The sequence below is a fragment of the Silene latifolia genome, chromosome Y (assembly GCF_048544455.1).
Source record: "Silene latifolia isolate original U9 population chromosome Y, ASM4854445v1, whole genome shotgun sequence".
NCBI classification, from domain to species: Eukaryota; Viridiplantae; Streptophyta; class Magnoliopsida; order Caryophyllales; family Caryophyllaceae; genus Silene; species Silene latifolia.
The window spans coordinates 445,858,547-445,930,635 of record NC_133538.1 but is presented as its reverse complement, the minus strand read 5'-3'; the positions used below and the strand labels follow the sequence as shown (position 1 = coordinate 445,930,635).

The 72,089-nt window shown below is 37.1% G+C and overlaps 1 protein-coding gene and 1 non-coding gene across 2 annotated transcripts; both read left to right on the top strand.

The window, feature by feature from the left end:
* The first annotated feature begins 44,425 nt into the window (after positions 1-44,425).
* On the top strand, positions 44,426-44,532 carry LOC141634825 (small nucleolar RNA R71). Its single transcript, XR_012539545.1, has one exon. It is a non-coding gene; the product is annotated as a small nucleolar RNA R71 (small nucleolar RNA).
* Positions 44,533-63,889: 19,357 nt separating this feature from the next.
* Positions 63,890-65,566, top strand: LOC141626951 (uncharacterized). The gene is made up of 2 exons (XM_074440508.1): positions 63,890-64,999; positions 65,287-65,566. The coding sequence occupies exons 1-2, from the start codon at positions 64,018-64,020 to the stop codon at positions 65,316-65,318; spliced, it is 1,014 nt and encodes a 337-aa protein (XP_074296609.1). The 5' UTR covers positions 63,890-64,017; the 3' UTR covers positions 65,319-65,566.
* The last annotated feature ends 6,523 nt before the right edge of the window (positions 65,567-72,089 follow it).

The following is a 72,089-nucleotide window of genomic DNA, read 5'->3' as shown; positions in this document are numbered from 1 at the left end:
CCAACTTCATCAACAATTTCTCATTCAATCAATCAAAAATTGTGGTTTTGATAACCATCTGCTTGCTCAATAGTTTTCTTCCAAAAATCAAAGAAAGTATCCCACAATTTCAGAAACCAACAACTTAATTAATTTTTCAAATCCCAATTTTTGGATTTAAATAATTACCCAGTTCCTCAATTAATCAAATAATTATTGTGCGAGGATGGTGGTGGATGGTTGAATTTGGGGAAGTCTGATGGAAGTAATTGCGGAGATTGCAGGAAAAACGAAGGAAGCAAAGAGTAATGGAGTCCAATTTGGGTGGATTGATTGGAATTTCTTTATGAGTGTGAATTGGAGGACAATAAAGTAAGGATGAGGGGGAAAAGAAAAGATGGGGTTAACGGTGTTATAACAGAAAAACAAATAAGGGTAGATGGTGCACTAAAGTGAAAGTTCAGGGGTACCATGTGCACATTCCTAAAGGCAGGGGTACCACGTGAATTAAGCCAAACCTCAGGGGCACCACGTGAATTATCCCTAGTATGTACTACGTAGTACGCACAGTGATAACCAAAGTTTTTACAGAGTATTAGGTTTGGTCGGATCCTTAGTCAACTTGAACTACTTTAGATATACTAATAATTAAATGTAACCATTATTATGCCTATATTCTAACTATTAAATATAATACTAATTTTATTAACTATTAATAACTATATTAACATGACAATACAAAAGTTGAAGCAAGTACTTAATTATATTTAATAAGAATTCTAATTAACATAAACGCTAAACATTAATTTATCATTTATTAAAATAATACTTGATTTTTTGTTATTTTTTTTATTTATTTCTATTTAAGTAGTTTATAGGTAGCAGAAAGACAAATAGTGGACACTGGGCTTCAATCGGCACCGATGAAATGCTTGAAAAATCCATAATCAAGTTGAATGCTATTGTTGAGCATGAATGCCCCTGTCAGTGACGAAAGATGAACTCTAAACATATAGGTAATCTTTATTAGTTATAAACAATTAACTACAATGTAAAAAATAAGTATATTAAGTATATGAATTAATAGAAAATAAAATTTTTACCTAGCATAACAGAACATAAAATTATATATTGTGAGAGGGATATATGTCAAACGTAAATTGGAAAATAAGACAAACGTAAACTATTGACTGGAATAAATGGAGTATAATATCCTCCCTTTGTCTCGGTGAATAGTTTACGTTTGCGTTATTAAGTGAGAGGAAAATAAGGTAAAAGTAAACTGAAAAATAAGGCAAATGTAAACTATTTATTGGGACAAAGGAAGTATAATATACTGAATACTCCGTATTAAAAAGAGTGTATAAGATCCTACATTAATCAAATTGATAACCCATATCATGAATATGAATATTATTGGTGGTATTAAGGAGCAATAAGATGATTATTATGAATACAAAATTTTATAACAAAACATTATTATATCGTATATATGAGGATGAGCGTCAGTTCCTTTAACTGATGATGCCTATTAAATATTTCAAGGTATAGGCTTTTATGTGACTACAATTATATAATGCTTGTAATAGAAAATTGTATAGGATAGAGTTTAGACTCCAAATTTTAATCATCTTAATTAATTAATTAGTTATTTTATTTTAAATTTTCAATAATAGTATTTTAATAAACATAATTTATCAATAAAAGTAATAGCCAATGAAATCGCTCGCTCAAAGGTAATAATCAATGAAATCGCTCCAAAAGTTCCTCTTTTAAGTATATATACTAGATTTAATGCTCGTGCGATGCACGTGCCATTATGTAATATCTTACCAAATATGATCCAATAATATTCTTACTACCAGTAAACTTAGATATTTTTAGAAAATTAGTTACTTTTGTTATAATGCATTATGACCTTGGCGAGTTGCGACATAACTAAAATAACTAATTAACTCAATTCGGTTGACTTTATGAATTGTCGTTAATTATTTAGATTCATCGTTACACTTAAACTTATTCTCTTTGAATCATCATCACTTCACAAGTCCAACCCCAATTGTAAGTGATCCAAACAAATTACATAGGTTAACCTCAAATTTTGAGTTCAAATTTATAAGACAGTAAAACGGTTAAAGTTTCAAATGTAGGGCTCGCTTACACTCTTACTCATAGAGTTGAAGTGCAACCCGACTCATTCAAATACATAGGTATAGCCAATCGATCTGCAACTTATACGCTTCGCATAGTTATAGCTCAACTCTTGCTCATACATTCTCTCATACTGCGTTAATCTTAGCCTTAAATTGTAGGTAATAACTTTTTCTAACGCTTATGACGATATTATTAAGACTTAAAATTTTGTAAACATATTGTGAGATTGTTCGTACTTTATTTTACATTTATAGCTCAAAGGTGATGGTGGATTATATAATTGTGTACGAAGTATTTGATAATAGTAGTCAAGTACAAATTCCAAAAGGCGCCAATAATATTACGATTAGTAAAACGACAGAACATTAATTAGTTTGAGTAATTCTACATATTTGAATGCAGTCTTTCATATTCAATTTGTGATATAACTTCCCTTTTTAATATTGCTCGAATCCCAATTCCTGTAGTAATATTGGAAGAAGACCTCAAAGATATCATTCACCGTAATAATAAGTGTTTTTTTATTAATAATTTATTGCCGACATTTAAAATCGTTCCAAATATTTGGTTTCTCATAGAAGTAGGATTCTTGTCGATCACCATCATAAGCAAAGTCTTTACCATAGCATTAGAACCCTGAAGAAAATTTACACAACAATTAACTCTTTACCTGGACGAGTACCACACCCTTATTTTGTATTTCGTTCGCATTATTTAATGAAGCTGTAAGCTTTGGGTTTAGCCATTGCTTTACTCTATACTATGCCACGAACTCTTTCAACATCAAACGTCATCAGTCCATCTTTTCTCATCTGCATATACATGTGAAAGGCAAATGTAGCCCCCTACTTTATCTGATATCGCTTCAAGAATTTCCCGACCAGCAATCTCAGCTAGAGACCTAGGGTAACATTTCCATGAAGCCTACAGCCTGAAACGAAGGAAGCCCATACATCAGTTGCTGGTTTCACCTCCATGCTGCAGATTATCGCATATGCTTCATCCAGTTGTCCTGCTCGGCTGAGAAGATCTAAGAAACTTGCGTAATGAGCCAGTACATGCGTAATACTATATTTTTGATGTATTTTAGGAAAAATTTCACGACCTTCCTCAACCAATCTAGCATGGCTACATGCGGTCTATACAGAAGGGAAAGTACCCTTACGGAAGAATTTTATTTGCTATCATTTGGTGTAAAATCGAACCAGCTTCCTTTCCCTTGCCATGGTTACCAAAGGCTGAAATCATGGCAGTCCAACAAACCAAATTTTTTTCTTCTATTACTTCAAATACAAGCCGTGAATAAGTCAATTCTCCACATCGTGAATAAATCATGGAACTCCGCTGCCCTCGCTTCCGCTATACTCGGACACCAGTGCTCCTTTGTTTGCACCGCGCCTAAGCGTTAAGACCTTTCTGCCATGCCTTCTAAGCATCCGCTACAGGTCACAAGCAGCCACGCCATGAATCACCGTATTAAAGCCTAAGCCGTCATAAGCATCTTGCTCTGCTCCTTTCCGTCGTAATAAAGGAGAACCCATTGAAGCCAGTCCGCAACGAACCTGATAATCCCCCAAGGCTCCTCGACATCCCATTGATGACAAATTATAGGAGGCATGTATATATATATATATATATATATATATATATCTATATATATATATATATATATACAGCAAGGATCCGGTGAGTCCGGGGTCTTAAATGAGTCCGTCCTATTATTATACACCGTCAGATCTAATACTATTCGACGCATCAGATTAGGCCACGTCAGGCAATCCAGATTAGGCCACGTACCTCTTGACTTTCCTTGCCCACTGTAATGCTGTCATTCTAAAAAAATACTCTCCCTCTCTTCTTTCACTCTCTCTGGTATATTCTTTTCCCAATATTTTCGTTGTTCTTATCTATGCAAAGAAAAAGAAGGAACATAACCATCAAATTTCTGACCTCATCAACAATATTAAAAGACGAGATTTCAGATCTACAAATCGAGTGACAAGAACAGTTTCAATTGCAGGTTTGATTTATTATACTATTAAAGCATCGATTTATTTTGTTCAATTGTATTCGTGGTAATCCTATTTCTCAAATTGTTATTGAAAAGCTGGGAAATCTAGAAACATGTAAAAAAGTGAGTTGTTGATCGTAAAGCCTATTAGTTTAAAACCTAGAATAATATCTATGATTGTTTAATAACTAATAACTATTATTATCCGGATTTCTTTTGTTTTTCAGAAGGTTATCGATTCAATTATTGAATAATGTATAATATTATACGGAGTACAAGGATATGCGTTCGAGACTCACATATCTTAATTTGTTATTAGTACGAAGAATAATTCGTTGTTACTACATAGAATAACTAGTGTTACTATGTCGAGTAACTAGTGTTACTTTATGATTAACCAGTTTATTGATTAACTTATGTTACTTCATAGAGTTTGTAATATTCAATAGTGTTACTTTATAATGTTGCTAATGTTAATGTATAGACTAACTAATGTTACTCTTTAGTTAGAATATGAACATTGAAAATTATTGTTACTCTGTATTGTAGTACTACATAGAGTAACTAGTGTTAGTGTGTTACCCTATGGAGTTATACGCATGATTTTTTTTCTCGATTTGAGTTTTCGCTAATTGTTTTTTCTTTATCGTTGCTTTATTAGTTAAAACTGATAATTATTCTAACATCTTTGATGAAACGAAAAAAAGAGTTGTAGAGATTTTCTTCGAGTGATGGGTCATCGTTGGTCGAATGCTTTGGCATCTTGAGCAGAATAACTCGTATCTAACTCGTGTCTGCCAAAATGTAACTACTATTGGTTATTCATGAGGATACTTAACAATTTTAGTCAAAAAAGTGTTATTTTAAGGACTAATTTGTGTTACAATAAGATCTCGCTAGTGTTACTCCAAGGACTAACCAGTATTACTCTAACGACTAACCAGTGTTACGCTATTGGCTTAATAGTATTGAAGTACTGATCGACAAAAAATTATCATTTGTTGTACGATGTTTTGAGGTGAATATTGAGGAGTCCTTGTTGTTTTCTACTTGAACATTATAGTTTTCTCTTGTGCCTTACTCTTGTCGAAAGCCGATTAGCTCAAATGGTAGAGCATTGTGCGATGCACAAGATGTGGGTTCAACTCCCATGTTGGCTACACAAATTAATACCAGTCGTGTTACCCTAATTATATAAGCATGTTATTCTAATATTAAAGACATGTTATTTTAATATTAAATGTCGTCAAGATTAGTGATGTATGTGGAGCAACATTATTTTGGGCATTGGATTACTTGAACACATACTTAGAAGTCATAATTTGATTGCACTTTACCTTCGTCCTATTCTTTTAACAGTTGTTTCCGAGGAATTTAACAAACTAAGGTACTTGTCCAATGAAAAATTCAAAATTTTAAGTTATAATTTTCGAATTTTTCTACTTTGTCTTATTGCATTCCACGGTTAAGCTTACGTGGTCGATCATTCATATGAATTAAAAGAATAGGACGAACGTGGTCGATCATTCATATGAATTAAATCAAATTGGTATCACGTAATTCTTGTAAACGCTTATAACTCCTGATAAATGAGATCGATTGGTCATTCATATGGGTTAATATTCAAGATTAGTATTACTTTGTAGCGTGATTAGTGTTAGTCGATCGACTAACTAGTTTTTGCCTTATAGAGTAACCAGTGGTGTACTCTATAAAAGTAGTATCCAAACTTAGTGGTATACTATTGAATTAATAGTGTTAATGGAATAAACAGTGCTGCAAACAATATCAATAATACGTAATTATGCTATGTGGGACTCGAACCCACATCTATGTGAAAAATTTCACATTGCTCTACCTTTGAGCTAATAGCATTATAAGAAATTGAAATACTATCTACTCTAAATAACCTCGAACTTGCTTTGTTTTTTTATATAAGTGTGATCAAATGTATTCATTAATAAAAAAATCAATCAATTTAGCTCTCTGAGATAAACTAACATACATATGGCAAAGAAAGCCAGAGAAAAAATAGTCCAGGACACAATACGAGTAAAGAGCATTGAGGCTAAAGAACCATGGCTCTTTGACTTGTCGACTTTGAGTCTCCTATTTCCTTTCCTAACATCATCTATACTTCTAGGATGTATACGCACTCCCAGCCAATTCATAGCCGCTTCCCATAGTTTCTTGCTGACATTTCTTTCAAAGAATGTATGATCCAATCTTTCATCACCCTTTGATATAGCAAGCACAGTATCATTGATGATACTCCATTCCTTAATTCTATCCTTGGTATTCATTTTTCTTTTGTGCATCACCATCCAATTAATAAACTAATAATGTTTGGGTAAGTTAATTTTGCACCAGACCCATCTAAACCAATGCCTTCCAACATCCACTTATAGGCAGAATTAACAATACATATTCAACCATCGGCAATCCATTTCTCATTAAAACCAAGTGCTAGCTTCATTTTGACCTTGCAAATTTATTTCCCCATCCATCCCACATCTTTAGGCATATATTAGAGTACCCTTTTCACAAATCTAGACACATATTTTAGGACCTCACCTCTCGCCCCTCACCCTCACATGTGATATTACCTTATTTACTTGAGTAGCATCATAAGCTAACATCACAAGGGTCTAACTCTATTATAAAAGCAAGTTATCTTTATCACAATTTATATCCTCTATTTGCATTCTACCTTGTATCAAAGAATCGAAACACTCATCCACCAAGTGCAAACACAGTATTCACGTTCGGTTGTGATAAAATATCGTTGTATATTTATCTACTAGCAACCTTTTAAAATGCACAAACGTAGCATCAATCGAAGTTTGTGAAAAGATAAATATAATTAGCTTGTCTAATACAAGTTGAATAACACAAGTACACCCTTTTATAATAACACACTTATATTACTAAATTAACACAAGTACGCCATTATAATAACACACTTATATTACTAAAGTAACAGAAGTAAACCATTATAATAACACACTTATATTACTAAAGTAACACGAGTACACCACTACAATAACACACTTATATTACTAAAGTAACACGAGTACACCACTACAATAACACACTTATAGTACTAAAGTAATACAAGTACGCCATTGCTCCATTATCTTCGTAGAGAAACATCGATAATCAACTATACCAGTATAATTACACACTTGTATCATTATAACACTCTTATAACACCAGAGTAACACTATTACGCAGTAAAATGATACAACTATATCATCATAATAACAAACACATGTCATTAGAATAACACACTTATAGCATTAGAGTAACTTAATTATCCACTACAATATTGCATTACTGTAACACCGTAATACCATTAGAGTAACACACTTACCTCTTAATGTTCCATTATCTCATCAAGTAACTACAAAAAGAACGAAGAAATAAGATTGAAAGAATTGAGCGCAACAGTTGAATAACACATTTATAACAATAGAATAACACATTATAACAGTAAAGTAAATTTGTTATATCATGAGCATAACAAATTAACTAAGAGGACGACACATCCGACAACAATATCAGTGTTACAAATTAAAATGTGATTTGAACCAAAAATTATGGCTTTGATTCTAGCAAAGTCGCTCATTTCACCACAAAGAATTGAAAGTCATCAAGTCAACAATGTCAAAACTTTGACAGATCAAACTAATCCGATAACAAGCGAATAAACGAATACAACTTTTACTAATATTGATCCTATAACAAGCGAATCAACACATACAATTCTAATGCCTTTTGTTTCTATTGCTATTAAGCCATGAACAGAGGAATAATTTATCAAATACTCAATCACAACATCAAAACTAGCCAAAGCTAGCAATATACCATATTTAATGAATCAAAACAGCTACTACAAAACAAAATCTACAAAATCGAATCAAAACCTCGAACGGAGGAAACATTGAGGTCGCAAATTAGAAGAATCGCTGAGGTTCAAGATAGTTCAATGACGACAAAGGAATTGGAGAAGAACAATCGTGTATCTTGGTTGAAGCGGCGAAACGAGATCCTAACGAAGTTCGGCAAGATCATGAGACGACGATCACCATTTCTGAAATATTCTCGAATCTCCACGAGAGATAAAGACATGCGAATTAGGGTTTACAGTTGTTGATGTTTGTTTAATTGGGAATTTTTGTTAATGACGAAAGAGGGAGAGTTGAAGAGTTTGGAGCAGGTAGAGAGAGAAAATTAATGGGCATTATATGAGATATTTCCGCTGGATCTGATTATGTATAGACGGGTAATTTGACACTTTTACCCTTAGTATCACGCGCGCTACTATGGTCGTTGAATCTATGGTCGTTGGATCTCCTTCATCTAACGGTTTAGGATGGTAGGACGGACTCACCCTAAGAAGGTAGACTCACTTGATCCTAATTCTATATATATATATATATATATATATATATATACATAGCTAAGAGTCCTACGGCAATTAATTTTGCAATGGAAATAGGATTGTGTATGGTTTATTTGGGGTAGAGTTTTACGCGATCTTTATTTTTATCTCCTTGCATTGTTTTATTCTTATTGGTCGAAAGTTTTCAACATACGTTGGAGTCTCTATAATAGCTCGAAAAAAACTTCCTTTATTAATATAGATAGATATTGATTGATATTTATTGATTGATTGATTGATTGATTGATATTGATACTCAGGGATTATAACTCTTTCATGGTATCAAGAGAAATACTCGATCCTTAGCTTCCTCAATCTTCCGCTGCCTTCCTTTTGTCTATTTTTTTTTCTCCTCCTTTCTCCATTGTCATCCATGGCTGACAAAAACTCCCTTTCCATCAATAATATTAAGAATTTCATCTAGACCCCACTCGAGATTGAAACCTCTGAATACGATTCTTAGGCTAAACTCTTCAAGATTCATTGTCAAGCAAATCAAGTTTTTCATAACGTCATTCCTTCTTATATCCAGCAGTACTACTACTCTTGATGCTGCTGCAAAAGAGGCATGGTTTCGTAACGATGCCATTGTTCTTCAATGGATCTACAGTACCATATCCCATGATCTCCTTCGAATAATTCTCAAATCGGGCTCGACTGCTCAACAAGCATGGGACCGTCTTAAAGGAATTTTTCATGACAATAAAAACACTCGTGCCGTCTACTTAGAAAGTCAATTCACAAGTGTCCGTATAGATAATTTCTCAAATGTATCGGCTTATTGTCAAGAACTGAAATCCATTGTGGACTGCTTAACAAGTGTCGATGTCCGAGTTTCAAAACAGCGTCTGGTTCTTCAGGTCATTAAAGGTTTGAATGAAACGTATAATCATGTGGCCTTTTTCATTCAACAAACTGACCCCCTTCCCTCCTTCTATGAGACCCGTTCATGTCTGGTTCTTGAGGAATCACGTCTCGCAAATCAGACATCCCAAGCTGCTCAAGTGGCTGCTAAGTCTCTTGTTGCCTCTCGTCCCTCCGATAAGACTACCCCTTGTTCTTCCTCTAATAATAATTACCGTGGAAATAATAAGGGTAATAATAGTAGTAATAGTAGTAATAATAATAATAGTAATAATAGTAGTAATAATAATAATAATAATAATAATAATAATAATAATAATAATAATAATAATAATAATAATAATAATAATAATAATCGGAATTGGAAAGAGAAACAAGGTACAGGGAAGGGAAATAAAAGCCCTAATAACGCTGATACTACTTCGGCGGACTCACAAACAGTAAGTTCGTCATTGCCTATAACTTCATGGCCTCAGTTCCCTCCTTGGATATGGACTTCTCAACGGGTTATTCCTCCTTGCCCCTACCCCACATCTGCCTAGGCACGTCTCTCTCTTATACGAACTCAAGCAGGTCTTCTAGGCCCTCGGCCCCAGTCCCAACAGGCATTTCACATTCAAGGTCCGCCTCAACCAGCATACGTTCTACTCCCTCCGTCCCGGTCAATTGTTGTCATTTGGTTTTGGCACAAAAACCAAGGAAAAATAAATGGGCCAATTACTAAATGGCAAGTGGAGCAAATTGAGTGTGAATGATCAAATTGTTCATCAAGTTCATTCTTTAAATAGAAAGGACAACAACTCACTAAGACACCCCAATATGGAAAAGGACAACAAATGATCGGGATAGAGGGAGTAACAAATATTAATGAGGCTTTGCATACAATGACTTTGCAACTACCAGACCTGAACTGGTATATGGACACGGGGACTACATCTCACATGACCGCTCATCAAGGTACTCTCTTGCCCTATTTTAAATCTAGTGGTAATACTAATGTAATTGTTGGTAGTGGCCAGACTATTTCGATTTGCGGTTTTGGTAATGTTGCCCTGCCCTATCCCCACCCCCACCCCCATCTCCATCTCTCTCTCTCTCTGTCTCTCTCTCTCTCTCTCAAAAACGTCCTTTACACCGTAAAAATCATAAAAAACCTTATCTCTGTTCGTCGCTTTACCAAAGACAATAATGTTTCTATTGAATTTGATCCGTTTGGGTTTTCTGTGAAGGATATACAGACGAGGATGAAACTAATGAGATGTGATAGCACCGGTGATCTTTACCCATTAACACCAGTTCTCACCAGCCTTCCCTCCAGCCTTGCATCGGCCAATGTTGTTGTGTCTCCTCACGTCTAGTAAAGCAGATTAGGCCATCCCGGAGCATCTGTTCTTCACTTTCTTTCGAAGAATAAAAGTCTTAGTTTTGTGAACTGATAAGGTTGTTTTCAGTCGTTTGGCCTTAATCAAAATAAATCCTATAATACTACTAACAAATAGCTAGCGGTAAGCAAGGTATCATATCCACAGGGAGGCGAGGTAATTAATCTAATTTTTTAAAGTTCAAGTTTGTCTTAAAGGTAACAGTTTTATGGAGGTTTTTTTGTTTGATATCTAACAACTAATAGCAAGTGTAATAAAGATGAATAACAATAATATTAAGAGAGTCTAGGGATCGGGTTAACTAGGTAGTCATCCAATTGTAATATTTAATTCATTAATTGAGCAATTTATATTGTTGAAGGTCATATGATCGGTCGATTCTATAATGTCTTTTTAGATCTAAACTTAACATGCAATCGCTATCATTAAGTTGGTCTAATTCAATTATCGTGGCCTATACTAGTCTTAACCCTGTCGGTGATAATTCTAGTTTATGCAAGATTAATTAACCAAATCTAATCAATAATTAATTAACTAGATGTAGAATAATAATTGAACAACAATTAAGAGCAGTTTAACAATCAATTCACTAATAACCCCTTTTTTAACAACCTAGATCCCCTTTCACCCTAGATTAAAAATTTAGCTACTTGTGATAAAGGGAATAACAACAATAAGATTAATGAACAGCATGATTAAAAGCATAAAAGATGAACAACCAATTGAATTAATAATTGAGGAAAGATTAGAACAATACCGTAATGAAGAACAATAGATCCGATTTTAAACTAATGTAAACTAATCTAAAAGTATTCTAAGAGAGTTTTAGAGTAGCTATGAGAAACTAGGTAAAATAAGATGTAAAAATAAACTAAGGTACGATTTGGGTATTTATAATAAAACATAACCGACTTAAGGAAAATTGCGGAAAAGTTGGAAATAAGGGGTTCCTCGATCGAGCCTCTATGTACTCGATCGAGTCACCTACTTCCTCGATCGAGGCTTGGCCTAGTTGATCGAGGAACCACTCTGGTTCAGATCCTTTCTTTGTGTTGTCTTCTTAACTTCTCTTCCTTCATTCTTATGGATTCCCGAGCCATACTTCGTGTATTCCTTCATGCCCACTCCGCGATGCCCATTTCAATCCTTTACTCCTCAAATGCATCATTCCAGCATTAAGCATCAAATAGCGGAAGTATCAACGTTCTAACATAAAAGGCATGTAAATAATATAAACTAGGACAAAAACCGTATCAAAAGCAATTAAGGGGAGACAGAAATATGTATATAATTATGACTCATCATGAACCTTGTGTTTTTGGCAAACATATTCGCTTACCTTTTCTTCCGTCCAGTTCACGTACTTTATTTCCTTTTGATATCGTTCATAGTGATTTATAGACCTCTCCCGTTTTAAGTTCTGCAGGGCATCAATATTACGTTCTGTTTTAGACGATTATTCTAATTTTTTGTCGACTTTACAAATTAGCAAAAAATCCCGAGTTTATCAAATTTTTACCACCTTCTCGAATTATATATCTACTCAATTTGGACAGAAAATTAAATGTTTTCAATGCGATAATGGTAGAGAATTTGATAAGACTCTATTTCATCTTTTTTGTCAAAAAAATGGTATGAGTTTTCGATTTTCTTGTCCACATACATCGTCTCAAAATAATAAGGCGGAACAAAAATTACGTTCCATCAATAATATTGTCCGCACTCTTCTTGCCCAATCCCACCATGCACTTCACATGGCCAAGTATTTACTCAATTTTTTGGCACCATGCTCTTCACATTGCCACGATTGAACTATGATTGGCTTCTTGATAATCTGCTTCCTATTCTTGAAGATAGTCCTACACGCCCTTCTCCCCCGGCTTCCCCTGTTCCAGGTCACAACACTACAATCATCCCTTCCTCGTAAAACCCAGGTCAGTCCAACCCCACCAATCCAGGCCCGGTCCCACACTCCTCCCCACCACCTCGAACCATGGCAACCAGTGGTATGCGCAGCATTGTCAAACCAGTCAATCGTATTAATCCGTCTGTCACCACTGAACCTTCCCCGTTACCACCAAACCCATACGCCGCTTTATCTGACCCAAATTGGAAAGCCGCTATGACCGATGAATACAACACCCTAATTGAAAATGGGATATGGGATCTTGTGCCTCGTCCACCTAATGTTAATGTATTACGATCTATGTGGATTTTTCGTCTTAAAAAGCGTGTTGACAGTTCTTTTGAAAGGTACAAGGCTCATGGTGATGGCAGGTCTCAACAGGTGTGCATTGAATGTGAGGAGACTTTCAGTCCAGTGGTTAAACCCGCTACCATCCGTACCGTATTGAGCTTCGCTTTATCCAGGGGTTGGTCTATTCATCTGCTTGACATAACAAATGCCTTCTTACATGGTGATCTCCATGAAGTTGTTTATATGCACCAGCCTATGGGTTTTCGGGATCGTTCCCATCCCGACTTTGTGTGCAAACTTAAGAAGTCTTTGTACGGCCTTAAACAAGCTCCTCGTGCCTGGTATCAACGGTTTGCTAGCTTTGTGTCTACTATCGGGTTTTCCCATAGCCACTGTGACAACTCTCTCTTTATTTTTAACAAAGGTGCTGATATGGCCTACATCCTTTTATATGTTGATGACCTTATTTTCGTATCGTCCTCGGAGAGCATTCGTTTATCCATTATTCGTCAGCTTACTTCGGAATTTGCAATGAAGGATTTGGGTCCACTCAGCTCATATTTAGGCATTTCTGTCACTCGCCATGCTCAGGGCTTATTCTTGTCCTAACATAGCTATGCTGCTACCATTATTTCTCGTGCAGGCATAAGTAATTGCAAACCGTGTGCAACACCAGTGGACACTCAGCCTAAACTTAGTCTCAAGGGCTCATATAAGTATGGTGGAGTAAGGAGGGTACGGGTGATCTGATGTACTTTGTTTTACTCTCAATTTTTGTGAATCCAGGTAATTGATGTTGAATTACATGTCTTAGAAGCCTTTAATTTCTTATAGCTTTATTGTCAAAAATTCTTAATCGCTTGATAAAGTTGCTTCTACCATATATAACTCCACAGAATACTCGATAAGAATGGAAAGATGGGTTGAAGTTGATTCTACTATATATATATATAGAGGCGGGATCTCGTGAGTTTGGTTCTTATGGTGAGTTGTGAGTTTGTGCTTTAAAATCCATTAAATAAAAACAATTGAAGGGCTGAGATTTAATCGCATAAAACAATAGTGAATTTGAGATTAAAAAAATTTCACGCCCCAAAACAAATTCCCGGTTAAAGAAATAAACTCCTCTCACTCTCTCTAAAAAATGGCGACAATCAGACTCATCTCCACCAATCTCCGTCGCCGAACAACTTTCTCTCTCCTCTGTTCTCTCTTTTTAACTTCTCCAACCTCCGACATCAAGGCGTAAATCATCACCTCACCTTTCTCTTAAACGGCGTTGTCCCGCTTCTTCTCGTTTAACTCGCCTGACTCGGTGTTTAATGATCACGAGTTGAACTCGGTCACGGAATCAGAGCTTCGTAAATCAGGGTTTATCGATGGGTTTGATACTGTATCCTAGGGTTTCCTTTTCCACGCTTTTCTCTGATTAATCCAATTTCTTCATTTTCTCTGGTTGTTTTAATTAGTGTGATTGAATCATCGATTTAATGAAGATTATAAGTTTGGATGAATTTCGCTCAATTTTATCAGTTTATTTCGATTTCGTTTCTGGTGAATACATGCTTTATTTCGTTTTCGATTTCGTTTCTGGCCAACAGCTTCAACATCTTTAGTGTTAGCAAGGGGGAATGGAGAAGTGCCAAAGAGTGGTCCGGTGTAGTCTCTTTGGACTTCACATCTTATATTGGAGTCTTTGTTCACGCGCTTGTCATTGGGTATATTCACCATCTGATGATTCGGGATCTAAAATTATTGCTATCGACATGTTGATCGAGTCGCATAGATTCATAACATTTCCTATTGCAGGAGATGAATATATTTGATTACATAATGGACCGGTTAAGTGCTTGGCTGTGGAAGATGACAATGAAGCAAAGGAGCAAATATCATTGAATTTGCTGAATATGTTACATGGAGTTTGAGCTCGGATGCTAAGCAATTCCTTGTGGATCTCGAACATGATCCTCCAGAGTAGATTTAAGGTTGCAGAACAGTTCAGCTTGAATTCGTCTTGTTGGCGGACCTTCTGTTCTGATTAAATGCTACTTTTTGTATTCTAGATGATACTGGCATATGCTCAAACCTCAGCAGTCAAAGAGTTGGTTTCAGTTTGTCATTTGTTTTCTTCAGTATTTACTTGTGATGGAGTTGATGATAATGCTATCCGAGGACAGAGTGAAGACCATCTGAAACATGCTGGATCTTCTTCACGTGATAAAATTTCTGAATTGTCAGAGGTTCTTGATCTCAGCAGCTGCCTCCAAGATTACCAGCTCACAATTCCAACCTGAAATGGGGTAATGATCTTCAGTCTCATAATATGTCCAGTGAAAATCAAGACTCCGTGTTTCCAAAACTTATATTAGTTGTAAACTATGGAATTTTTTAACAAGTAGCGGTGGCAGCTGCTGTTGAATGATGTATCTATAGATACGCACTAGTAAGGAGAAACAAGAGATTTATACACTTGAATGAGTCTGTGTATTGACTGAACTGTTTTCTTTTTAAACTGTGCCACTCTTTGAAAGTTTGGGCAGAGATCAGAACGTAGATTTCTTGTTTTCTTTGTTATCTTTCCCTCCTGAATCAACAAGACTAACAATACTACCAGAATAACAGCACAATAACACGTGGTAAAAAAGAGTAAAAAAAATTAAAAGTAGTAAAAAAATTAAAGTGACACCGGAATAACATCACAATAACACCAGAATAACAGTACAATAACACGTGTTAAAAAAAAGAGTAAAAATATCAAAGTAGTAAAAAAAATCAAAGTAACACCGGATTAACATCACAATAACACCAGAATAACAGCACAATAACATGTGTTAAAACAAAGGGTAAAAAAATCAAAGTAGAAAAAATGTAAGTGACACCGGAATAACAGCACAATAACATGTGGTAGAAAAAAGTAAAAAAATTAAAAGTAGTAAAAAAAATCAAAGTGACACTGGAATAACATCACAATAACACCAGAATAACAGCACAATAACATGCGGTAAAAAAAAGAGTAAAAAATCAAAGTAGTAAAAAAAATCAAAAGTGAAACCGGAATAACATAACAATAATAGCAGAATAACAGTAGAATAACAGCACAATAACACGTGGTAAAAAAATAATCAAAGTCGTAAAAAAAAAATCAAAGTGACAGCAAAATAACATCACAATAACAGCGTAGTAACAATAATAGCACAATAACACGTGGTAAAAAAAGAAAAAAAAATCAAAGTCGTAAAAAAAATCAAAGTGACAACAGAATAACATCACAATAACAGCGGAGTAACAATAACAACACAATAACACGTGTTAAAAAAAAAGAGAAAAAAAAAATCAAAGTAAAAAAAAACACAATAACAGCATAATAACACGAGGTAAAAAATAAAAGTAAAAAAAAAATTGGTACAAAAAGATAAAGAAAAAAGGTAACATAATGAGAAAATTAGAGAAAAACATAAGAGAGAAAAAAAAAACCAAAGTTGTAAAAACACAATAACACGAGGAAAAAAAGAGATAAAAAAAAAAGAGTAACACTAGAAAAAAGAGAAAATAAGTAAATGCTGGTGATTTTATATGATATGTAAGATTAGATCTTGGCCATTCATCTCTAATATATTTTCATTGTGCATGCTTGGTATGTCTTGACTTTCTACTATTGTCATTTCTCTCATTTGTGGGCTAACATGTTTGATAGGTTACAAAGAGCGTTGAGTTGCTCCGTTCTTGACCATTGATAAAAGATGAAGCTTGAAAAGGCGTCGAGTAAACGACATAAACCAAAAGCGCTTTACGGGAAGCAACCCGTACTCCTTCTTTAATGCTTTATTAGCCACTTTTCCTACAAGTGTTTGTACTTGTGTGTAAAACTCAACTACTTGAGTAGTGCACACAAGGTGTTTAAGAAATGGTGCAAGTGATTTGTTAAAATCATTTGATAATTCCTTGCTTGAAAGTAAAAAGTATCATGGTTGACAATTCCATCAATGCTCCTTATCATGCCCATTCAAGCTAGCCTTGTGCCCCATTATTCCCAAATTTACTTTTGACACAATCACTACATACATCACCCCCCTTCTTTGCCTAATTGAATAAACACCTTATTTTCCTTTCACTACCTTAATCATGTCGAATCACCTACAAAAGAATTCCTCCTTTCACCCTCACAAATCGAAAACGAAGAAGGAACCACAAGTTCAAGTGTGGAGGAGTTTGTTGGAAAAATGGTGAAGTATGTTGAGGTAACATTGATGGACAATTGAGATGATTCATTTTGTCCTTGTTTGTTAATACCAAGTGAAGGAGAGAAATAAAAGGATGTAAGGTGTGGCTCCTTGAGCTCATCATTAAGAGTCGAGGGTGTTCGCGGTATAAGTTAGTGAGCTTGTGAATAGGAGTTACGCTTGATGTAACTTGATGGTGATGATGAGGGTGCCTCAAGCTCACATCAATGAGTTTTAATCTTGATGTTCACCTTCACTTTGAGGACAAAATGAAAAGCAAAGTATGGGGTGCACATGAGTTGGTAACTTTTTTTTAATATATTGTATATATTTCATTCCATGCTATGCATTTCATTTGAAAAAAAAACAAAAAAATGAAAAACCCGGTAGGATGAAAACCCGAATGGGCATCCTAGGCAAAAATGGAAAAGTGGCCGAGGTCGGAGTGAAAACCCGAAAGGGCGCTTCGGGCAAAATGAAAAAAGGAGAGCGAGCCACGAGAGATAAAGTGAGGAAAAATGCTAAGCCGAAAACCCGCAAGGGCGGGCGGTTTAGGCAAAATGAGAGAATTAGGAAAAGAAAGAAATAGATGAAAATGATGAAATTCTCAATTCTTGTCATATATCGTATTACTTCCTACATGGTGTTGGTGACATAAGTGGAATCGATCCAAGATTGGTGGAAGGGTAGGCTAGGGTGTATCAAGGTTAGGTGGGGGATTTGGAGGCCTATTTTGTAACTAGTACTTGGTACACTTGGTGTATGTTTGAATAAGTGGAATTGGTGGTTGTTCGAGGAATCGTTAGCATTGTGTTAATTTAGTTTTGGAGGTTTTTGAGGTTGTCCCTTTGTTGAAATGGAGGTGTTGTATTGGGAGGCAACCTTGAGTTTCAAATGAATGGAGTGATAAGGGGGAGAAATAAGGAGGATGTTAAGTTGGATTGTGAAAATGAGAATGAATTGGTGGATATTAGGATGATTTTAGATAAGGGAAGACATAAGGAGGGCGCATGAGTGAAGAGCGACTCTTGATTAGAGGATTTGGGTCACTTACTTTTGTGATGATGTTGTGACGGAATAGTGACCATGTTGTTAATTTGATGAACGTGACATAAGTAGGATGGGGTGCGTGAGAAGAGAGACTGATCGCTTGAGCTTACCTACACTACGCCAAATAAGACCTTTAATAACGGTCAGATAATGCAATTACTGTTATTAAATAGAAACACGGAATCGTTATTGCAACGACTATTGTTAAATATATACCACCGTTGTATACAAACATGCGACCGTTATATAACATCAATAACGGATCTATAATACCGTTATCACAACTCAAAAACCGTCATAAAACTGTTGTTAAATATGTTTATGGCAACGGGTATATTTTAAGAAATCGTTGTTAAAATTAATATTAGTTTCAAACCCATTGTCCTAGTTTACTATTGACAACGGTTTAGTGGTTCCAAAACCGTTGTTAAATATTATCTATGATAACGGTTCATTTCGTTATCTTATTTAATTAAATGTCAAAATTTAACAACGGTTTTATTACGTGCTAAACCGTTGTTATATTTATCAATTGACAACGGTATTTAACCGTTATCTCTTTTTAATGATGAAACTTTGACAACGGTTCTTCTTAAATAAACCGTTGTAAAAGTTTTGAACTCAACAACGGTTATCATTCGTTATCTTATATTTTTGGCAGTTTGAATGGGAGGGAAAAGATGTCAACGGTTATTTATCTAAATAAAACCATTGTAAAACAATTGTTTGCAACGAGTTATTTTTAACCGTTATCATTTTTCATTATTATTGTTTTTAAAAAAATGATTTTAAGTTGTTCTAGCAGCTGCTGAAATGCTATTTTTTCAGCAGCTTTTGTTGTAACACCCCCATACTCCAAGTGCCTTACCAGGACCACCTAAAGCATGAGAATGCTACCATCTTGGTTACCTGAGGCAATAAATATCAAATAGACCATAAAAGAACGTTGTTTAATAAAATAGTTTAAGTGAATACATCAAAACCCAAAACTGTAGAATATGATACAACCGTTCCAAAACCAAAACTAACTAATGTAAATACAATGTTCCACATAACAGCGGAAGACTTATAATAGACTCGTGGAGACACATGCCCAGTAATCCCTTGTGCATCCAAAGTATACCTGCTAGACAATTGCTCACCACCCCCGAATGGATCATCATAGTTTTTAAAACATTTAAACGGGGTCAGTTACTGCATAAACAATATAAGATAAACAACAACATATACACAATCACAATCTCCAACACCGTCACATCACCAATCATCTGACTACACACTAAAGTGTGTAGCCCTGCCAGAATATCCATTGCAACAGATATTCCTCACCACTAGTGGGGGACCGCAGCCGTTCCCACCTAAGCCCCGCTCATCTCCATCGAGCGAATATCCCATATTCCTTAATGTGCACATCCCTTCTGTGGCGGGTTCCACAGAAGGCGAATCAAGGGCGTGAAGCAACTCCCGCAAGTGACTCTAGTCAGCCGAGGACGCACCTCGCAAACTACATACAGTTATACGACCAACAACATTATACTATCAATAATCACCAACTCCAAATCCAACAACGATATGATATACAACAACCATACTATACAATCACAATATCAATTCAAAACAATGCCAATACCAATTACGATATAATCATCATGCCAATCAACCAATCAACCATCTTATAATCATTTATATAATAACTGAGTAGGGAAACCCTACCTGGAAAAGCAAACACCAAGATCGTCAGGATGAGCTAATCAAAATCGTTCTTCAATGAAATCACCTCCTATAAACACACAATCATACAATCACAATCTAACATCAATACTCTCCAAAACCCCCAAATTACCCAATTAGGGTTTCAACTAAAATAAATGAAACGATATAAAAATCACACTAGAAGCTTACCCATAATACGACGGTCTCAAAGGCGTAAAGAACACAACGATCCGACGACTCTAGCCCTTAGGATTTGCTAATAACGGGATGAATGAAAGCTACGTAACTTCTTTTTCTCTTGAAAGGTTTTAGAAAAGGTGAAAAGTGATTAAAAAGAATGACGGAGTCCTTTTATACTAATCACGCATTATTAACAAAACCCGCCTAAAATAACCCGTAAGACTCACTTACTCGATCGAGTAAGTCACTTACTCGATCGAGTAAGTCACTTACTCGATCGAGTGCCCCTTACTCGATCGAGTGCCCAACATACTCGATCGAGTACCCATCAGGTAGCCTATTGTTTCGTATAAAAACATAAGCCCTACTCGACAGAGTAAGCCCTACTCGCTAGAGTACCCATAAATATAGAAAACCGTAGTATTACAGTCTTCCATCCTTAAAAAGAATTTCGTCCCCGAAGTTCAATCCATACTCAAAAACAAACATACCCACTCGACCATGACGCAATAACGCAACAAAGACTCAATACAAAACCTCAACCACAACTTATACCGACTCAAAACAACCTACCTTCGTAACATGGCTCATGATATCGTATGCACCACATTATAGTCTGTCGACACTAATTCCATACACTACCAAATACCATAAGAGAGAAAAAAAAACCAAAGTTGTAAAAACACAATAACACGAGGAAAAAAAGAGAGAAAAAAAATCAAAGTAAAAAAAAAAAAGAGTAACACTAGAAAAAAGAGAAAATAAGTAAATGGCGGTGATTTTATATGACATGTAAGATTAGATCTTGGCCATTCATCTCTAATATAATCTAGTGGTTGAGATTCCCTCAACTCACAACTCACCATAAGAACCAAAATCACCAAATCCAATCTCTCTCTCTCTCTCTCTCTCTCTCTCTCTATATATATATATATATATATATATATATATATATATATATATATATATATATATATATATATATATATATATCCTCTTACACAAATTCTTAAGAAAGACGGTGATAGGTTCGTATTTCTACTACCTTAATTAGTGCTTTCAAGTGCAATAAGGCGACATTTGGAGGCGGTTTTGTATGATTATGTCATTACTACCAATTTCGAGTGTCGGGGTGTTAATTAAGCTTTGAGTGATGTTTTGAAGTAAAGGCATGTCTTGAAGTCTATCATGATAAAAAAAATATCTACAAGCAAGAAGGAAGACTAGCTAAGATATGAAGAAGTGCAAGGATGAAGCAATTGAAGATTTGGAGCGTCGTTTGCATAAGGATTGAGTTCAAATGGATATATCTCGAGTTTTAGAGATCGTATCGATGCAAGGCCAAGTGAAGTTGAAAGGTTCTTAGATTTCCAACAGTAGGTCACACGCCTCATTTGGCCAAGTAACGAGAGAGATATGGCCTTCGAAAAAATGTTGTCTAGCAGGAAACTCGCACCGTGCGAAATCTTTGCTTAGAAATTCGCACCGTGCGATTTTCCGGGTTTTCGCAATTTTGTTACGGGCTTGCTTCTATCTTAAGGCCAATTAATCCTTCTTATCTTAGGATGGATACCATTAGGTTTCCAACATCTTTGGCTTTGTTGTTAATCAAGTTGTAATTTGAGATAATTATCATCTTAATTGGGTTTTTAGATCTAGCATGGAGAACTAATCTCTTCTTCTTAATCCAATCCAAAAGGTGTAAACTTTGGTTGTTAGACACTCTAATTTTTCTCTAATTGTTATTATTATTGTTAATCCTTTGTGTTTATTGTTTGAATTTTGGAAATCTTGTTTAATTTGAGTAATTAAGTGTGATTTCCTTGTTGCTTAATTAAATCAAGTTCCTTAATGTACACGTTGTTGGGATTATTAAGTGTGATTTACTTGTAATCTCATCTTTGCAACACCTTGTTATTATGCTAATGAATGTGATTTCTTCTTGGCTTAATCATCAAGTAAAGGATTAACTTGTAATTAGGCATTAATCGTGTTTTTATTGTGTCTAATTACCCTTATTGAATCTCTAATGCTTTTATCTTCTTATTAATTTAACCAATGTATGTGATTTCTACTTGGTAGGATTGATAAGTTGGGTTAATTGATTAAGTGTGATGTCCTTATCATTTGACCACTATTAAGGAGATTTAGAAGAGTTGTCTTCATAATAAGGTGATAATATATAATTAAGGGATTAATTGTGTCTAGGATCGACCAAAGTGGTTCACAAATTGGGTTGGGTTAAGTTTTCCTCTCAAATTTGATAGTTACCTTCAATTCCTGCTTGCTTGTTACTCTTATTTGAATTTTAATTTGTTACTTGAAAACCAAACCAAAACCCCCCCTTTTTATATACTGGTCTTTCATTTAATTGCAATTATTCTATTTACGCATTTGAAAACCGGTTGCAAATCCCACTTCCCTTGGGTTCGACCCTTACTTTCCACTCTACTTTAGTTTACTTAGTAGATAATTAGTGAGGCTATAAATTGTTTATTTAACATTGTGAGAGAATTAATAAGTTAGGTCAATTGCTAAGTGTGAATTCCTTGTTGTTGGCTTCTATTAAGGGAATTTGGAGATTTAATCTAACTAATAGGGCAATTGTATTAGTTAAAGGATTGATTGTGTCAGGGATCAACTAAAGTGTCTCACTTTATTCAGTCGGGTTAAGTCTTTCTTAATATTTGGTAATTTTCCATCTTATAATCGATTTGCTTGCTTACTTGCTACTCACTCTTGTTTGAATTTTATTTTTCTTGTGTTACAATTGAAAACCAAACCAAACCCCCTCTTTTATTTACATCCTTGTTTGCTAATTAGTCACAATTGTTCTAATTGCTCTTTTGATTACACCATTGCAATACCCCTCCTTCTCTTGGGTACGATCCCATTGCTTGCTACTTTACTGGTTTATAATTAGTATTAATTAGTACGTATTGTGGTATATAAATTGTTAATTTGGCCGTCTTTTATATCGACGTTTTAGGCTTGTCAAAGTTTGGCGCCGTTGCCGGGGAAGGTAACGGTTTTGTTAGTGTTTTTAGTTGTGTTTTAGAGTAGTTGTGTGTTTTTGTGTGCTTTGTAGTGTAACTAGTTTTTGTAAATATTAGGATTAGTTTAAGTAGTTTATATTGCTCTTTTGTTTGATTTAATGGCTTCTTTTAATTTTCCTCAATTTGAACCATTTTACAAGTCTTTTTCTCTATGCTTTCTTGAGATATTTGAACATATTATTCAAACCGTCTATGAATTGTGTGGAGGTGACACTTTTAATATTGCTATGACTAATGGGATGGTTGGAGAAGACTTGGGGTATGTTTTGTCTTGTGATTTAGAGGGTACCTTACAAGATTTGGACGCAAATCCACCCATAGAGGTGTTGGAAGAAAACGAGAAAGTTGTGGTTCTTAAGGATGTTGGTTATGACCCTTATTTGGGTAAGAAGTTAGTAAGTATGAACTTTGAGGAGAATGTTGAGAGGGTAGAGAAGAAGATGCTTGTTGAAGTTTGGCCTCACAAAGAAAAACCACCCATAGTAGTTCCTAAAGATCCTCTTGTGTTCCCTCACTCCTACTTGGTTTTTACCAAGTCCAACCCTTCTTTTAAGGAGCCTTATCGTGACATTAGTTTGTTTTTCGAACATGAAAGCTCAATGAACCACTTGTCTTATGCATATATTTTCATTGTGCATGCTTGGTATGTCTTGACTTTCTACTATTGTCATTTCTCTCATTTGTGGGCTAACATGTTTGATAGGTTACAAAGAGCGTTGAGTTTCTCCGTTCTTGACCATTGATAAAAGATGAAGCTTGAAAAGGCGTCGAGTAAACGACAGAAACCAAAAGCGCTTTACGGGAAGCAACCCGTACTCCTTCTTTAATGCTTTATTAGCCACTTTTCCTACAAGTGTTTGTACTTGTGTGTAAAATTCAACTACTTGAGTAGTGCACACAAGGTGTTTAAGAAATGGTGCAAGTGATTTGTTAAAATCATTTGATAATTCCTTGCTTGAAAGTAAAAATTATCATGGTTGACAATTCCATCAATGCTCCTTATCAAGCCCATTCAAGCTAGCCTTGTGCCCCATTATTCCCAAATTTACTTTTGACACAATCACTACATACATCACCCCCCTTCTTTGCCTAATTGTATAAACACCTTATTTTCCTTTCACTACCTTAATCATGTCGAATCACCTACAAAAGAATTTCTCCTTTCACCCTCACAAATCGAAAACGAAGAAGGAACCACAAGTTCAAGTGTGGAGGAGTTTGTTGGAAAAATGGTGAAGTATGTTGAGGTAACATTGATGGACAATTGAGATGATTCATTTTGTCCTTGTTTGTTAATACCAAGTGAAGGAGAGAAATAAAAGGATGTAAGGTGTGGCTCCTTGAGCTCATCATTAAGAGTCGAGGGTGTTCGCGGTATAAGTTAGTGAGCTTGTGAATAGGAGTTACGCTTGATGTAACTTGATGGTGATGATGAGGGTGCCTCAAGCTCACATCAATGAGTTTTAATCTTGATGTTCACCTTCACTTTGAGGACAAAATGAAAAACAAAGTATGGGGTGCACATGAGTTGGTAACTTTTTTTTTAATATATTGTATATATTTCATTCCATGCTATGCATTTCATTTGAAAAAAAAACAAAAAAAATGAAAAACCCGGTAGGATGAAAACCCGAATGGGCATCCTAGGCAAAAATGGAAAAGTGGCCGAGGTCGGAGTGAAAACCCGAAAGGGCGCTCCGGGCAAAATGAAAAAAGGAGTGCGAGCCACGAGAGATAAAGTGAGGAAAAATGCTAAGCCGAAAACCCGCAAGGGCGGGCGGTTTAGGCAAAATGAGAGAATTAGGAAAAGAAAGAAATAGATGAAAATGATGAAATTCTCAATTCTTGTCATATATCGTATTACTTCCTACATGGTGTTGGTGACATAAGTGGAATCGATCCAAGATTGGTGGAAGGGTAGGCTAGGGTGTATCAAGGTTAGGTGGGGGATTTGGAGGCCTATTTTGTAACTAGTACTTGGTACACTTGGTGTATGTTTGAATAAGTGGAATTGGTGGTTGTTCGAGGAATCGTTAGCATTGTGTTAATTTAGTTTTGGAGGTTTTTAAGGTTGTCCCTTTGTTGAAATGGAGGTGTTGTATAGGTAGGCAACCTTGAGTTTCAAATGAATGGAGTGATAAGGGGGAGAAATAAGGAGGATGTTAAGTTGGATTGTGAAAATGAGAATGAATTGGTGGATATTAGGATGATTTTAGATAAGGGAAGACATAAGGAGGGCGCATGAGTGAAGAGCGACTCTTGATTAGAGGATTTGGGTCACTTACTTTTGTGATGATGTTGTGACGGAATAGTGACCATGTTGTTAATTTGATGAACGTGACATAAGTAGGATGGGGTGCGTGAGAAGAGAGACTGATCGCTTGAGCTTACCTACACTACGCCAAATAAGACCTTTAATAACGGTCAGATAATGCAATTACTGTTATTAAATAGAAACACGGAATCGTTATTGCAACGACTATTGTTAAATATATACCACGGTTGTATACAAACATGCGACCGTTATATAACATCAATAACGGATCTATAATACCGTTATCACAACTCAAGAACCGTTATAAAACTGTTGTTAAATATGTTTATGGCAATGGGTATATTTTAAGAAATCGTTGTTAAATATTAATATTAGTTTCAAACCCATTGTCCTAGTTTACTATTGACAACGGTTTAGTGGTTCCAAAACCGTTGTTAAATATTATCTATGATAACGGTTCATTTCGTTATCTTATTTAATTAAATGTCAAAATTTAATAACAGTTTTATTACGTGCTAAACCGTTGTTATATTTATCAATTGACAACGGTATTTAACCGTTATCTCTTTTTAATGATGAAACTTTGACAACGGTTCTTCTTAAATAAACCGTTGTAAAAGTTTTGAACTCGACAACGGTTATCGTTCGTTATCTTATACTTTTGGCAGTTTGAATGGGAGGGAAAAGATGTCAACGGTTATTTATCTGAATAAAACCATTGTCAAAGAATTGTTTGCAACGGGTTATTTTTAACCGTTATCATTTTTCATTATTATTGTTTTTAAAAAAATGATTTTAAGTTGTTCTAGCAGCTGCTGAAATGCTATTTTTTCAGCAGCTTTTGTTGTAACACCCCCATACTCCAAGTGCCTTACCAGGACCACCTAAAGCATGAGAATGCTACCATCTCGGTTACCCGAGGCAATAAATATCAAATAGACCATAAAAGAATGTAGTTTAATAAAATAGTTTAAGTGAATACATCAAAACCCAAAACTGTAGAGTATGATACAACCGTTTCAAATCCAAAACTAACTAATGTAAATACAATGTTCCACATAACAGTGGAAGACTTCTAATAGACTCGTGGAGACACATGCCCAGTAATCCCTTGTGCATCCAAAGTATACCTGCTAGACAACTGCTCACCACCCCCGAATGGATCACCATAGTTTTTAAAACATTTAAACAGGGTCAGTTAATGCATAAACAATATAAGATAAACAACAACAGATACACAATCACAATCTCCAACACCGTCACATCACCAATCATCTGACTACACACTAAAGTGTGTAGCCCTGCCAGTATATCCATTGCAACAGATATTCCTCACCGCTAGTAGGGGACCGCAGCCGTTCCCACCTAAGCCCCGCTCATCTCCATCGAGCGAATAACCCATATTCCTTAATGTGCACATCCCTTCTGTGGCGGGTTCCACAGAAGGCGAATCAAGGGCGTGAAGCCACTCCCGCAAGTGACTCTAGTCAGCCGAGGACGCACCTCGCAAACTACAGACAGTTATACGACCAACAACATTATACTATCAATAATCACCAACTCCAAATCCAACAACGATATGATATACAACAACCACACTATACAATCACAATATCAATTCAAAACAATGCCAATACCAATTACGATATAATCATCATGCCAATCACCAATCAACCATCTTATAATCATTTATATAATAACTGAGTAGGGAAACCCTACCTGGAAAAGCAACCACCAAGATCGTCAGGATCAGCTAATTAAAATCGTTCTTCAATGAAATCACCTCCTATAAACACACAATCATACAATCACAATCTAACATCAATACTCTCCAAAACCCCCAAATTACCCAATTAGGGTTTCAACTAAAATAAATGAAACGATATAAAAATCACACTAGAAGCTTACCCATAATACGACGGTCTCAAAGGCGTAAAGAACACAACGATCCGACGACTCTAGCCCTTAGGATTTGCTAATAACGGGATGAATGAAAGCTACGTAACTTCTTTTTCTCTTGAAAGGTTTTAGAAAAGGTGAAAAGTGATTAAAAAGAATGACGGAGTCCTTTTATACTAATCACGCATTATTAACAAAACCCGCCTAAAATAACTTGTAAGACTCACTTACTCGATCGAGTAAGTCACTTACTCGATCGAGTGCCCCTTACTCGATCGAGTGCCCAACATACTCGATCGAGTACCCATCAGGTAGCCTATTGTTTCGTATAAAAACATAAGCCCTACTCGACAGAGTAAGCCCTACTCGCTAGAGTACCCATAAATATAGAAAACCGTAGTATTACAGTCTTCCATCCTTAAAAAGAATTTCGTCCCCGAAGTTCAATCCATACTCAAAAACAAACATACCCACTCGACCATGACGCAATAACGCAACAAAGACTCAATACAAAACCTCAACCACAACTTATACCGACTCAAAACAACCTACCTTCGTAACATGGCTCACGATATCGTATGCACCACATTATAGTCTGTCGACACTAATTCCATACACTACCAAATACCATCCCCAAAGCCGCTAGCTTCGTCTCACTAACATATTATCCACTAGAAAAATCCATTATCAAGACACTCATAAACATCAAACGGAATGTTGCATTCTACCATCTTTAAAAAGAACTTCGTCCTCGAAGTTTACTCCCACTCATAAAATTATCATCCAACTTTCAACACTATCGAACTCATAAACATCATCATCCAACTTTCAACACTATCGAAGTATTCTCACACTCCTAAACATTACACTACTACAAGCACGGCCATGACCTTTTAACAATATCCACCACAATACAAATCCATTCTTTATTCTCCATCAAGACTCAAACTTCCAAATCTACTACAACATGTACAAGCATTAAACTCTCTTTGTCGCATCCTACTCCTCTTAAGATAAATGTTACGTCCTCGTAACTCACTAATACTAAATCCTTTGCTATACTTCCCAAAATCCTCATTACCACCGGATGTCAACGATAACTGACTATAACCTCAACACCTACAACCATTCCCATATCCAGGTCTCTCTTCCTCTAACAGTTCCCATACCTCAATTCATTCGGCACACCACCTAACCTATACCACAAAATCCTTAGCATAACCAATACTCCAACTCTTCCACATTACCGCAAAATGACATACCTCACTATAGAAAGGACCTATCACCAAAAGCATACTCACGGTCCACACTTGTTACACAAACTCACACTAGATCCTCAAGTTCTTTTCTTTTATTGTCGCAAAACTCATCCATAACTTAACATGATACTAATTCCCAACACTCTATACTCACTGTCTCAATAAAAGATTATGAATCACCTGCAACATCTAGATCAGTATAACTTATGTTCTACAAATCACTTACCATGACTATGTCAACCAATGCCTCCTCTAAAAGAAGATTCCAAGTACTCCAACAACTTCTCACAACTATGCCCCATTAATAGAATATCACAATACCATGACAACCACGACCACATGCGCAACTCTCTTCCATATCATACACTACCCTCACTCCCAAGCCAAAACTAGTAAGAAACATCAATAAACAAAAAAAACCGTCTATATGTCCAACCGAAACTCACAGGAAGCAGCAAAAAACAAAACAACAATCTATATAACTGGTCTGCACTTTTCAAAACTCATATCATAATCATCCCTCCTACTCCACCACAACTGATGATGGCATCGCAACACCGCCACCAACAGCCGCATCGCAGCGCGAAATACCTGCATCACAACACGAAGTACCTTGCCCGGATCACCACCCGAGGCACAACAGCCAAATCGATAGTCATCGCAACTTACACAATTCCCATAAACACTAACTCAGTATAACTTTCTGGACAAGAAAACTATTCAAAACCACTTTACTAGATCACAACGCAACATATTGCACGGAATAAACAGATAAGAACCTCATGAATATCATCCATACCTTTTCACAGAATAAATATGTATCATGAATACACATGCAAGTTTAACTAGCCATGCCAGATCACTCAAATTATTATGTTTTGAATATCATTCCATTAGGTTACCGTACCCAACATATATTACAGAACATTCAGATAACAACTTTATAACTATCACTCCATACTACTTCTCATGAGGTCAGAACCTCACATAAACATTTATACATATCCTAGACCCGTAATCACATCCAACTAGTCAATCCTGATCACCTAAGTTACTACTTGATAAAGGTAACCTCTCGCCCGAGCTTAACTTGTATGCCCCTCATGACACATTCTCCCATTCGCATAACCATTACCTCCTGCCAAATATAACCATACCGCTAATACTCAACTACTAGCAACCGTCTTCTATAACCACTTCTTATATTCCCTCACAACCATACATATCAATCCGGTCTCCACAAAATCTACTTCTTTAAAATGGCTATCTTTCATGCTTGTCATCACCCTTAACCACAAGTGACAACACCGCAACACTACCACTGTTTGTATATCAAACTTCTTACACTCATCCCTAAATATCATGGTTTCTTTCCCATCTTCGGTTAGCATGCCAAATGACAAACATCAAACCTATAAACAAAATTTACCTGAACATTCATCTTAATTCTGTCTTTAATTGTATTACCACCTAACTCACCACCAAAATCTCATATCGTGCAAATACTCTACCAACTTTCACTCCCCTTACTTCCTTGAATCTCATAGCTAACATGTTGTCCTGAAACTCCTATATAACCATTAACTTGCACCCTCTCATGATGCTATCACACATTTCCATGATTCCTTACTTTCGTGTTCCTTAACTCTGATCGACATTTTCTCAGCTTACTTTCATCCTTCTCTTCCCTTTACACTTAACAATACCAATTATTAGTTCATCTCCTTAATCCTTGTTCCTAACTCTCTGGTAATCGGTTACCTTTTCGTTGTCCCAAAACTCAAATTCCATTACTTCATATCGGTACCTTCTCACTCTTTCTTACCATGGGTCCTCTGTCATCATTCTACTCACTCACATCTACCACTAATCAATCCACAAAATCATCGTTTACTGAGCAACTCACACCTTTTTTTTAGAAACCAAAACTCATCTCATACCGTTAATTGCCCAAGAAACTCAGTCACTAGTTTCACCTCTCAATAAACCAAATTCCCAAACTGAATCTCTATCTACAAATGCACATCATGATATGTCTCCATCTAAGTTCACTATATAACACTCTCCTCCATCCCTCTACAACGACATTTCATTACATATATTCTTATCTAACACAATCTAACAATCTCCCTCCATAATTCCTTACACATCTTAAGTTTCTACTATCCACATCCTTCATTTCAATCTTTTTATTCTCACGTTCCGTAGACTTACATCACCCTCTCACCCATATTCACTTACTTTTACATTACTCAACACACCATCATATCACTCACCACATCTCACAAAACATGCTCCATGCCTTAATAAGCTTATTAACCTCCCTTTTCTTTTCCCACTATCCATCACAACCACATATAACTCATGTCCTCCCCACCAAACTCATACACATCATAAGGTGCTTCTCTTATATCATAAGATTGGGTAACTTATGCATCAAGACCAACACATATGTAAAACAATGCATAAAGAAGCAAAGTAACACCTTTGAATTAAACATAATATGCGACGATGTCAAAAGATAAGTATATGACCCAAAACAAGGGTCACTAGATCGAGTGCAGCCTACTCGATCGAGTAGGTGAAGGTCAGAAGCACGTATAAGAAATCACCAGGTCTACTCCATTGAGTAAGGGTTACTCAATCGAGTAACAAGAGGTGCACTCGATCGAGTACCCTACGCAGTTCTCAGCACTGTCCAATTTTTGTAAAACGGTCATATCTCACTCATTTCTTGGTCATTTTGGGCGTGTGACCTATCGTTAGAATTGTAACAGAACAAGCTATCACCTCCAATTGGTATCACTTCAAAATCATATATACATCTCAAGTTATAACAGTTTAAACACAACTCCTCTATAATTGAACAACATAACTATTTGATTTTCCCTTTCAAACAACTTAAATATCAACAAAGTAGACAAAAACAACTCAATACTCATAAAACCAGTATTCCTAATCACATGTTACTATCTTCAAAAGCCAAGCAACAACATCCATTATGCACATATATTATTTAACTTGTCAATCATGTATTATCCACATGCTTTTATTCTCTAACTTTACGTATAACAATAACATAATATACGACATAAAATCCCCTATTCACATGTTACTAACATGGCAAAATTAGAAAATCCACTTCCATCACATAAACATATTCCCCACATGAATTTCATATTCTCATGCAATTCCTTACTTCATCTTTTCAAACCAATTCATAGATCATATTCATACACGTATTCATACAATTTGTTCATCCAATCATATGCATATAGACAATAGTAACTAGTAGCGATCCCAACCACAATTTCATGTTATCATAAACAATTACATTCATCTTTTCCACCACATCTCCATTCAGCCACATAACACACATCCATCCAACATATGCATATGAAACAACAATAAACAAATATATAGCTTTATTATATAACTTTACGCAACCAAAATCATGTATAATCATATTGATGCGTGAATTTTATATAGGCATTTTGTACTTCATTTGCACGCATTTCTATGCATTTTGTGTAGTGTTTAGCTACAAATGTCCCCCGAATAGGCTACTTTGGTTTATCTTGTATTATTTGTAGGTATAAATAGGAGAGGAGCATAATCAAGCTTAATACTTGTCCCTATGCATGCATTTAGGAGAGGAGTTGAGTCGGATATTGGAGACTACTATTTTGAGATGCGCATAGAAGTAAGGAAGCTAGGTGAGCAAAGGAAGAGTTTTAAATTACTAGTTCTACTTTGAAGAACTATATCTCGAGTTCTACAATTGATTTTCAGGTGATTCCAATTAGATATGAAAGCTTGTACTCTTAGCTTTCCAACGCCATTGGAAATGCTATGTTTGCCCAAGTAACGAAGAAATGGCAGCCGTTTGAAATTTAGTGCTCGAAGTAGGAATTGTGCGCTGGAAATTACTCGATCGAGTACTATCTTCTTCGATCGAGTACCTAAACCCCTCGATCGAATGGTGCCTTTGTGATAGTGTTCCATCGAGTGCCTAAAATCCTCGATCGAGAGTTTTTTGCTAGGAGTTAATCGATCGAGGAGTTCTAAAGTCCACGATCGAGGTCTGCCGTGAGGTTTTCTCGCGTAAAACTTATTTTTAGATATTTTAAGTTGTATTTTTAGGTTTAATAGATATCTCCGCTATATAAGGAGAGGCATAATATAGGTTTTATCGATCTTTCATTGAGCATTAATCAGACGTTATTGTTGCTCTCTTTTCCGGATCTAATTCTTTGTAACCTTTATTCTCTCTTTTATATTAATTCTCTTTTGCTTATTTCTTCATCATGCTTATCCTTGCCTTATTTCTCATTCTTGTTTTATTTGTTATGCTTAGCTAATCCCTTAATGCTAGAATTAGGGGAACCATGGTAGTAAAACGATGGTGCGATAGTTGGTATATGAGATTTAATGTGAGAATTGTTTCATTAGCAATATAACTATAATCGTTTGGTTGAATGCATGCAACTGAATTAGTTAATTTGGTTATGTTCAGACCTAGATCGGAAGATTGGAATGAATAGACCTGTTATGAGCAATAGACTACACTAGTGAGGGTGGAAGCTAAGCTAGTTGTATTTTAAGGTGGATAGTGGACCGGAAGGACCTTTCCTTTACCCTTCTCACATCAGACCGACTGACCTACCTTTAGCTGACTTGTGCATCTATCATGGTGAACCGACATCCTGACATATTTCTCTCTATTTAGTTAATCTCCTTTCTCAATCCTTGCTTTTTAATATCGTTCATTAGTTTAGAAATCAACTCAAACCCCAAACTGTGACCGTAGACAAACTAGAAAAACGAGTAGATAGTGACCGCCTCCCTGTGAATACGATACCCGACTTACCTCTGCTGCTTTAGTAGAGCCAGTTGGTTTTATTTTTGAAAGGGTTGCGACAGTCGTGTCACATATCACATTCCTCTAATCTCTGGTCACTAAGATTGCCACATTATAAATTAGTTTCACCATACAACATGATCATCCACAACATATTACTATATACATCTTCTTCACCTTTTCCACCATATTCACTAATCCACCACAATCATTCATCCAACATTGTTATTTAACATATCATCCAACATACGCAATAGAACATTAGTAAACACATAGCGATCCCATGACACTCCATAGTGACCGGTTCAATGTTGTAGGGCGAGTTCGCGACTTTAGGACGTCTCCCAAGTCTTTGCATTAGCTCCTATCAACTCTTACCCGGGTTCATTTTAATTTGACTCTCTACATTCATTGGGCTCATTAGTTACTGGTTCCAAAATCGTCGCTCTGATACCACTTTATAACACCCCATACTCCAAGTGCCTTACCAGGACCACCTAAGGCATGGGAATGCTACCATCTCGGTTACCCGAGGCAATGAATATCAAATAGACCATAAAAGAACGTACTTTAATAAAATAGTTTAAGTAAATACATCAAAACCAAAAACTTTAAAGTATGATACAACCGTTCCAAAACCAAAACTAACTAATGTAAATACAATCTTCGACATAACAGCGGAAGACTTCTAATAGACTCGTGAAGACACATGCCCAACTATCCCATACGCATCCAAAGTATACCTGCTAGACAACTACTCACAACCCCCGAATGGATCACCACAGTTTTTAAAACATTTAAACGGGGTCAGTTACTGCATAAACAATGTAAGATAAACAACAACAGTTACACAATCACAATCTCCAACACCGTCACATCACCAATCATCTGACTACACACTAAAGTGTGTAACCCTGCCAGAATATACATCGCAACAGATATTCCTGACCGCCAGTGGGGGACCGCAACCGTTCCCATCTAAGCCCCGCTCATCTCCATCGAGCGAATAACCCATGTTCCTTAATGTGCACATCCCTTCTGTGGCGGGTTCCACAGAAGGCGAATCAAAGGCGTGAAGCTACTCCCGCAAGTGACTCTACTCAGCCGAGGATGCACCTCGCAAAGCACAGACAGTTATACGACCAACAACATTATACTATCAACAATCACCAACTCCAAATCCAACAACGATATGATATACAACAACCACACTATACAATCACAATATCAATTCAAAACAATGCCAATACCAATTACGATATAATCATCATGCCAGTCAACCATCTTATAATCATTTATACAATAACTGAGTAGGGAAACCCTACCTAGAAAAGCAACCACCAAGATCGTCACAATCAGCTTATCAAAATCGTTCTTCAATGAAATCACCTCCTATATACACACAATCATACAATCACAATCTAACATTAACAATACTCCCCAAAACACCCAAATTACCCAATTAGGGTTTCAACTAAAATCAATAAAACGATATAAAAATCACACTTGAAGGTTACCCACAATACGACGGTCTCAACGGTGTAAAGAACACAACGATCCGACGACTCTAGCCCTTCGGATTTGCTAATAACGCGATGAATGAAAGCTACGTAACTTCTTTTTCTCTTGAAAGGTTTTAGAAAAGGTGAAAAGTGATTAAAAACAATGACGTAGTCCTTTTATACTTATCACGCGTTATTAACAAAACCCGGCTAAAATAACCCGTAAGCCTCACTTACTCGATCGAGTAAGTCACTTACTCGATCGAGTGACCCTTACTCAATCGAGTGCCCAACATACTCAATCGAGTACCCATCAGATAGCCTACTGTTTCGTATAAAAACATACTTACTCGGCAGAGTAAGCCCCACTCGATAGAGTACCCATAGACATAGAAAACCGTAGTATTACATTTGTAGCAGCTGCTGGAATGCTATTTTTCAGCTGCTGCTGAAAATATAGCATTCCAGCAGCTGTGCACTGCAAAAATTCAATCCTGCATCAAAATATTACACCCCATGATTAATTTAACCCATATTCAAAACAGTACAAACAGCTTGATCAAAAGCCAAAACACAACTTCCTCAAAATAAACAAAAGAAGCCAATACACAATGGCTCTATATATATATATACACACACACACACGTACATAAAGCATGAGCAAACTATTGAGACTCCGCTAATGAAACAACATAAGTGGCCCATATATTTCTCATCTGGTTGATGTCCTCTGGCGAATATTCCGGGGCTTTGTTGAGTATTAGTGGAAACTATAATTCAAAATATACATAATCAAAATAGATATAATACATGGAAGTATATAGAATTGAACTCAATTTACGTCTGAAATAGTTATTAAATCACACTAACCCGCATCGGAATGGTAAAAATTTTTCCGTTGTGATCGAGTCCATTTCGTTTCACAAATTAAGCATATGTGGTCGTTGGTCAATGGTCGATACAAAACACAATTTATACTTCACAAACAACTCTACAATTAGTAAAGAGGCAAGTAAAGGTCGGATCCCAAGGGACGGGTATTGAAATGAGAATTCTATTGTAACTAGTAGTGTCTAAGGGGTGTCACAAATTGGGTTGATGTAGAAGGTTACTAAACTAAGGTAGCAATGAAAATAAACTAACAAGGTAAATAAAATAAGGGGTGTAAACAATTGATTAAAAGCACTAGGGTGTCATGGGTTCATAGGGGATTCATGGGATATGATCATACAAACATGTTCTCAAATTATAAGCAAGCAATTATTGTTGTGATGGATTGAGTTGGGTTATATCTTACAATCCTAGGAAAGTTTGGGTCCCGGAGACGAATCGATTAGATTGTACAACACCTACAAGTCGACTTAATCTTTCCTACTCAACACATGCATGGTCTAACAAGACTCGAGTTGGGTTATGTCTTACAAGTCAAGTTGAAAGGATAGAAGATGATAGTAAATGCAAGGATTCATAGGCTTAGCATTTCATCAAATATAACATGTGCATGTATTAAGATCAAAACAAGCAAGCAAATAAGATATGAAAGCATATTAATTTAAGCATGAATCATTCCCCATGTTGGTTTCCCTAATCACCCATTAAACCCTAGCTAAGAGACTACTCACTCATTATCATATTGATCATGCTAGAAAGGTTGTCAATCATACTAACATAATGAAACATGATGAATAAATGAAAGTAATTAGCAATAATTAAAAAGGGATTAAGAGATTATACCTACTAATGATTCCAATAATAAAGCAAGAATAATAGAAGTACTTGAATCCTAGATTGAGAGGTTGTCAATCTCCCAATAATAACCCAAATAATCTTCAATTACCCAAAATAAAGTAAGAACAAGAGAGAGATTAAAGAACTAAAACTTGGATTAAAACTTGATTAATATTTGATTACAATATTGAAGAGAGATTTGATTAATATTAACTACACTAATTATTGATAAGAAGAACATGCTCCTCTAATTAGACTAATGGGGTATTTATAGTGAAAATTAGGGAGGATGCATTAGGGTTAACTAAGGGCTAAACTAGTAATTACACTTTTTAAGTTGAGCAAGGAGACTCCGGTATTCTCCAAGAGAAGGGCTTCTCTTATCGTGGCTTGAAGAATGAAAACGTCTTTGTCATCAAATCCGTGCGGATGGGAGTCGGGACGGCCGGATCTGGCCTGGAGAATCCGAGCGGATTCTTGGGCAAGACGCTCGGATTGGCGAGGGGAATCCGAGCGGATTCCTTTGAGGGACGCTCGGATTGGGCTTGGGCGGACGGACGGATTGTGTACAATCCGTTCGGATTGTCTGGCAGACACTTTTCTTCTTCTTTTCTTCCCTTTTCTTCATGAATTCCTTGGGGATTTCCTTGGGGACTCAAGGATCCTTTCTCAACTATGCTCTTCTACTATGCTATGTACAAAGGCCTTCTAGTCTTGTCTTTCCTTGATGCTTGGTCATTGAATATGATCAATTTAGCCTTGTTTTGCCATGAAAATGCAAGATTCTTACTCCTTTCCTACCAAGGGATCAAAATCTCAAAGAATATGCAAAACAAAGAACTAAAGATAAGAAATGACCCAAATAGGTACTAAAAAGCATGGAAACAATGGTAATTCGGGGGCTAAATATGCGCCAATTATGGTCACATCAAATATCCCCAAACCGAACCTTTGCTCGTCCCGAGTAAAGAGGTGACAAAGACTAGGGCCAATACTAACCTAACCTAATAATAATAGCCGATATGAGACAATTAGCGGGTCTCACTCCGCCCCTTCAACTCACAACAAGACAACCATGAGGTAGGATGCCTTCTTGCAAGGCAAGGTGGGTCTTGCCAAAATGGCGACACATCCAAACATTAAGCACACAAAATCAAGTAATGGATGCATCTACAAAAGAATAGCCACTTTCCTCATCTAAGTGGCGGAAATTATCTACAAGGGAAGCAATTCAAGGGTACACAATCCTTCATAGATGCAATTTGTTCAAACTACTAGGCCTAGAAGGATACCAATAAATCACCTCCAAAATGTGTCAAGCTAGGGTACCTTTGTCCTCAATCGTTAAATGCTTTTGTCAAGAGTAGACTCCCTATGGTGTTAGAAACACTGGAGGATCGCGGAATTCCCCCTCTTGCCTAGACAAGAAGAAGGGTCGTCCCCTCTCTACCATGCACAAAAATGGATATGATGGATAAAGGGATCGATAGATATTTGAGTTTCACTTTGGGAGTTTGCTTTGTTTTTGTTTTCCCCCCAATTTCATTGGCATTTGACATTTGAGAACACTTTCTTGCCATTTCTTTTGATTTTTGGCATTTCAATACTTGACAACTTTTTTTGCATTTCTTTTTGAACATTTTCAAAGTCACCCCAATTAGAAACGAGGGTGCCTTGTATTTGAAGCTTTAGGAGTTCTATTTTGCTCCTCTTTTCTTTTGATGCATTTTTGCAAACTTTCTTTCATTTTTCATTTCATTGAACTCAAATTGATTTCTTTTTGTGCCCATTCCCTTTGATGACAAAAATGTGGTAGAACATGGATGAATGATAGAAGTATGCATGGTTTCAAGGGTCACCTTGGAATAAACGGTAGCCAAGGAGTTATCACACCACAAGGTACTCTTGACTAGGCCTTAAACCATGGGTCAAAGGATACTAGCATGACACATCCTAGGGTGTTTTACAAGTATTCTAACAAGCAAAGTCTTAAGAATAAAAAGCATCTACTAGGGCCTATATACACTTGTCAAGCTTCCCAAATAGACGGTTTCGCAAAATTTTTCTAACATGCAACTACATGCCATGATGCAACTAGCATATAAACATCCTAATGCAAATGATTCTACCAACTAGTATGCCATATAAACTAAATGCAATCCTAAGTTCACATTGTTTTACCGCATCAATCAAAATAAAGCCACATAGTCATTAACATAAAGAGGAAAAAGGAGATTGGAAAGATCATACCATGCGGTCTTCAATATCCTCATGTCTCGGATGTGGCGTAGTCAATCAAAGTGAACAAGGATAAACAAACACAATATATACAAGACAATATATACAAAGGAAATGAACTTGTTTTTGGTTTTTTCAATTTTTAAATTTTTATGATTTTTTTTTGAAATTTTTCAATTTTTATGGTTTTTGAATAAAAGTTAAGTGTTAGAATTCCCATCCCCACACTAATATGGGCATTGTCCTCAATGGCCAAAATGATGGAAATTATGCAAAAATGATGTATGATTTCTATACTAAATGCAATTCTACACTAAGCTATACTACATGATGCATGGTTTTTGTTATGACGGAGAGGATAATTTAGATTACCTCCCGTTGTGTATGCATTAACTTCCCCAAACCGAATAAGACACTATTGCTAATGTCAAAGCATGGGGGAGTTCATGCACACACTATGCTATGCATGAAACTAGATTGTCATTTTGGATTTTCAAAAATGGGAACAATAAAGAACACCTCGATGGAACCGAGGTGTGAGTCCTTTGGTGTTGCTAGGACTAAACTAACAATGATCAAAATGAAATAAAATACAAAGAGATATAGACAAACCATGGGAGTGTAGGAGTCTCCAAGGCTAGTCTTCCATCATGCTATTATCATCACCACTTCCCTCATGAGAAGCGGTCACATTGCCACTTTCCTTGGCACTTTCTTCATCACTTTCTCCCTTATCTTGCTCATCATCATCTTCACCATCTCTTTCTTCATCTCCACTTGCTTCTTCCTCAATATTATCATCAATTTCTTCACCATTTCCAACAACCTCATTGTCTTCCACCACGTCCCTAGGTGCACCCGGAAATAAGGCTTCTCTATCCGCCCAACTAGGCAAAGGACAAGATGGATCAAGGAGTCCTTGCCTAGCTAGATGTAGGAGGGGAGGATATTGAGCCAAATATGCATTCTTCCGATCTTCATAAGCTTGCTTGTGCATGGCTTGCATAAGAAGAGTGACATAGTCTTTTCCAATTTCAACTCCTTGCGGTTTGAACTCTTCATACTCAAAGGGGTAAGGTGGTATAACAATGGAAGAGGAGGGAGTTTCATGATCACCCTTTTGTTGTTGAATGATGTACTCGGCTTCTTCGGATAGGGGAAGTAAATAGTTGGTCCGGTGGACACTAAGACGGCAAATCTTTGCGGGTAAAGTGAATGATCGAGCCTCACTAGTAAGCCACCCATACTTGGTATCAAGAGGATTGTGAGCAACCCACTTAAACTTGTTAATCAAGATGGACATATCAATAAGATGGCCACCATCCTTAGCCTTGTACTTGCTATCCTTATTGAAATTAGGATCAAAGTGCTTGGCTAGGACCGTGACAAGGCCGCCATTAACAATAACGGTTTGACCCTTCTTCCCACTATCTACATGGAGCCATCTATCAACCAATAGCCTCAAAGAATTGTAAGGCTTGGTGTGAATTCTTCCAATATTCAAAGTTGATTCAAGGAGAATAAAATCGAGTCCCGTGAAATGATTGGTGTCTTTCCTAGCAATTATGGTATTTCCCACAACTTTGTGCCATATTCTTATGCCCGGATGATGAACCAAAAGAGCACGACAAGCATGAAAATCTTCAAATTTCTTCCCGGAGATTGCCTCCCAAAGAGGCTCGGGATCATACTTCCCATATTGCTTATAATATTTATGTTCATCGCTAAGACCCAAAATTTCACCCAATTAGGAAAGGTAATGCGTCTACTAGTGTTAGTTAGACGAAACTCAATATTTTCCCTATTCTCAACTTTTGTCACTTTTAAAGAACTTAAGAATTCCAAGACAAGGGAGGGGTATGTTACTTCCTTCATTTCAAACAATTTCTTCAAACCCATGGCATTGAAAAAGACTCTTGTTTGTTCAAGAACACCCAACTTCTCTAAGGCATCTTGACATATGAATTTGGTGGATTGAATTTGTTTCATAGCAAACTTGACAAATGTATTTCTATGGGTATCGGAAATGAATGTTACCTCCGGAAAATCCAAGAGTTGATCGATTACCGGAGTAGAAGGTGATGCTTCCATAGGAATTTGTTGTTGTTGTTGCACTACCAAGTTTGGTGTTGATACCACCATTGCCAAAGCTTTCTTTGCTTGTAGAGCTTTTTTCCTTTGAGAGAGAGCCTTTGCTTTTGGTGCCTTTGTTGCCCTTGTTGCTCCCTTTGTTCTTGCCATTTGATGAACTAACCAAGTAGAGAGTCAAAAATCTTCAATTTGTAGAATGCCCAAATCGATTTGAAGGTGAAAGGCTTTGCCTTTATAAAAACAAAAATCGATTCAAAGGTTGAAGAATTTGTTCTTGGTTTTGATTGTTAATGAAGATGGAGTGATTGATTTGTTGTTTGAAAGATGGTTTGATTTGATTTTGGTGAGTTTTGTTGAGGTTTTTTTTTTTGTTTTTGAGATGGAGAGGATGAGGGTTTTGATGTTGTGGGTAGTGTTTATGAATGAATGAATGAATGAATGAAAGTGGGATGGGTATTTAAAGAACTCGGCAATTTCAAAACGCAGGGACAATCCGTGCGGATTTGGGCGCAATCCGTGCGGATTCTACAGCTTCAAAATTTTCAAAATCCCGCCGAGAGACTGGCAGATTCTGGGGAATCCGCTCGGATTCTTCTGAGATAGGACGGGCGGATTTCGTGCAGGACGGACGGATTTCAGTCCAGAGATTTTTCTTTGTTTTTCTTCAGCTTTGAGACGGGCGTCTTTTTCAAAAGACGGACGGATTCTTTGAGACGGGCGTCTTTCCAGAAATCCGCTCGGATTCTTTGACAGTCAAGAATTTTTGCAATTTCAGCTCAGCCCAAGACGGGCGTCTTCTTAGCAGGACGCTCGGATTTTCTTCAGACGGGCGGATTCTCAGGAATCCGCTCGGATTGGTCCTTGTGTACACGGATTCAGTTCCATCCGTGCACCAACGCATTCCCTTATCATTCTTTCCTTCTTTCAAATCTTGTGGTCTTCATTGTGGGGGCACTACTAAGGCATGAATAGCCTAGGCAATTTCCATCCCCACACTAAGGTAAAGCACTACACATCAATTAAAATTGTTAATCCCTCCCTCACTTCTCTCTTACATGACAATTATTTTGATCAAAGTAAAAATAAATCCAAAAATGACAAGAATGCAATACAAAAATTGAAATGCAAGTTAGGGAGTTAGAAATATTTACAAGTGGTGGTTTAGGGAGGACTCCACCAAACTCTCATTCTTGATGAGATGTCAAGGGGGCATGTTCAAGGTGTTGTTGATGTTGCTCAACACCTTGAAGAAGTAATCAAAAGCTTGTTCATTGTTATGGTAGAGGTCCTCAATAGACCGTGGCCCTTGTTGTTGATCATGATCGATGGCATGCCCAATGTAGGGATTAAAGATCCCTTCAAATTCGTCGTCCCAAAGACCACAAACTTCATTGAGTTGATCATTGAAAATCTCTTGCTTAGATGGAGACAACTCTCCCAATTTCTTTTCTTGGCCAATGAGGCCATCATCTTCTTCCTTGGTTGATTTTGATGAGCTTTGCAAGCTCTCCTTGTCACAATTCACTTGCTCTTTGAATGGAGCATCTTCAACTTTCTTCTTCCATTGGAGTTCCGATTTCTTCCTTTCATCTTTTCGGCTATAATGATCAATCATGAAACATGGCTCATGCAAACGAGGAGCTCTCATGGTTTTGTCAAGATTAAAAGTTATGCTTTCATCTCCCACTTCTAGAGTGAGCTCTCCATGTTTCACATCAATCACCGCACCGACGGTGTGTAGGAAAGGTCTTCCTAGGATGATTGGAATGTTGGAATCTTCCTCCATATTAACAATGACAAAGTCCACCGGGATGAAAAACTTCCCAATTCGCACGGGGACATCTTCCCATATCCCTAATGGTGTCTTCGTCGATCTATCGGCCATTTGAAGAGTGATATTGGTGCATTTAAGCTCTCCCATTCCCAACCTTTTACTCACCGAGTACGGCATGACACTCACACTAGCCCCTAGATCACATAAGGCTTTGTTGATCGTTGTGTCGCCAATGGTACACGGTATTGAGAAGCTTCCCGGATCCTTTAACTTTGGAGGTGAACTCCCTTGAAGTATTGCACTACTCACCTTAGTGAAGGCGATAGTCTCAAGTTTCCGAATCGACTTCTTCTTTGTGAGGATATCTTTCATGTACTTTGCATAGGCCGGAACGTGATTGATTAATTCCGTGAAAGGAATTGAGACTTCTAAGTTCTTCACAATTTCCATGAACTTTCCAAGTTGATCATCAAATTTGGGCTTGGCTTGACGACTTGGAAAAGGAAGTCTAATCACAATGGGCTCCTTCTCTTTGGCCTTGTCTTCATTTTTCTTTGAACTTTCTTCTTTTGATGATTCCCCTTCTTTGGGGCTTTGCACAATTTCTTCCTTTTCACTAGCTCTCACAACTTCATCCTCAACTTGCTTCTTGGTGCCTCACCTCATCTTGTACCACTTCTCAAGTGAATGGCACTAACCGTTTCATGTCTAGGGGGATTACTTTGAGGTGGTAATTGCCCCTTTTGTCTTTGTGAGCTTGAAGATGCTAATTGGGTCAATTGTGTTTCCAACATCTTGGTGTGAGCTAGAATGTTGTTGATGGTGGTGTCTTTTGCTTGGCTATCTTTTTGCATTTGGGTGAAAAATTCTTGTTGATTCTTTTGCATTTGGAGGACCGCTTTTTGGACATCAAAACCTTGGTCATTGTGGTGATTGTATGGATTTTGATTTTGGTAACCTTGGTTTTGATTGTAAAAGGGTCTTTGATTTTGATTTCTCATGGGTGGTGGAGTGTACGTTGTTTGAGGGTTTTGAACATTTTGGCTTTTGTATGAGAGATTTGGATGGAACTTGGTGTTTTCATTGTAAAAATTTGAATAAGGGGTACCACTTTTGTAAGCTTGGAAAGCATTAACTTGTTCGGTTGTTCCCCTACATTCACTTGAGTCATGACCCAAGGTTCCACAATTCTCACATATCCCGCTTGGGATTGATGAGGATGCCGTCATGGCATTGACATGATGCTTTGATGATTTTGAGTTTTCCTCAAGTCTAGCCATAGCTTGTTCAAACTTCAAGTTGATTGTGTCAATGTGAGCACTAAGTTGAGCACCCAATTGAGTAACGGTGTCCACTTCATACTTTCCTCCTCTAGTAGCCTTGCGAGGCCTACTATATTGTGAATTATGGACCGCCATTTCCTCAATCTTGTTCCATGTTTGATTGTCATCAACTTCGGTGAACATTCCATTTGATCCCATATTGAGAATGTTCCTAGAATCTTCATATAAACCATTCCAAAATTGTTGCACCAAAAACCATTCGCTAAGTCCATGGTGAGGACATGAGCGACAAATACCTTTGAACCGCTCCCAAGATTCATACAAAGATTCTTCATCCCTTTGCTTAAAACCCGTAATTTGAGCTCTTAGCATATTGGTCTTTTCTGGTGGGTAGAATTTTTTGTAGAAAGCTAGAGCTAGCTTCTTCCAAGAATCTATTCCAAGGGTGGCCTTATCAAGGCCCTTCAACCATTGCTTTGCGGTGCCGATTAACGAAAAAGGAAATAAGACCCATCTTATTTGGTCTTGAGTCACGCCCGTTTGAGAGATAGCTTCACAATAATCGCAAAAGGTTTCCATATGAGAATGAGGGTCCTCACTAGGCATTCCCCCGAATTGGCTCCTCTCAACTAGTTGAATGAAGGCGGACTTGGCAATAAAGTTTCCGGTAAGATGTTGTGGGGTAGGAGTACCATTTGGTAAATCCTCCTCGGTGGGTATAGAGTGTGACGAGAATTTAGGCATTGTAGGTGGATTTTGTGTGGTATTGTTTAATGGGTTCTCTTCTCCTTCTATTGCGAAAGGATTGACAAACTCACTAGTGGGTTGAACAACTTCACCAACACCTCCCAAATTCCTCCTAACAAGTCTCCTATTATTCGTCAAGGTTCTTTCGATTTCACGGTCAAAAGGTAACAAATCTCTTTGTAACCTTCTAGACATGCAAAATATCAAACAACTCGAAAACAATTAGAACAAACCTTGAGGAGTTTTACTTCCCCAAGGTGAAAAAGACACAACTAAAAACAATAAAAGAAATCTTAAATCAATTAAACACCGTCCCAAGAACAAGCGCCATTTTTGATCGAGTCCATTTCGTTTCACAAATTAAGCATATGTGGTCGTTGGTCAATGGTCGATACAAAACACAATTTATACTTCACAAACAACTCTACAATTAGTAAAGAGGCAAGTAAAGGTCGGATCCCAAGGGACGGGTATTGAAATGAGAATTCTATTGTAACTAGTAGTGTCTAAGGGGTGTCACAAATTGGGTTGATGTAGAAGGTTACTAAACTAAGGTAGCAATGAAAATAAACTAACAAGGTAAATAAAATAAGGGGTGTAAACAATTGATTAAAAGCACTAGGGTGTCATGGGTTCATAGGGGATTCATGGGATATGATCATACAAACATGTTCTCAAATTATAAGCAAGCAATTATTGTTGTGATGGATTGAGTTGGGTTATATCTTACAATCCTAGGAAAGTTTGGGTCCGGAGCCGAATCGATTAGATTGTACAACACCTACAAGTCGACTTAATCTTTCCTACTCAACACATGCATGGTCTAACAAGACTCGAGTTGGGTTATGTCTTACAAGTCAAGTTGAAAGGATAGAAGATGATAGTAAATGCAAGGATTCATAGGCTTAGCATTTCATCAAATATAACATGTGCATGTATTAAGATCAAAACAAGCAAGCAAATAAGATATGAAAGCATATTAATTTAAGCATGAATCATTCCCCATGTTGGTTTCCCCTAATCACCCATTAAACCCTAGCTAAGAGACTACTCACTCATTATCATATTGATCATGCTAGAAAGGTTGTCAATCATACTAACATAATGAAACATGATGAATAAATGAAAGTAATTAGCAATAATTAAAAAGGGATTAAGAGATTATACCTACTAATGATTCCAATAATAAAGCAAGAATAATAGAAGTACTTGAATCCTAGATTGAGAGGTTGTCAATCTCCCAATAATAACCCAAATAATCTTCAATTACCCAAAATAAAGTAAGAACAAGAGAGAGATTAAAGAACTAAAACTTGGATTAAAACTTGATTAATATTTGATTACAATATTGAAGAGAGATTTGATTAATATTAACTACACTAATTATTGATAAGAAGAACATGCTCCTCTAATTAGACTAATGGGGTATTTATAGTGAAAATTAGGGAGGATGCATTAGGGTTAACTAAGGGCTAAACTAGTAATTACACTTTTTAAGTTGAGCAAGGAGACTCGGTATTCTCCGAGAGAAGGGCTTCTCTTATCGTGGCTTGAAGAATGAAAACGTTGCATCTTGAAATCCGTGCGGATGGGAGTCGGGACGGCCGGATCTGGGCTGGAGAATCCGAGCGGATCCTTGGGCAAGACGCTCGGATTGGCGAGGGGGAATCCGAGCGGATTCCTTTGAGGGACGCTTGGATTGGGCTTGGGCGGACGGACGGATTGTGTACAATCCGTTCGGATTGTCTGGCAGCATCTTTTCTTCTTCTTCTTTTCTTCCCTTTTCTTCATGAATTCCTTGGGGATTTCCTTGGGGACTCAAGGATCCTTTCTCAACTATGCTCTTCTACTATGCTATGTACAAAGGCCTTCTAGTCTTGTCTTTCCTTGATGCTTGGTCATTGAATATGATCAATTTAGCCTTGTTTTGCCATGAAAATGCAAGATTCTTACTCCTTTCCTACCAAGGGATCAAAATCTCAAAGAATATGCAAAACAAAGAACTAAAGATAAGAAATGACCCAAATAGGTACTAAAAAGCATGGAAACAATGGTAATTCGGGGGCTAAATATGCGCCAATTATGGTCACATCACGTTGATAACCTTCCACATAGACTGACAAATGTAAAAGGCGCATTGTTTGTCATCTGGTGCTTTAGAAGACTATTATGTAAATCACACACAAATCAGCTGAATTAGATAATCAACCTCTCGCAGAAATATTAACTATATGATACGCGTAATTATTAAGAATACACTTACTAATGGCGTGATAAAATTGGAAACAACGTTGCTTTCATATTTCCCAAGTGGACATATCTTTTTTTTTTGCTTCAAAAACACTAATTCATAAATATACACACATGCCATTATTATTTGCATTTATATGGCTCAAGTCATACAATAACAAATGACATTATTGGAGTTTGTAAACTTACTCAATTATCATCCTTACACAACTGTTAGAGGGTTTGCCTTCGCGAGTGTCAATCCAGTACACTATTTTTGTTTCCACTTGTATTACCAGTAGCACCCAATGCTTCCTATTCAATTTGAGACATTGAACTGTTAGTTCATTTATACGCATTTAAACATGTTAATAATAAATTTATAGAACCGTGATTCATTACAATAATCACGTACTATACATACATATTCTCATTGTAGGGGGCAAGCCATAGTTTGTTGGACGACATCAACCGACGAGCGATACTATTAATTTGTTCTTCGTATGAAATTCTGTGCACAGAGAACGCCTTAGGACTCAAGAATCCGTAGGCGTGAATTTGGAACTTCCACTCAGTGACCTGATTATTCAGGTACCTATTACGCCACATGGAACGAAAAATGTTATTGTAATTGATAATTTAAACAAACATCATTATTCGTAAATAAAAATGACTAAATAGTTTTATTAATAAAACTTACTTCATCCAAATCAAAATGTGAACAACATATAAATTGTCAAGGTCGACAAATTCCATCAGTTGCTTCGGGTCTAGTACGACTATATCAGCTGCGCCCATAATTTCCTCTTCAATGTTAATCATGACTACATCCCCTCTAGGTGACTTCTTTACAGCCAGGTTGTGCAAAGCCATCAGCGAAGAAGTTTTCATTTTTTTCTTATATTCACACGATTCATAATAAGAATCATAAGCAGGCTTGACTGCAACAACTTTCCTTGACGTAGTAGTAATTGCTTTAGCTGCCATCATGGCTTTGCTTAACTTCTGCAAATGTAAAGATTAAAGTACTTACGATATGTTAATATTCGTACCCTAATATATTTAAAGAATAAGTAATAATTAACGTCTGCATATAGGTACCTTGGGGATGACAACATTGATGAGGTTGTCAGGCCATTTCACATAAGAGCTTAGGGCTTCTTTCAAATAACTGACCTCCTAATTAGGATATGGTACTTTTACTTCCCCATACTCGTCTTTATATAATTGGGACACTTCCACTTTCCTGCATTTGTCACGAAGGGGTATAGCATGAACCTTAACTTGCTGAAGCCGGTCGTAATTGAACACGTATCCCCTGGCAACAACAACTTTCTGTTTCCCTTGTAAATAGAACTGACGACAATCCACCTTGCAATTGCCCTTCACGACAGCTTTAATCAATTAGTACACATACATTCACTACCTTTAATAAATTTCATAAGTAAAAAACGTGTACTGAGATGAATAACTTTAAACTAGCAACTATTATCTTTTTCGGTGTAGAGAAAAACGTCTGATCATCAACTACCTCAATCTCATCCTGTTTCACGGCCTTCCTGGCTTCCTCTTCCTCTTCACCTGCCTGATATCGATCCTCGGCTCCGACCTCAGTCTCCTTTGCCATTTCCTGCTCCCTTGCCATGTCCTCCTTGGCTTCCTTCTGTACATTAACACTTGTCCATATAACACGTACTGATTTTCAAAATCATATAACACATTGTATATATATAAGACATAAATATTATTACCTCTTTTTCCTTCTCCTCCTCCTCCTCCTCCTCCTCCTCCCCCTCCCCCTCCTCCTCCTCCTCCTCCTCCTCCTCCTCCTCCTCCTCCTCCTCCTCCTCCTCTTCCTCTACTTCCTTTATGACTTCTTGAACCATATCCAACTCTTTTTCTGATGGCTTTTCCCCAGTTTCCAACATTCTCACCATCAACCTGGCTATTTTCTGTAGCTATGTAGAGAAATTAATGTCAGCATTTATAGTTATAAATTACTTTGGTTCAAATACAGTATTTATAGATTACCTTCTTGGAATCATCACCACTTCGAGTAGTTTTCCCAAAATACTTAGTGATACCAAACATGCGTCAATACCTCTCTCATACCACCTCGATGCTCTGCTTTGCTGATTGCTCTAGCAAGAATGTCATCACGTCCTTCAAGCTTCCATTTTCCTTCCTGTACCTCCTTCTCACAGATCCTCTACATACACATAAAACCATTAAGCAACGCACAATTATATAACTTCGACCACCAGCGGTAGGGGTGACATATTTATTCAAACTTACAATTTTCTCTTTGATGTCCTTATCATATTCAGTTTCCGTCTTTCCATTCTTAGGAGTGTGACCTTCCACCCAAGCGTCGTGACGACTGAATTTTCCTAGCTTTGCCTACAATTCATTCATCATATTGATATCCTCTCAAAATATGTATGATTACTATGAACATATATAACATCCGACTAAAACACGTAATAGTCTAATACTATAAGAATTATGTACTTACAAGTTTCTTCTTAATCAACCTATAACCACCCAGGAGCCGTAAAAGATGGTCTTTTTCTTTGAAATGTTCGCCTTGTTCCTCTTACTCATTGACTTGATCAAATAAATTGTATCAAGAAACATTAGCATGACCAAACACTAAAATAAGTGTACGTCTTTACTTATTATTATTAAGTTACCTTAAACTTGTTAGACTGCCTATAAGCGATATAGCTATCCTAATGGTCCTGACTGACATACGGATACTTCTTTTTTGGTGGGTTCTTGTTCATTTCCCCGGTTTCCTTGTTGAACAAGTGGTTCTCAGCAATCTTTAACTTCCAAAATCTGAGGGCCTCCCCTGTCTTTTTTTTAGGTACTTATCATACTTTTCGGGGACAACGTAAGCTAACTGCATATATGATGAGCATAGTTGGTACAAGTGTTTCGGCTAAAACACATATCAAGTACTAACTTAATTTCAGCTAAAACATTTATTATTGTATATACATACCTTTATTCTGTTTATTAGCATGGTGTTCCGTATTTTACTCAGTTCACTGACACGCAGCGTACTGAGAAGCACATACTGTCTTACACAACAACCAATCCAACTCGCAAAATGCCCGGCATTCTCACCATATGGCAAGCCCGTATCTTTATCCCAGTGTAAAGGATTAAGTATCTTTGAATTTATTGCTTCTAGGGAAACCCTGTGGCGTATTTGACCCGCAGTGTGTTGCAAATTATTCTCATCACCTGAGTCGTCGCCTGACGCATTTCCATCGTTTCTTTTCCGCTTTTGAACTATATCTAAAGCAGATATTAATAAACAAATAATAACAATGCATACTTATAATAACAAACAAATCTCTAGAGAGGAGGGTTTATTACTTCTTTAAAGAGGAGAATCCGGATTGATCTGGCGGCGGCAATGGCGATGATGACGATGACTGCGACGACGTTGGGGTAGGCTGGTGGTTGAGGGGAAGCTCAATGTTTGAGGATATTATGTGGGGGAAGGGAAGCTCAGGGTATATATGTGTGAATAATACAATACTTGCAAGACCTTATTTTTTGGAAAGTAATAAACACGGTATAAGACAAACTGTTTTATTGTGTTTCCAAACAGACTACGGTTTTGTTTGAAACCGTAATTGATTAGTACTATCTAAAACGGTTTAGAAATAATTGTTGTCTGTAATATTTTCATGTTGTTTGATTTTCCCGCCAAGAAATAAAGCATCATTTTATATACATAACAACGGCCGGAACCGTTATAACTGTACACGTCCATAACAACGGTTTAGGTATAACCGTTTTATTTTATATTTCATTTTGATTGATTTTCCCGCCAAGAAATAAAGCATCATTTTTATATAGATAACAACAGCCTGAACCGTTATAATTGTACACGTCCTGAACAACGGTTTATGTATAACCGTTGTATTTAATAATTCATTTTATTTGATTTTACCGCCAAGAAATAAAGCATCATTTGTTATTATTTTTCCCTAACCCGCCCGCTGCAACAACAGAAAAAGTTTACAACAACAATTTGATATATAAAAGCAAGACAATAATTACACATGACGTAAGATATCTTGATTGGATGCTGATATTTTCACGGCTGCCGAGAATGTTTTTTGGATTTGCTAGTCTCTTCATTAACCAAAATACCTTCATCATGATCATCCCGTGTATATATGTTTGAAATGTTAACATTTTCAACATCATTACCAAATTGCGATATAGCAATGTGATCAAGTCCTTCAAATTCGACGTCTTCATCATCTGGAATTCGGCGATGGCAAGATAGAACAACTGACCACTTCTTATCCATAGGATCGGTAACATAAAACACTTGTTTTCCTTGTGACGCTAATATAAAAGGGTCGTCCTTGTTTCTAACCTTGTCAAAATTTACTAATGTGAATCCTAAATCATCCTTTCTAACACCATTGTTGTTATCAACCCACTTGCACCGAAATAGAGGTATCTCAAAATCTATGTAGTCTAAAACCAATATCTCTTGAATAATTCCATAATATTTCATTGTACCCAAAATAGGATTTTTATCCTTTGAACTAGGAAAGTATATTGCCTCAGAATCTACGCAAACTCCACTGTTTTGCTTGTGCTCGCCTCATCTTGAATGCGGGTGTAGAAAGTGTACCCATTGATCGCATACCCTCTATAAAAGGTTGCACGAGCATCAGGACCGAAAGCGAGATGTCGTAGGCTGGTTGAGTAATCATCAATTGGGTTGTCATCATCGTAAATATTATCCTTAAACCAGTCACTAAATTGCTTGTAATGCTCATCTGCATACCATCTTTCGTTCTTATGAGGGTGTTTTCCCTTAAGGTAACTCTGGTGTTCCATACTGTAAGGCTGGACATGATCATCGTTAAAAAGAATGTATGTATGAGCTCTATGTCGCATGTCAGATGACATATCCTTGGAAACATGACCCCTTATACCTTTTCCATTCATCCAGTCACTATGACAATTCGTAGGAGCTCCAATTAACTTATCCAAGGAGAGGTATGCATAACAATACGAAAGAGCTTCATCGATAATTGCTCGCTTAGCAATACACCCCTCTGGACGATACCTATTAGATGTGTAATCCTTGTAAACTTTCATCCATAGTTCGAATGGTTACTGATATCTCAAATACACTGGCCCGAGATACAAAACCTCCCGGACTAGGTGGAAAGTCAAATGAACCATGATAGTGAAAAATGAGGGAGGAAAATAATTTCAAATTGATAAAGACTGGTGACGAGGATGTCCTACAAAGTTTCCGCTTCATCTGGATCAATGACTTTACTGTTGATTGATTTGAAGAAATAACAAAATCTAATTATAACATGTCAAACCTTTGGAGGTAGAATGGAACGAACGGCCACAGCTAGTAGTTGTTGCATCAATGTATGACAATCATGTGACTTTAAACCAGTATGTTTTAGGTCCTGCAACGAAACAAGGCTTCTAATATTAGACGAATAGCCCTATGGCACCTTAATACCATGCAAGCATTCGCAAAACTCTTTTTTCTCCTTTTTTGAAAGAGTATGAGCTGCAGGTGGCAAAGAAGTCCGATTTCCTTTTATTTTAGCTTCCAGCTCGGGCCTAATACCCATCTCAACCATATCATCCCTAGCTGCCTTGTTGTCTTTTGTCCTACCCGGAACATTCAGCAGAGTATTGATTATATTATCACAAACGTTATTTTCAATGTGCATAAAATCTAGGCAATGTCTAATCGGGAGGTCACGTCAGTACGAAAGTTTGGTAAAATATGGTTTTTTTTATAACCACGAGTAGACAACTTAAGTCCCTTCTTTCCATACGTTATCTCAATATCTTTCACTTTCTCATACACTTCATGACCATTCAAAATCTGAGGACTCCCACGTTGCTCAGGACACCCATTAAACGCGTTCTGAAGCTTACGATAATGATGATCAGGGCATAACCATCGACGATTTCCTCTGTACACATTCTTGCAAGAATGCTTCAAATATTCTGATTCAACATTCCCTCCCATACAATGGGCAAGCCTCTTTCCCATGTACAGTATGTCCAAAAAGATCCCCGTACGCTAGAAAGTCAGTTATTGTACACAATAACATGGCTCTCAGATTGAAACTTTCCTTCTTATAACCATCAAACATTGGTATCCCTCTTTCCCACAGAATCTTCAGATCATCTAGAAGTGGTTCTAAATACACATCTATGTCATTTCCAGGTTGTCGAGGGCGCAGATATCAACAAAGACAACATCAGATACTTCCTTTTCATGCAAACCCATGGGGGCAAATTATAGATGGCCAACACAACTGGCCAAGTACTATGTTGGGTACTCATGTTTCCATGAGGGTTCATTCCATCTGTGGAGAGCGCTAGATGCAAGTTCCTTGCTTCTTTGGCGAAGTCAGGATATTTAGCGTCAAACTCTTTCCACTGTTGACCATCCGCTGGGTGTCTTAACTTTCTATCTCCAATCCTTCCACTATTATGCCAAGTCAACATTCTTGCATCTTCTACATTCAAATAAATCCTTATGAATCTTGGTATTATTGGAAAATACCAATTCTCTAATCATTTTTTTAGCCTCATATGTCCGACTCGGAAGAAGATTACCATCAGGAAGCATGTCACATAGCAAAGCTAGAAGATCCGTAAAAATCTTATCACTCCACCCATTTGTCCCCATCAAGTTATATAACTTTACCACCGCGGACAATTTGGTATACATCTTACAACCAGTAAATAAAGGCATTTCAGATTGACTCAACTTTTCAATTAAATCATCAGTATTTATTTCCCCATCACCGGTAGCTTCAAAATCATCGAATCCATCATCTTCAGCAAACTTCTCACCTAAAACAACTTCAGGTGTAGGTGAACAATTGTTTACGCAGACATCATATCCCTCATCCCCTATATCTAAACCAGCAGCTTCATGTGTATGATTATTTACCTCTACATCAGATTCCCCATCTTCATCCTCTAATTCTCCATGAAAAATCCAACGCCTATAATCTCTACTGAAAATATTCTTTTCTAAGTGTATTTTGACATTTGGGATAGGCAAAATCCTAATATTACCACATCTATTATAAGGGCAGGGGAATGATGAGTGGAGATGAAAATTTTCACTAACGAAATTGTAAAATTCAGCAATTCCATCATTATAAATGGGATCACCAATTTCACCATCAATCATCCAAGTACGACCCATATATAAGCCACTAGCTATGAAAATGAAATTACCTTTTTTAAGCTATAAAGATTAATGATGGCGACAACGACAAAGATGACTTGTTCACCATCAGTCATTCTATTGTTAATACCTTTAAAATTTTATTTATTTTTAGAGTTACATAATCTAAGACGGTTCTTATAAGAACCGTTGTAATTGTGCATGCATGCATGAGGTGAATAATGGTCAAACAACCAATAATAATAGGGCATACATTGGTAAACTAAAATCACAAACTTTTCAGTTTTCACAGTGGATCTGCTTTTACAACGGTTTTAAGAAACGACGTTGTTAATTGGTGTAATATGACAACGGCTTTTAAATAACCGTTGTTGATCTTATTATGACAACGACTTTAAAATATGACAACGGCTTTAAAATAACTTATCAGTTTTCACAGTTGATCTTATTATGCCGTTTCCATTCTTTTTTATTATTATAAGTAGAAAGTTGGTCATTATAATATTTTATTTGGTGGATTGCATTTGAGTGTAAGGACTTAATTAAAACGTAACAAATAACATAAATTATTAAATTTTAATTCAAATAACCACCATAATCAAAATACAACTCATAATGTCAGATAATAATTAAAGACTTAATTAGAATCTGATGAAGTATTAGGATAGTCTTCATGCCGAATTTCGGCATAGATCAAGTAGTAGATCGACTCTTCATCATCAGCGGGCAGCGCAGGTGGAATGGCCTCTTTCTCCCATGACACAGGCACGGTGGCAGGAATGTGATGCCTCCTGTAATGTTTCAGCAGATGATGATCACATGGGTCGCAACCCATAGATAAGGGCCCTTTTGTTTAGCATCCGAATAGAAGTCCTCTTTCCCCGCATCTTTCCCCGCAAATCTAGCCCCTAATGTTCTTGCCTGACGAAAACTATCATGGCAGTTGGCTTCGTCAAACTCGATAAAAGCGAAGCCTACAAAACCTTGCTTGTTTGTAGACACAGGGTACACTTTTTTAACCGCAGTGAAACCGGAGTCGTGAAGCATTTGCGTTAACCACCCAAAATTAGGGTTTAAACCCTTTCCATTCCCATCATAACGAACCGGGAGATTATGGAGAATACAAGTAAAAGGTTGTGCGTAACGATAACGTGATTGTAGCTCCGATACACCATCCATATTTTTTTTAGAGAGAAATTAAAGAGTAAATGTTTGATAATTTAGATTTTGACCTAAAACATTATGAAGACATATTTATAGAATTATTTTGGTCAAATTGAATATTATTGGTCAAATTGAATATTTATTAAAGTTCTGATAAAGTTTTGCATGCAGTGATCAAATTGAGAAATCTAATCAAATAGTGACAACGTTTGAATTGAAAAACCGTTCTTTCATAATTGAAAATGATAATGGTTACAAGAAACCCGTATCTATAACATAACAACGGGTACCAGAAACCGTTTCTGGTGCTAATTTAGTAACGGTTTTTGAAATGCCATTTTCTTAAACTGGTAACGGTTGTCGAACAACCGTTGATAAGAGATATTTTATAACGAGCTTTTGGAAACCGTAAACGTTTTTTATAACGGTTTGTTAAGTAGCCGTTTTCACATTATAATAATAATGGTTTTCATGGGAACCGTTATTCGCATTCTCGCGGTCTAGGTTTCCGCCAATATTTGGAAAACGGTAATCTAAGTGTCGTTATTAAATGCATTAAACCGTTGTGTTACGCTCCTTATTGATTGCCAGATTTGGCGTAGTGCTACGCTTCTTTTGAGCCTTATGGTGTTTAGTTTTATAGTAGTTTGCTCGGGACGAGCAAAGACTTAAGTATGAGGTGTTTGATAGGCTCGTATTTCTACTACCTTAATTAGCGGTTTTAAGTACAATAATGCAACATTTGGAGGCGGTTTTGTATGATTTATGTCATTACTACCAATTTCGAGTGTCAGGGTGTTAATAAAGCTTTGAGTGATGTTTTGAAGTAAAGGCATGTCTTGAAGTCTACCATGATAAAAAAAAATATCTACAAGCAAGAAGGAAAACTAGCTAAGACATGAAGAAGTGAAAGGATGAAGCAATTGAAGATTTGAAGCGTCGTTTGCATAAGGATTGACTTCAAATGGATATATCTCGAGTTCTGGAGATCGTATCGATGCAAGGCCAAGTGAAGGTGAAAGCTTATGTTCTTAGCATTCCAACGGTAGGTCACACGCCTCACTTGGCCAAGAAACGGGAGAGATATGGCCTTCGAAAAAATGCTGTCTAGCAGGAAACTTGCATCGTGCGAAATCTTTGCTTAGAAATTCGCACCATGCGATTTTTCCGGGTTTCCGCAATTTTGTTACGGGCTTGCTTATATCTTAAGGCCAATTAATCCTTCTTATCTTAGGACTATATATAGATGGATACCATTAGATTTCCAACATCTTTGGCTTTCTTGTTAATCAAGTTGTAATTTGAGATAATTATCATCTTAATTGGGGTTTTAAATCTAGCATGGAGAACTAATCTCCTCTTCTTAATCCAATCCAAAAGGTGTAAACTTTGGTTGTAAGACACTATAATTTTTCCCTAATTGTTATTATTATTATTAATCCTTTGTGTTTATTGTTTGAATTTTGGAAATCTTGTTTGATTTGTGTAATTAAGTGTGACTTCCTTGTTGCTTAATTTAATCAAGTTTCTTAATTTACATGTTGTTGGGATTATTAAGTGTGATTTCCTTATAATCTCATCTTTGCAACACCTTGTTATTATGCTAATGAATGTGATTTCTTCTTGGCTTAATCATCAAGTAAAGGATTAACTTGTAATTAGGCATTAATCGTGTTTTCATTGTGTCTAATTACCCTTATTGAATCTCTAATGCTTTTATGTTCTTATTAATTTAACCAATGTATGTGATTTTTACTTGGTAGGATTGACAAGTTGGGTTAATTAATTAAGTGTGATGTCCTTATCATTTGACCACTATTAAGGAGATTTAGAAGAGTAGTCTTCACAATAATTAATCTACTCCCAATTAGGCCTAACTCTCTTCTCTCTTCTCTCAAAAAAAAAACCTAGCCCCCATCAATCAAATTTGGGGCTTCCGTCGACTATTGACCGATGGTAAGCACCGACCAACCCCCCCCCCCCCCCCCAAAGCTTTATTTATCAGTTCTTAGTATGAAACTTTATGAATTAATCAATAAAAGGCTCCCATTTAGTGAGATATGTTTGTCTGTCTCTATTTTCGGAGTTTTTTGATTCCTTGTCTTTCTAGGTTTTAGTTCTATTGAAAATATAGATAGGAACGCCTTGGTCGTTTCTTATATGGTGAAGATGCGGAAGATCAGTTTCGTAACGGATCGTTATATGGTGTTACATATGCTGTCGATTTGTTGGCTACACTCAATTTGGTCAGATGGAATCGTCTCTCGTCAAGGCTCAAGATTCTACGATCCTCTTGTGAAAAGCTGTTTGCGGCGATATAATAAAGGACGTGCTTTGGAGCAATTCAAGTTTACAGATCTTTCTTTGAACGAGATTTTATTTTATTTGGTTCTAGTCGAGTTGTATCCGGTCAAATTTGATACATGTTGTAGATGTCGTATGACTATTTATTAATGAATTGATTCTTGTTTCAAAAAAAAAAGAAGAGTAGTCTTCACAATAAGGTCATAATATTTAATTAAGGGATTGATTGTGTCTAGGATCGACCAAAGTGGTTCAGTAATTGGGTTAGGTTAAGTTTTCCTCTCAAATTTGATAATTACCTTCAATTATTTGCTTGCTTGTTACTCTTATTTGAATTTCAATTGTTACTTGAAAACCAAACCAAAACCCCTTATTTTTACATACTTGTCTTTCATTTAATTGCAATTATTCTATTTATGCATTTGAAAACCGATTACAAATCCCTCTTTCCTTGGGTTCGACCCTTACTTTCCACTATACTTTAGTTACTTAGTAGATAATTAGTGAGGCTATAAATTTTTAATTTGACCGTCTTTTATAGCGATATTTTAGGCGTGTCAGACGGTCTCTCATTAATGTTAGTGAGAGACGGTCTCTTAGGAAACTTACGGGATCTATTACGGTTGCTATGTCATCACTTAAGAGATACGGAGTATAACATAATACTACCACAGAGAATGCATTTGAGTTAGTTTTCTTAATGTAAATCATACAAATAAACTAATAAAGCTGCTCAACTCAAATATTACTCTTTTGTTGCGCTATACTAATGATACACTTACAACTCTTGCTGCATTTATGTAATAATAACCAGCAATCATTAACAACGATGATTATAGATTTATACTGGTTTTGAAAATATGTGTAAGAGTGATAAAGTAAACTGGTTTCATCAAAGCTCCCCAAATTAATTCTGCGTGGTTCATTTTTTAGCAATTATTTGTTCATTTTGTCACAATACATCATTTTAGGGATGTCATCCTCTCATGTGTAATTTTATTTTCCGTTTTTTGTTTAAACCTCACCAAAAAAAAAATGAAGTGAAAAAGTAGGGTATGAGGTGAGTATTAGGATAATGTATAAAATTTGAGGTGATACCGAATAAAAAAATTTAGTGAAAAATTGATGTGGCTGAGTCTTACCAATAATCATACCCTAAGAAAACAGAATGAAAAGCACACGAGGGAATAACCACACAAATTCTCATTTAAGACCGACATATCTTTCTTGACCTTAAAACGGGTCAAATAGGGTAGATAAGACAAAATAAAAGTTCCTAAATACTAGCTAAATAACTGTTCTATCTAACCAAATGATGTATTGTTGACCCGTTTTATCTTAAGATGAATATTTAATTGAGAGCAATTAGGAGTAACCAAGACGGATGTATTAAGTTTGATCAAAGCCTTAATAAATGTGAGTTTTACTGGATTTGGAAACTAAATATTCCTCTAAAGTTAAAATTGTCTCTGGTAAACTTGCGTTGATGACTTGTCCACAAAAACTAGGCTAATTAAAAGACATATTGGTGTCCCACCTCATTGTGTTTTGAGCAACTATCCTACGGAGGATTGTGATCACTTCTTTTTCAATTGTCCCTTGATTGGTTCAGTTATCCAAGATATGAGCATTGTTAGCTTTAACACTGTTTTGGCAACATTTAATAATGATTCAAATCGTAGTTTTGTAATGAAACCTAACTCTTTCATAGACTTAATTCAAAAAACTGATTTCATTAAAATTGTGTTTATTTGATGATGAAAATCATGCTTTTTTAGAAATGACTTTATCTTTAATAATGTTATCTCATCATCAATAAGCTTACTATTGTTTGTCGTAATGACATTAAAATTTGGAATGACACTAAATTAAGGGATCTCGACAATCCTGATAATGACTGCTCAATTAGAAACAAAGTTAATAGTAAAATGGAAATTAGTTGGGAGAAACTTTATTTAAACAATTTTATTAAACTAAACTTTGACAGATCGAAAGTAATTGGGAATAAAAAGTTGTTTGGGGATATTTTATAAGAGATCATAATGGTAAAGTTATTTTGCTAGGAGCTAAATCTTGTGAACTATTCTATTTCAAGGTGGTTTGAAAGTCATTGGTTTCAACTTACCTCCCTCATCTGAAATGATGAAATATGTAGGTCATATTCTAGAGAATCATTTTAGTTTAAAAAAAAAGAATATATTAATACAAAATAAATACAAAAATGAGCAATCATGTCATTGGCTAACTAGTCAACAACGAGTGAGGATCCTCTCCATTACCTCAAAAGTAATGGATGGTCTATTACTCCTAGTACACTATTATAAAATTATTATACTCTCTTCACCTCGTCAAAACACTTGACCGTTGAATCGTTCCGGAACAAAATCCAATCCCTTAAAAGGTATTGTAAGGTAATGAAGAGAAGAGAGATATGGAGAGAATCCGGACCTATCAACAACCAAAATTTACTCCGTCCAAAAATTACTACTTCCTCCATTCAACTCCACTTTACCACTGTACTTTTTCACGTTTGTCAACGCGTGTTTTACGCGATAAATATCGTTAGTTATGTATTTGGAAAAATTATAAAAGTTAGATATTTTTAATGTACTCGCAAAGACGAATCAAATAAAATCCCAATTGAATATATTTTTACGTATGTATTAAGGGAAAACTGAAACCCGGTTGTAAATATCGTCGATGTTTTAGTAACTATCGTCGACGTTTTTAGTAAAAAAGGCGTCGCTACCCCTACCATCTCACTAACAAACACAAATTCTCTCTAATTCAAAAAAACCCAAAAAATACCCAACACATCTTCCACCACCATTGCCAAGGCCGCACGCCACCACCGCCACCACATTTGTCACGCCGCCATCGCCGCCACCACGTCGCCGCCGCCACCACTGCCACCAAACGAATTAGGTGAGTGTTTTTTTTGTTAAATTAGTATAGTAATTGAAGTTAAACTATGAAATTAAATTGTTTATCATTGTATTTTTCCCTTATTGTTGTTGTTAATCGATTATATGACTCGGATATGTTTAATTAGTTTATGTTTTAAGATGTATCCAATTATTTGAATTAATTTTGAATTAGTTAGTTGTTTCTTGTTAAATTGTTGCTAATTTCTTGTTATTTAGTTGAATTAGATGAATTGTAGTGTTGTTGTTGCAAATATGATGTCGATTTGTGTTGTTGTTTGTGTCGAATTATAGTCAAATTGTGGAAGGGAAGGTGAGCCATGGCTCACACGTTGGGTTTCAACGTGATACCATGGTGCCCACGGCCAGTTTCATCATGTGTACCATGGCACACGTTGGGTTTCATCGTGTGTACCATAGCACACGTTGGATTTCTACGTGCCTACCATGGCAAATGTTGGGTTTCTACGTGACTACCATGGTTCACGTTGGATCTCAACGTGGTGCCATGGGTTGCACCTTGTTCTTGCTTGTTTTGCCATGGTCGTATGTTGAGATGCAACTTTCGTCTATGGTTAAACGTGCAGTCTCCGCATGTGTTCCATAGTCGGTTGTTGTATCTTAACTTTCGTCCATGGTTCACTCTTTTTTTTTTTTAAAAAAAAAAACTTTTTAAATGCGTTTTTTTTTCAAATATTTAAGTTTTATAGTCGATGTTGGTTAATTTCTAACATTTTTTATTTGTTTAATGCAGATGGGAGATCGAAATCAAAGAGGAAAGAATATCATGCAACCCCCACCACCTGAACGCCGCGACCGTACTTTCGGCCGGAATGTCACTGGTTCGAAGCGTTGTTTACGTTTTACGGCCCAAACCCGGCCACCGACACCGCTAGTTAGAGAGTCGTGTCACATGGTTATGATGCCTACTCTTGGTCAAGTTCTTCGGAGGAGGCTAGTTCACGGGAGTTTGCTGGTAGTTACCGGCATGTTGGAGAGGAGGAGGAGGAGGAGGTGGCGTTGGATGACTGGTCAGAGGACGAGGATGTTGATCAGTTTCGGGTCGTAGGGAACCCGTCATCCCAGGGGGTGTTGACTCAGAGGTTGACCCGGGATCCTAGAGGCCGCTATGCGTGTAACATCCCCATTTATTCGGAAGCCTTTAGCTAGACATTCCCAAATAAATAGGACTGTTACCATCTCGGTTTCCCGAGGTAGTAGATAACAAAGTCCAACTCACCAAAGTACTTTAAATAAAAACTTTAGTAAATACATATGTTTTATAATTTTAATCAACTAAAACTTAATATAAAAGTAAATACATCTCGCAGCGGAAATTAAATAAGTGATATAACTATATATGTGATTTAGACTTCATCTAAGGTTCCAAGTTTGGCTCTCATCCAAATGCTCCAAAGTCAGCTTAACTTGGTACCTGTCAAATCTGCTCCCCATAAAACGGTTCACCGCAGGTGCTCACGAATACACAGTCAACCACGAGGTTGAGTAGGAATAAACTAAACAATAATAATAATCCAACCAAATTAGAATCCTTCAAGTTCTCATCACTTCATTCGTACAACTTACTTACATCACTGACAGTAGCACAACCCCCTGAACACCGTGCAATGCTCAACTCAACTGGCAATGGTATTTTCAAACCATGCTCAACTGGCAGTAGTACCCTCCGTACTATGCACAACTGGCAGTAGTAATTACTTACTATGCACATCTGGCAGTAACGATTGCTCGCTATGCACAACTGGCAGTAACACCCTCCGTGTTATGCTCAACTGAATAATCAACTCTCCAACAATCAAATACTCAATGACAATCCCGTCTTACTGCTCAACCAACATCTTAGCATACATAATTACTCTATTTCCAATAATAAATCACAATACAAACCTTAACCTCATAAATCGTCACAATTAAACATTCATTCACTTAACAATAAAACCCGAGTTGAGTAGGAAATTCCTACCTGAGACGGTCGCAAATCCAATAAGCCAAATACAAGCAACAACAGTCCCTTACGAAGCCGAATCTACAATATAATAAAATGTGTAAATTAATAACTAACTACTATTTGCTTTATCATTATATTCTATTCTTATTAAATTATTAAGTAATTCACTTTACTTATTTAAATAACCAATTCTAATCCTAATCAATACATGGACACAATTCGTATAAGACTCATGTCACACCCTACAATTTACAAAGAACGTACCATACTAGAGTTGACTTTTAAATCATCATTATCACCATGATGACAAAACATATCACCATGCTCGTCACTTCTAAGACCCACGCAAACCCAACCATCCACGCTCACTCTTCGGACAGCCACGCACAAAACAACCATGACTCGCACCATAACCCGACTACCTACGACCCAACTGCCAGAATGCTCGACAACCAACTCACGGACAGCACTATTATCCCGCCCTAGAGTACCCCTATCTACTTAGAGAGGCCGAATCTAAGACTAACGAACATTGAGCTCAAAACAGCGGCCACCTCGTCGTAACACAACAACATCGAAGCAACCCAAAGGACTGACCCACATACTCCTTATAAGCATAGTAAGACACGATATAATAATCAGATTCTAACTTGGCCAGCAATATTCGTAAAACGACCGAAACCTTTCGCCGTAACGGTTCCAAACCAGAGTATCTCTCCCCTGCGTCTAGCCCAATCCCAACCTCTTTTAAGGACCCTATAATAGTCTTTAACTACCCACAATATTGGACGGTAACATCGACCTTATTAACGAATGACCCGTATATATCAAATCTATCAATCTATACAATAAAAGAAACGCCTACGAACGAGGAAGATGATACCTTTGGTAGTTATTTAAGGGATGATGACGGGAAGACAAGATGAAGATATCGCTGTGATAATTTATATGTCGACTACCCTCCCGATGTCTCACTCGTCTGCGCCGTTGTTAGTATAATATTAGGAGTTTGTTCCTAGTATTCTGTAAATTAGCTAGGATAGGATATTGTGCATATATTTTTGTTATTATCTTTTCCTAGTTTAGGGGTTTTGGTTATAGCTAATTCCTATTTTACAGGAGTACGTTTGATGTATATATACATGTGATTAACATAATGAAAACACACACAAAATTCTCACAAAACTATTCTTCTCTGTTTGTTCATTATAATCACTACATGGTATCGTGAGCAAGGTTTCATCTTGCGATATTCAAATTTTTTCTTCGTTTTTCTTTGTTGATCCTTTACAATGGTTGACGATAAGTCAATTAAGAGTGAAGGGAGTGGTACTGCTCGTGTTGATCCAATTTATGCCCTTTCGAACCAGGAAGGTACGGGGGCGCGGATTACTCATGTTCTTCTTACCGGACCCAAAACCTATCCTGAATGGGCTAAGGGTTTCCGGGTTGCTTTAGGAGCCAAACGAAAGCTTGGCTTCATTGACGGCACACTCAGAAAGAAACCGTCTGATCCAAAAGAACAGGAAGATTGGGAGGCCGTCAATTATACAATTATTGCGTGGATTTTTAACACAATCGAATCAGGTCTTCGCTCGTCGATTTCGTATCGTGAAACTGCATTTGATCTTTGGGAAGATATTCGTAGGCGTTTCTTGGTTGCCAACGATATTAAAATCTACCAACTTCAATGTACACTTTCCGAGTGTAAGAAGAAAACTGGTGAGTCTCTAATGGATTATTTTGGTAGAATTAAAATTTTGTGGGATGACATCAATGATTATGATGCCCTGCCCACTTGTGATTGCTGCTCGCAATGTGATTTGCAAGGCGTAATTCGTAAGCGCAGAGATGTCGAACAAGTGCGAGGTTTTCTCATGGGTCTCGATCCGGTGTATGCTACTGTTCGCTCCAGTATACTAGGTTCTCCTCCGTTGCCTGACATACATGCTGTATACTCACGTATTGCTCAAGAAGAGGAGATTCGTACTGTTGCCCAGGCTCGTGAAGACGCTGCTCCTCAGATGGCGTGTGCGGTGACTGGGAAGGGTCAGCAAGCCAAACCAGAAGGTAGTGCGCGTCCTCGGTTTAAGTGCACTCACTGCAATAAGGATGGGCATACAGTGAGTCGTTGCTGGGAGAAGAATGGGTTCCCTATTGGTCACCCTCGTCATGTGGCAAAAACAGGGGATTCTTTGACATCGACTTCCGCTGCTAAAACCAATGCTATTTTCGGTGAGACTCCAACTATTGCTAATGTGGTTCGTTTGAGTGGTAAGCTTCCTCTCACTTGGATAATTGATACGGGTGCCTCCACCCATGTTTGTTATAAAGAAGAATTGTTTGATTCCTGGGATAATATCGCTCCTGTTCATATTGGATTACCGACTGGTGCGCGTTTGACGGCCACGAAGGCAGGGGCGATAAAAATCAATGATAAACTGTCTCTTTTTAATGTCTTATTTGTTCCGTCTTTCACGTGTAACTTGCTCTCGGTCTCGCAGCTGCTTTCCACACAAAATTTTTGTGTGAAATTTTCTAATACTCATTGTCTAATACAGGACCATGCCTCGACGACGATTGGAGTTGGTGATCTGTCAGATGGGCTCTTCTACTTGACGATGACGGAACCTATTCTTGTTAATGCAGTGACCGGGAGAGAAAATGCAGCACTGTGGCATCAAAGAATGGGTCATCTTTCAACTCGGGTTATGAAGCACATTCCTTCTATTTCTAGTTTTTCGTGTGATTTTTCGAATTGTGACATTTGTTTTCGCGCTAAACAGACGCGTACTCCTTTTCCATTGAGTGAAAATAAAGCCGAATGTTTGTTTGAATTAATTCATTGTCACGTTTGGGGTCCGTATCATCCAAATCGTGCCTGTGATTCTCGTTATTTCTTATCTATTGTTGATGATTTTTCGAGATGCGTTTGGGTTTATTTAATGAAAACTAAGGATGAAGTGCCAAAACTTATGCGTGATTTTTTTGCCTTAGTTGCTCGACAATTTAGTACACACGTGAAAAATGTTCGGAGTGATAATGGGACGGAATTTCGGGGACTTGTTCCTTATTTTCGAGAAAATGGTATTATTTTTCAGACTTCTATGGTTAAGACATCTCAACAAAATGCTCGAGTTGAAAGGAAACATCGGCATATTTTGAATGTCGCTCGTGCCTTACGTTTTCAAAGTTCATTACCTACTGATTTTTGGGTGGAGTGCGTTTTGACAGCGGCATTTTTAATAAATCGTACTCCTACTCGACTTTTAAATAACAAAACTCCTTATGAATTGTTATTTGGCAAAATTCCTGATATGAGCTTAATTCGGGTTTTCGGGTGTTTGTGTTATGCTAAGAACATTTATTCTCGTGACAAATTTGATTCCCGAAGTCGTCGTTGTATTTTTATTGGCTATCCTTTTGGGAAGAAAGGTTGGCATTTATACGATATTGAGACGGGGGATTATTTTCAATCACGCGATGTTTATTTTATTGAAGATCAATTTCCTCTTGCCATACCCGAAAATGCTCCTGAACCGCCTGTCATCCATGAGGATGTTGTGGAGCCTGAATATGTTGCTGGTCCGTCTTCTTTTTCCCCTCAAATTGTCGAGCCAAGGGAACCAGGGGCTGAGCTTGTCAATAACATTACACCGACATTGCAGAGACAGGGTACTGCAACAGAGGAGTCTTCATCTGATAATGATGATCCGATTCCTGTTTCAGCATCAAATGATATGCCACAGACTGATATTGTTGGTAATCAGGAAGTAGTTCATTCTGATGCAGTTTATAGTGAGGAAATGGGTCGCGGTAAGCGTTCAAAATTTGATAATTCTCGTCATAAAGATTTTGTTCATTGGGAGGAGGTGGATGAAACCATTAACACGACTACGGTTCCGTCAAGCCCATCACCAACACCAACGACCGTCAGAGGTACTCCGTATCCTATTTCTCATTATGTTAAATATAAAAAATTTCGACTGCCCATCAACACTTTCTTGCAGCTATTACTAATGACACGGAGCCCAAATCCTTTAAAGAAGCTATTTGTGATCCAAAGTGGAAACAAGCCATGGAGGAGGAGATTGCTGCATTAGAGGCTAATAATACGTGGTCCGTCGTGGACTTACCATCAAATAAAACTGCTCTTGGATGTATGTGGGTTTATAAAATCAAGCGAAAATCTGATGGGTCAGTAGAGCGCTACAAAGCAAGACTCGTTGTCTTTGGTAATCATCAACAGGAAGGGGTTGATTTTGTCGAGACTTTTGCCCCCACGGTAAAGATGGTTACAGTTCGTACCTTTCTCACAATTGCCGCGATAAATAATTGGGAATTACACCAAATGGATGTCCAAAACGCTTTCCTTCATGGGGACTTGGAGGAGGAGGTATACATGCGACTTCCACTTGGATTCGGACATGGGCTACGAGGAAAGGTGTGTCGTCTTCATAAATCCTTATATGGTCTCCGTCAGTCCCCACGTTGCTGGTATGCTAAACTAGCCACTGCATTATGTGAGTACGGATTTTCTCATAGTCTTTGTGATTATTCACTGTTTATTTATCGTAAGGGAGATATTGTTATCAATATTTTAGTGTATGTTGACGACTTGGTAATCGCCGGTAATGATAGTGCTGCTATTCAAGATTTTAAAAATTACCTAAGTCAGTGTTTTCGTATGAAGGACTTGGGTAAATTAAAATATTTTTTGGGTCTTGAGGTCGCACGGAATCCAAACGGAATTTTTCTGTGTCAGCGCAAGTATACTCTAGACTTATTGACAGAAACGGGGCTCCTTGGGTCAAAACCGGCTCCTGTCCCAATGGAAGAGAAGCATGACCTTGCTTTGCATGTTGAGCCGTTATTTCCTGAGCCCACGAGATATCGTCGTTTGGTCGGTAAGTTAATTTATCTCACCCTTACTCGTCCTGAGATTACCTATTCGATTCACATTCTTTCCCAATTTATGCAAGCCCCGTCTAATGCACATTGGGATGCGGTTGTTCGAGTTGTACGTTACCTTAAAGGAAATCCGGGACAAGGTATTTTCTTACGCGCCGACACGTCAATGGTACTCGAGGCTTACTGTGACGCTGATTACAATAGTTGTCCTATCACTCGCCGTTCCTTGTCCGCATATTTTGTATTTCTTGGAGGTTCTCCAATTTCTTGGAAAACGAAGAAGCAAGCTACTGTTTCTCTTTCTTCAGCTGAGTCTGAATATCGGGCCATGACTTCCGCTACATGTGAAATTCTTTGGTTAAAAGGTTTGCTTCGGAGTTTGGGTTTTGAGCATCCCACGGCTGTGGTGCTCCATTGTGACAATAAGGCGGCGATACATATTTCTAATAATCCCGTTTTTCATGAGCGTACAAAACATATAGAAGTTGACTGTCACTTCGTACGTGATGAGATCATACGAGGTACTATTAAGCCGTCCTATGTCTCTACCCATACCCAACTTGCGGACATTCTCACGAAAGCGCACGGGCGTCCTCAGTTCCACCGTTTATTGGGCAAGTTGGGCATTGCTAATCCCCATGCTCCAACTTGAGGGGGGGTGTTAGTATAATATTAGGAGTCTGTTCCTAGTATTCTGTAAATTAGCTAGGATAGGATATTGTGCATATATTTTTGTTATTATCTTTTCCTAGTTTAGGGGTTTTGGTTATAGCTAATTCCTATTTTACAGGAGTACGTTTGATGTATATATACATGTGATTAACATAATGAAAACACACATAAAATTCTCACAAAACTATTCTTCTCTGTTTGTTCATTATAATCACTACAGCCGTCCTCTCACAATCTCACCTTTGTTTTCCTCCGTTTGCTAAGGGGATTTATTTTAAAGAGGTTGTTTACTAGGGTAATATATGTATGAGTGAGCATCCCATGAGTCTAGCATCTTAGATGAGTCTAGCATATCAATAAGATCCGTTGGATCTTATTGATCCAACCGTCCTGATTATGACACGTGTCTTAATTTAAAAAAAAAAAAAGTAGGCGCGCTGATATAATAAGAACGACACATTCATTATTCCTCATAAATTTTCACTTCCTGTTCTCTCTCTAAAACGCCTGTCTCTCCCTCTAAAAGCCGCTTCACGTTCTTTTTCTTTGGCAGTTAATTAACTAAACCATAAATTTTTTCCGTAAATTTTATTATATCAAGCAAAATCGCACTAATCAAGTTGATGGGGCATATTCTGCATCCGCTGACCGAGTCAACATATTGAGCAAGGTCAAAGCCAAAAGACAGCAAGTCAACGTATTAGACAGCCTAACCGACGCAGCCTGTCGGCCTGTCACTTGGGTCTCGGCTAGGCAACTAGCCAGCCGGGAGACATAACCGCGTACTCACATCCAAGTCCCCTCGGCATGGGGTCAACCAGGCCAGCCGGCCTGCCATGGGTCCCTCGGCCGAGGGTAGATCAGTCTTTCCACCTGCTCTGCCACTTGGCCACTACGTGACAAAAGGTGAAAGTCTATAAATACTCCTCAATCCTCATTGAGAAAACGATCCAATAATCCACAATTCACCCTAATACTCACTATAAATCTGGTATAAACTCCCTTATCTCTCTACAATATACTTTGCTAAGTAACACACAACTTAAATCTCTTTAAGTTTAATGACTTGAGCGTCTGAGTGAGTTCGCTCGGTACCAAGCCGAGCCCTCAGTTTGTTCATTGTTTCAGGAGAGGCCGAAAGGAAGAGTCAAGCAAAGTCATCATTCTACGAGATTACGTGGTAACAAATCCTGCTCCGGAATTACACCCGGAACACAAGTTAAGATCATTATTATATTTACTCAGAACAATTGTTTCGAAGATGACGAAGAGGTATAAAATCGCTCTATTTCATTATATTGTTTTTAAACTTATTTCGCCACTGCATGTTGTTGCTGTTGCTATTATTGTTGTTATTGTTGTTGTTTTTAGTGTTGATTATACTCTTTTTTCTTCAAATAATCATCGACTTAGGGTTTCTATTTTGCTCAAAGAAGGAAATTGATTTTTCCGCGAAAAATTAGGTTATTATTGTTGTTGTTGTTATTGTTGTTGTTGTTAGTCTTGATTATAGTGATTTGAAGCGTTTATTAATTGATCGAAGAAAGAAATTGAGTTTTCAGTAAAAAATTAGGTTATTACTGTTGTTGTTGTTGTTGTTGTTGTTGTTATTGTTGTTGTTGTTAGTCTCGATTATAGTGATTTGAAGCGTTTATTAATTGATCGAAGAAAGAAATTGAGTTTTCAGTAAAAAAAATTAGGTTATTACAGTTCTTGTTGTTAATGTTGCTGTTGTAATTGATTTAGGCTAACTGTTTTGCTCGAAGAGAGTAACTGATTTTCTGCGTTCTAGTTTTTGCTTCAAAATTAGGGTTAATGATTTGTAATAAATGAGCAATTAATGTGTGTTACCGTTCTGCTTTCGATTGATTTATTTGTTCGCCGTGTTGAGTTATTTGTGATTTGCAGGGAATTTTCATTTTCCTGAAGTTAATAATATTTCGAACAAATCTCAAGAATAATATTTCAGAAAACTGTCATAGTAAAAGTGTATCCCCTATCGTTTTAAAGAGCAGCAATTGCTTCTGTAACAATGTTACTGTAGTTTTATATTAAAACAATTGTTTGACAATACTGTAACACTGTCTCATTCTGTGAGGATACTATCATTCTTATTCCATTCCACATTCTTTCTCGACTCGCCCACCATCATTCCTCTTCGAGTTTAATAGTCGTAATTGTTTTAGTTTTAATGTTATTCTGTTTTGGTTTTTTGATAAACAATCTCAGGAAAGCAGAGGTAGTACCGAAAAATCGACGTCGCAAGAAGGCCAAGAAGTGGAAGCATCGGAAAAGACAACGAGCAAAAAAGCGCCGACACAGAAGCCTTCCAAACCGTCGCCACGTAAAAACGTCGAAGCATCTTATGCGATCAGTATGTCCCTATAACTCTTCGTCGTGTTGAGCTGATTTGCATGAAATGTCCCTTTTCCTGAAATTAATAATATTTCTCAACAGATCTACATTAACAATGTTATCAGTATATCCCCTATCCTTTTCAAGAGCAAAGAATTGCTTTCAGAATAAAGTTGTTATCGTAGTTTTATATCAAAACAATTATTTGACAATACCGTAACACTGTCTCATTCTCTCGAGAAATCACAAGAAGAAGGCTAAAGTGGAAGCTTTGGAAAAGACAAATGAGCAAAAAAGTCTTGATACGTAAGCCTTCCAAAATGCCAAAGAACGAAAAACGTTGAAACATCTCATGCGGATCAAGTATGTCCATATGACTCTTCGTTGTGTTGAGTTGTTAGTGATTTGCATGAAATGTCCCTTTTCCTGAAGTTTATAATATTTCTCAACATATATACATTAACAATGTTATCAGTAACAACGATACGAAGAACATCGTATACTATCCCCTATCCTTTTAAAGAGCAAAGATCATTACCTATCAGTGTAGTAGTGTAATTGATTTACTTTTAATCTTATTTCGATTTTGATTTTTGGAAAAACAATGTCGGAAAGCGGAGGTGCCCGAGAAATCACTGCGATTTAAGAAGGCAAAAGTAGCAAAGATCGGAGAAGACACCTAGCAAAAAGGTGCCGACACGAAGCCATCAAAACCAACAAAGACAGAAGGAAGTCGAAGCATCTCATGCATCCGAGTATGTGTCTAAAAATCTTTGCTCGACCGCAAGTCACTACTATTAGGGTTTATGATATATTGTCTCATTGTTACAAAGAAACATAATCAATTGATCTTTAAATAATTATTCGACCGCCATTATTCGTATTCCATTTGTCATTTCTTCAACGACTTGACTACCATCATTCCTTTTCAATTTAATTGTTGTCTGTTATATTGTTATTGTAAACTTCTGATTTTAATTTTTGAAAATAACAATGTCAGGAAAGAAGAGGTACCTGAGAAATCAGCTCCCACTAAGAAGGCTAAAGTGGCCGCATCAGAGAAGCCACAGAGCAAAAAGGTGCCGACAGAGAACGTGCCAAAGCCGACTAAGAAGATGCGGACCGAAAAAGTCACAAATCCTACAACCGAAAAGGCGACGAAGGTGCCTACAGAGAGTCTACGCTGTGCAACACCTGCTCCTTCAAAAAAGGTGCCAGTGAAGGAAAGTAAGGTGCCTACTGAAAAGGTGCTTAAGCCACCAGCAGCAGTACCAAAGGAGCGGGCTGCGAATATTCCGATCCAGCAAAGTAAAAAAGAAACCAATGTGCCGAGGAAGAAGGCAGCAGAAAAGCCGTCGCATGATGTGTCAGTGTTGTCGAAGGAGCAATCGGTGCCCATTGAGAAGCAAGCAAGTGCACCTCCTCA

Coding starts and splice junctions, on each gene's coding strand:
- LOC141626951 (XM_074440508.1), top strand. CDS start 64,018: ATGGTTGACGATAAGTCAATTAAGAGTGAAGGGAGTGGTACTGCTCGT. Junction 65,000..65,286: donor TAATGTGGTTCGTTTGAGTG/GTAAGCTTCCTC, acceptor TGTCTAATACAG/GACCATGCCTCGACGACGAT.